The sequence below is a fragment of the Pseudopipra pipra genome, chromosome 8 (assembly GCF_036250125.1).
Source record: "Pseudopipra pipra isolate bDixPip1 chromosome 8, bDixPip1.hap1, whole genome shotgun sequence".
Lineage (NCBI taxonomy): Eukaryota > Metazoa > Chordata > Aves > Passeriformes > Pipridae > Pseudopipra > Pseudopipra pipra.
The window spans coordinates 34,160,951-34,233,039 of NC_087556.1; the positions used below are offsets into that span (position 1 = coordinate 34,160,951).

At 41.8% G+C, this 72,089-nt stretch overlaps 1 protein-coding gene across 1 annotated transcript; it reads left to right on the plus strand.

Annotated features, from left to right (window-relative positions):
- Positions 1 to 5,539: 5,539 nt before the first annotated feature.
- On the plus strand, positions 5,540 to 53,301 carry CHST15 (carbohydrate sulfotransferase 15). The gene is made up of 8 exons (XM_064663583.1): positions 5,540 to 5,606; positions 33,351 to 34,412; positions 35,160 to 35,499; positions 39,671 to 39,817; positions 44,292 to 44,448; positions 48,011 to 48,167; positions 51,413 to 51,560; positions 52,675 to 53,301. Exons 2-8 carry the CDS (start codon positions 33,870 to 33,872, stop codon positions 52,863 to 52,865), a joined length of 1,683 nt encoding a protein of 560 aa, XP_064519653.1. The 5' UTR covers positions 5,540 to 5,606; positions 33,351 to 33,869; the 3' UTR covers positions 52,866 to 53,301.
- Positions 53,302 to 72,089: the final 18,788 nt, after the last annotated feature.

Sequence of the window (72,089 nt, forward strand, 5' to 3'; positions counted from 1 at the left end):
TCACTTAAGGAAAAAGGGAAAAGGTACACATGTAATCCAACACTTATTAGAACATATCCCTGATCAAATTTTAAATGCTTCATTTTGAACCCAAGAGCCGGAGGAGGAGTAATAAACGACATGAAAGTGAAAACTCAGGGCACTAGAGTATAAATGAAAGGACCCAGTGACCTACAATTCCCTACCAGTGGCTCAGAAATCAAATGTAGTAACACACAAAATAGATCTGGAGAGTGACAGTTTATATCTGTGACACAGAGGGAAAAAGATTGTTCTGTAACAGAAACTAAACTCCTCCAAGAGTAACACCCTTCCCTCCTTATCCACAAAAGCAATATGAAACCACAGGGCTGTTCATATGGGAAAGGAGGAACCTGGAGCAGAGCTGCCTTCAGTGGCAGTGAGGTGTACCTTGAATCACACATGGTGGGGACAGAGAAGCCACCTGATCCTTTCAGCAGAGATCTGAGAGGTCTTGGAGCATCTTTTCCCATGACCTGATCATTCCAGCAGAGATCTGAGAGGTCTTAGAACATCTTTTCCCATTTAGTCTGTGCTTAGCTATCTCGAGCTCTTTGTTAATCCAAGCTCGTAATGCATTAGAGATTTCCAAAAACTTTTTTTTTTAAATTTTTTATCAAAGCAAAACAACTTAAATAGAGCCTGAACCAACCTAATGTTAAGCTGCTGCCTCACCTAGTTTTGCCATTGCTGTGCTGAGCCCTTGGGTGCTGTCACAAAAGAGTTTTAGGAGGAGCAGTGTCAAACCCTTGGCCCATCAGCACACATGAGCTGTTTCTGGTGCCAATTTGAACCCATCTCCATTTGTCCTCTAAATCATAACTCCCAGTTCATATTCCTTTAGAGGCTCACAGAGCTGTGCACATGCAGCAGGTTGAAAAGCTTCTCCTGCCCTGGAAGTCACACACACGTATTTCCAAAAGCAGCAGGTTTCCATCGGCTTCAAGCCTTCTCGTGTGCAGTGCCACGAAAGCTTTATGGCAATTCTGAGCACTGAACCGTTTAAAATCTATTTTAATTGATTCCTGGCTATTTCACAATTCCAGCATATTGTTAAATCAGTGGTAGACAAAAGTAGCAGGAGGTAACATCTCTTGCGTTGCTGCAGGGAGATCACATCTAAAATAAGGCAGTAAATTCTGGGTACCTCACTGCCAGAGAGATGCAGACAAATTGGAAGGAATTCAGAAGAAGAGCAATAAAAATGATTAAAGGTCTGAAGAGACTGAATTATGAGTGCAGATTAAAGGAACTTAATATGCATCACTTGGCTAAATGATGACTAAGAGGGGAATGATACCCTTCAACAAGTACATGGAGGGCATAAAGATCACAGCTAAAAAGGAACTCTTTAGGGTGCTGAAGGACACACAGCTCAGGATAAAAGGATGGCATTAGGCAGAAAGAAACTGGCCCTCAACTTTCATCATTAAGATCTAACAGACCATTTGTGGGAAAACAAATTCTGACACATTTATCTAATCAAGTTTCAATATTAATTTTTGCCCGTTCCAGGGACAAAGGCATTGTCTTCAATTAAAGACTGAGCACGAATTCCCAGATGCACTCCAGGGATGTGCCTGCCAAGAAGAATAATTCCCAATCCAAGTTGGTAAAAGAGCAAAAAAGCATTTTGAGTATTTGAAGGTTGATATACCCTTTACCAAGAGCTGAAGGATGTACAAGATACGAAATTAGCGATCTGTATTTTAGGAATGTGTCTGTTGCCAGGATACCGGGGGCAAAATGAAAGTAATAACACATTTCTTTAAAATATACACATTCCATTAATTCCAGTGAGAATTATACCAGTATTTTAATGGGAGAACAGACAACTAAGAATAGCAAATCTTCCTGCGATTTTCTCACAGCACCAACTCACAGCTCAGAGCAAAGTCTCGGGGTTGGAAGAGAGCTGAAATAGTCTCTGTGGGTGTCGGGGGGCAGCAGTTGCACGCCCTAAGCCCAGCCTGAGGCAGCAACTGTGGGACTGAGCACCCGTGTGGGGTTGGGCTGGGCTGTGTTGGGCTGTGCCGTGGCTCCGCTCGGCAGAGCAGCTCGGCGGCACAGCACTGGAAGTCCTAAAGCTGTTAAGTACAACATATATATCACCTTGTGGTTTTCCAGGCTCACTGCATGGAAACTCCCCGCACAGGTTTAGAGGTCCCCACCCAGGAAATTATTTGTTTCCAGCTCCAGCTGCCGCTTTGCTTAGCTGGGCAAAGGGGGAATCCTGAAGGTGCTCACTCAGGCAGCTCCCTTGGGCAAACTGGTAGGTCCCTTTGCTCCTCACAGCTCAGGGCAGAACGGGGACAGAGGCGTTTGGGGGAAGTTTTTGTCTTTTCCTCTCACAACCCACATCCGTTTCTGGTGGAATCACATTTGATGTAAGGATATTAGTTTATGCTGGTACCCTGCAGCAACATCCTCTGAGAAAAGCTTTGGAAAGCACTGTCTGGTGATGGATGGGAGGTCATGGGAAAAGGGCTCCCCAAAAGCAGCCGGAGTGGGAAGCGAAAGCCTCTTGAGTGCTTGTGGGCAATGAACTTCTTCCTCTGGTTTTTGACTTTGGGAGAGAGGAAGCACAAAGCAGAAATATCTGCATTTCTAACCCCTCCCTGTGAGAATAACCTGGAGATGCTGATGCTGCAATAGGCACGTGGAGGAAAAGCAGTCCCTTTCCCGGGATTAGCATCCCATTACAGCGGTGCTCTGAGGACACAATCTGATTTATTTATCCCAGAGTTAAATCTGGCTACAAATGCACAGCTCTGCTGCTGTCAAACCCAGCCAGTGGACCTCTCCACCAGAGTTTTGCCCCAAACCACAGCCAGCAGCAATGAGGAAGGACTCCCCAGCTTAAAAATCACCTTTTAAATTCACACACTTGCACTGCTCGTTGTGTGCCCAATTTTCAACACTACTAAAGGGCTCTCTCATCTTTTTTTCAGCAGATAAGCCTGCTCAGAGCTAAGAAATATATATAAACTTGTTTTAGAAGTGAGATGATCCATCATATGTTGCAGAGTAAGCATGGCAACCAGCTGAAATTGTATTTACAGAGGTGGAGGTCAGGAGCTTTCTTTTTATGAAAACCAATCTAGTCAGAGATAGTTCTACTATAATGTCTATATTGAAACCTCTTCTTTTCCTCCCTCTTTGGATTCCTTGAATCATGAGAATTAAAGTTCAGTCTTAGCTTTTAGATTTTAGGCTATTTATTCCAATTTTTCTTCCTCTGGTTATTATTACAAGAGCATGTACTGACAGGACAAGAGGGAATGGCTTCAAACTGACAGAGAGCAGGGTTAGATTGGATGTGAAAAATCCTTTACTGAGAGGGTGGTGAGGCACCCCATCCCTGGAAGTACTTAAGGACAGATTGGATTGGGCTGGTCTAGTGGAAGGTGTCCCTGCACGTGGCAGGGGGTTGGAACAAAATGATCTTTAAGGTCCCTTCCAACCCCAACCATTCCATGATTCTATGATTGTTCATGGTAACATAGTTAATTCCTCGACAGTGATTCATTATTCCATAAATATTTGTACTTTCCTCCCCATCTCACCAGGTAACATTGAAGATTGTTTGTAAGTGTCTGTGATATGAGTAGACACAACCTTTATGGAGTGCTTGGAATTTTGAAGTACCACATGTGGATACCACCATCAAGATACCTATTCCAGCTACTGGCTGGGGAGGAATAATGTAAACAGAGACTTCCTCAGGGAATGAAGACCTTGTTTTCATGACAGCTTCTCTGATTTTCTTTATTTAAAAAAAAAAAAAACGAAAAAGGAAGGGAGTATAATTAGATAGAAATCTGGCTAAGGATAATTGCTATTCAGAGCATCCCAGGAGGCTGAAAAAGGCCTTGGAGGGCAGTATATTTAACCCAGAATAACTGAATATCCGTGAGTATTTTATAAATCACAGGTTTCACCTACTCAGGGGCTTTATTCTGTGTGAGTTTTTACCTAAAACCTAGGGGACAGTCAGATGTGATCTGAACAGAGATATATTCACTGTGCTGTAGAAGATGTGTGCATGTGTGACTTTTAAAGTCTGTCTTTTAGTTATTCATATATGATCTTACAGGTGTGCAATCACCTCTTGAAATCTTTAATCTGTTTGGCTCCCAGTCATAGCTGTGTAATTTGTAAGCTTCTGTTTTGCATTTTACTATTAAGTTACATATGGTTTCACTTCAAAACAGATTTTCCCACAAATCTGTGTAAGTTTTAGATGCTTCTGAAAGTTAAAACCAAAGATGGGTTTGATCATGAAAGGAAGTACTAAAATAGAAAATTCACTGTTCTTTCATGTTTAGCTCATGCTTCATCACTTCCAACTTAGAAATAATATTGCTGAGTCTTAAACACGTGGATTTAAGCCTAACAGTTAGTGTTAGAAGGGAAATATGAAGAATTTTCCTTCTTCTGATACCATTGGCTTTGCAAGCAGTGCATTAAACCTTTTTGTGAAATGGTTATTGCTCTGTCACAGAAGGGATGTGCACATATCACATGGATGACTTAATAAGCAGATTCTACATTTAAATATACATTTATCATCATAGGATCATACAAAAGTTTGGGTTGGAAAGGACCTTAAAGACCATCTTGTTCTAGCTCTGTGCCATGGGACAGGGACACCTCCCACTATCCCAGGTTGCTCCAAACTCCATCCAACCTGGCCTTGGACACTTCCAGGGATGAGGCAGCCACAGCTTCTCTGGGCAACCTGTGCCAGGGCCTCCCCACCCTCACAGCCAAGAATTTCTTTCCAATATTTAATCTCCACCTGCCCTTTGTCACATTAACAGTTTATACATATACTCAATTTATATGTATATATTTATTAATATGTGGTATGATCCTCTTGTTTGAGAATGAGCCTCGCATTCGCCGAGTAAAAGATTTCGGCTTCTTAGCCCATGTCTGTGCTGTTGCCTTTTGAAGCCTGGCCCAGGTAGTAGATGATCTGGAAGGTGTGCAGCAGGAAGGTCTGACTCGTTCCAGCCACGGAGTCCTGGCAGCATCGAGCCCAGTCTCCTCGGGCTGACCTCTGCCTGCACACCCGGATTTGGGATGCCGGTGCCACCTACACGCCATTCGCTCGGGACAGCCTGAATTCCTTTCGGATGGATCACGAGAGGTCCATCTCCTTCCCAAGGCTCTCAAGCCATCCCACCCGGCGCTGTTGCGGCGGTGCTGGAGGACCGGGATGCCGCGGGGGCGATGCCCGGGGGAACCCCCGCATCCCGCCCCGCCCTCACCGGGGGGGCTCCCCGCCGCTTCCTCCGCGGCAGGGCGGCTCTGTCCGTGCCCGTCTCTCCCCGCCATCCCCGGGGACACCTCCGGGGACCCCCCGCCCCGCGGAGCCGCGGGGCAGAGCCGAGCGGCAGCACTCCGCCTCCCGGGCTGCGCAGCGCGGCCGGGGAGCGGCGGGGCTGCTCCCTCCCTCCCCCTTCCTCCTCCTCCCTCCCTCCTCCTCCTCCTCCTTGTCCTCCGCCCCCCTCCCGCAGGGCAGAGCCGGCGGAGGCGGCGGGCGCGGGGCAGAGCGGAGCCGAGCCGAGCCGGCGGAGGTGGGTGCGCCGGGAATCGCGGGGATGGGCGCTGCGGGAAGAGAAAGGAAGGGAAATGGAAGGGGTGCTCCCCAGGCCGCGGCTCCCCAAGTTTGGAGGCGGCGGGACTTTGCGGGAAGTTGGGCAGGCAGCGCCGGGAGCGGAGCCTCGCGGGCACGGGGGTCCCGCCGCTGCCTCCGGCTCCGCGGGCGCGGAGGTGCCCCTGGGATGAAGCCTGGGGGACACACGAGTGTCCCTGTTCTTAGCGGGCTGGGGCGCCTCGGGGCGCTGCCCGGGAGCAGCATCCCCCGGTGCTGCGGGATGGGGGTGCACGGCGTGGGAACGCGCCCCGGAGCAGGGTCCGGGGGGACGGAGCGGTGACAAAGGTGCCGCAGATGGTGTCACCCCGCCGGGCTGCCCGCGCTGGGCAGGTCCCTGCGGCCGCTGATGGCGCGGGGTGTGGGGGATTTGGGAGAGAAAACACTTGTAAAGGGGCTTTTCTGAAAGACCCATTCAATTCCGGCAGCGCATCCTACCTAGAGTCGAGCCGTGGATGGATGTTGCCTTTCACTGATGCATATTTTTAGGTGAAGAGGGGTATTTCTTAAATGCGAGCTGGTGGCTGTTAAAAATAGCTTCATAGCTGCTGAGAATGCAGGCAAGGTTCAGTGACGGGTTATTATGGTCAGAGTCTGTTAAGCAACAATTCACCAGCTGAACTTTGGCGGTGTAATACATGATTTTTTTTCTTCCTTTTCCCCCCTGTGCTGCTTCATTGTAATACTACAGCTGTACTCTGCAGTCATTTGGCTTTCTTAGACACAGCCAGATTTGTAGGTTAATAGGATGAATGATAGTATGGTTTGGATGGTGCATCTAAACACCTAGCAAACTTTCAGATATGGATTCTTTTTAAGTTTTGTTTATTATATCATTCTGTGACCTTAAGTTCCCAACACATTGACTTCCTTGCATACGACATCAGAATGCTTTCACTTCTTGAATTGTTAGCCAGCCCAAAAAACCATCATCATCATCTCCTGTAGAACAAACACGTGCCTTTTATATTTTGTGACTAAAAGAAGCAGAGCAGCCAGCTGAGCACATCACAGATTAAATCTCGCAGATTAAATCTCAAAGTTTGCTGGAACTGTTCACAAAGAGTAAATATTTTTAAGGTTTAACTGAAAATCGTATGCACTCATTTGGATAAACAAACACCTGATTGAACAGCACTGCACTTGATACTAACTGGGGAGTACTTGATCTCTGGCAAAAAGGGAAATTTCCATCAATAAAAGGTCTCAATATTTATATGAACTCTTCATATATACTTACATCTATGCTGTTTGCATGCACTGATATATGTGTTTTATACACAGGCACACACATATATATATACACTCGCTTATAAATAGTAAATATCACTTCTAAACAGTAAACACTAGTGCAATAGTTGTCTTGAAGCCTTTTTTTGTCAGTGATTAAAATGTTGTCACATGCCTCTTACCCTGAGAGCTTCTCTGCTGCTGCTGGTGCCATTTCACTCTTGGGCATTGAGTCAAGGGATTCATCTGGTTCTTCACATGCCAAAAGAAAGAAAATCAATTTGAATGCAGAAAAGAGGAAATTACTTGTATGAAGATTTAGTAGTCAAACTACCTTTTTTCGTTCCTTTTTTTTTTTTTAACAGCACTTAGATCCTGTGTCTGAGTGCAATCACTGTGCAGTTCTGAGATCAATAACAAAACAGTTTTATGGTTCAGATTTTGTAATAGGAGGGCTAATCTCAAATTCAGAGTGTTTTATTTGGTGGTTTGTAACAGGAACATTATGATACAGTGGAGATTTACATGGCAAAACACTTAATTCCACTAATGCAGTGGAAGAGAGTAATGGATTTTATCTTTGTCGCTAAACTAAAAGTAGGTACCTGGAAATCAAAGGAATGAGAAGGTTGAAGCAGACCCTCATATTTGAATTATTTCATGTGGTTTAAGTGGAAGGATGAGGGTATGTAATCCACTAGCAGCATTAGCAAGGACAGGATTATGTAGGCATAATCATAGAGATGCAAATAAGATACTGCTTATATTATATTTTAACATTATTTTAAGCAGCCTGTGTCAGGAGCTCTGTAAGAATGGGGAGTTCCAGTGAGCAAAGCTTATGCTGGTAGCCCAGGAGATTTCTGCGTTACTGAAAATGTTTTTAAAGATGGACTATGGTCTAATACTAAAGCATTTCTCAAATTATCTGTGTATATTGAAATCAAGTTGTTTGGGGGGTGACGGCAAACTCTGCCATGATCATGAGCCATTGTTAGGTGTGATGCTGCAATCCCTTCACCAAGAAGGATCTGTTACCAGATTCCTCTGCTGACTAGGAAGGGAATCTTTCTTATTATTAACTACTTTTCCTACTCTGAGTGCTTCCTCAAAGGTCCATGGAGCAAAATCTTCGGGAGCTGTAACTCAGCATTGTGTTACCATTACGTGCTGATGTACTTTCCCCAGAGATGAGCCAGCAGTGGTCTGATCTCCCCTAAATAACAGGTTGTTTTAGGAAGTTAGAGCGCCCATCCACGTTTCTCTTTCAGCACAGATACATCACTAGGGTGAAGAAAGCCGTGAGACAAGCAGGTGCCAATATACTCCTTCTCCCTCCTAATTACTCTTACAGTTACTGTATATTCCACAATCAGGAACTCCAAGGAAATGTGCTGTTTGAACATTCACTGCTACTCTGGATACTTGCTGTGGAACACTCTGTTCCAAGCATCTTAGAGAGCTGCAGAAGCTGCACCCTGGTTTAAACTGGGCTCTTTAATCACTGTCTTCAGGCTTCCATTCCTCTCCCAACCCTCCTGTTTCCCTCCATACCTTGCACAGTGAGGGGTAATTCTAGATTCTCACCATACTCCTTGACTGGAGTTATGCTGCTCAGCGGGAAAAATCCAAAGTGCTGTGGAAAAACAAGGTAGATTTCCAATAAGATAGCTTTTTTTTTTTTTCCACTGCTTTCCCCCTTAAATTAGTATGTCTTATTTATTCATTTTTTTTCGTGAAGTGCCCTGTTTTTCTTACTGACCAAGTGTGGTGCCAGATCTGGAGTCTAAATACAGCTATTCAGGAGAGGGGAAGGGATCTGTAAGCTTCTGCAAGTCCTTATCCCAAAGCAGCTTGAACAACACCCATCTCTCCACTTACACTGCAATTTCACTAAAATGAACTGATTATCTCTAGCACTGTCCACCTATCTCTTAAAAACACGTGTGGCTGCCCATGTATCTCACAGAAAACGTGTTGTAGAGTCACACTGGCTGTTTCATTTGTGTTTCCCGGGCTTGAAGACATGATTACAATTCTGTCCTGGTTCCTGGATTTGGGTTTTACATGCGAGGGAGACAGGAAAGCTCCCGAGGAGGTGGAGTGTGGCAGGCAGGGAGCAATGGGAGCTCTGTAATCCTTTGATTACACAGCTGTGCCTGACATGCCACTAAACAGCACTTGAGGGGCAAGCAGTTAGTGTAGCTTTTCCATGGAATATTTATTAATTTTTGTTACACCTGGTTTCAAGCAGCAGCTGAACGTGGCTTGTAAGCATTAGTTTTAAGGAGTGTGGCATCCGCTGAGAAGAGATAACCAGGTGATGTCCATGATACCTTGTGAGGAGAAACAGAGGGAAAAATATTGTCCTGTTGGGTGCTGGTGGTTGATGGCAATGACAAGGCAGCTGTGGTGGGGATGAGAGACCTGATGTGTTGGTGAATGTGAGGAGGAATGAGTAGTCCACAGCACACTCTGTCCCAATGCTCTACCTCTGTCCTCTGGTGGCAGCACACCAGAGGTTGTGAGATAATCACAGAATGGTTTGGGTTGGAAAGAAACCTTAAACAACTACTAGTTCCATCCCCTAGTCATGGCCAGGGACATCTTCAACCAGTCCAGGTTACTTCAAGCCCCAGCCAGCCAGGACTTAAACACTTAAAACATCCCCACACAGGGATGAGGCAGCCACAGCTTTTCTGGATAACCTGTGCCAATGTCTCACCATTCTCACAGGGAAGAATTTCTTCCCAATATCCCATCTAACCCTGCCCTCTGTCAGTGTGAAGCCATTCCCCCTTGTCCTGTCACTCCAGGCTCTTGTCTAAAGTCCCTCTCCAGCTCTCTTAGAGTCCCTTTATGCACTTGAAGGGGCTTTCAGGTCTCCCCAGAACTTTCTCTTCTCCAGGCTGAGCAACCCCAACTCTCTCAGCCTTTCCTCATGGGATTGATGCTCCATGCCTCTGATCATCTTTGGATTGGAGCAACTCTCCTGCCTGGACTCTCCACCCCCAACACATTGCCTTGCTTCTTCTCATTCCTTGATCCAGCTTCTTAGAATTCCCACAATAGTTTGAACTGGCTGAAACCCTTGTTTTCCACATCTCAGAAGTGACTGCTGACTTCCTTATGAACATGCCAGAAGTGAGGCAGTACACATAAGCTCCAGAAGCATTTTTGGTGCTCCTGGTGCAGTGAACTTTCTCCCCCTTGGTTTGCAGAAAGCCCCTGAAGTGTCAGGGATGGTGGGAGGCACGTGGCTCCCAAGGTGGCTGCCTTTTGAGTTTCAGGTTTCCTTGGAAATGAACACAGCTCTGTGTAGAAATGGGATGATGGAGTGGTATATATACCAAGCAGTACTAAATACACACTTTTTCTTCTAAAACTTAATATGCCATCGCTTGGACTCATCAAATATGCACACCATTTTATAAATAATGTGTTTTTTCAATGCCAGCTCTGTATCTAAGGTAGGTCATGCACTGTACACTGTACAAGGTGCAGATCTGTCCCTAAATAGCAAAATACTAGAACTGATATTTTTTATTTGCTTCACGCCTTCCAGTAGGAAAAAATAATTTTCACAAGAAGATATATTTTCCTGTAAAAAACCTTGATGTTCAGTGTGGGTGAATGTACCCTGCTATCTTACCATAAAATTAGAAAAACTGATGAGATTGAAAAAGACTTTTGTATTATTAATTTTTTGGCATGTATTGGTGCTTGGCTTAAATCTGACAAGTTTAAGTTAGACTGGTGACTTCTCAGGATTGCATGGAATATAGGGAAGGACATTTCTTTCAAACAATGGCAGTCATTGAGTTACAGGTGAGTTTAAAGTGGGAAGAACTGAGATCAAACAAGAGCAAAGATAAAATGTGAGGTTCAAAGTCGTGCAGAGAAAACAAGGTAAGACTGCTTTTAAAAATGAAAACCTCTGTAAGAAAGATAGAAAAATTAAAAAAGATTTATCTACAGTGTGTACTTTGGTGGTGGAAGAAGCCTGGTGATTGTAGTGTTGAAAGAGTGCTCTGAAGGTGGGCAGGACATTGGAGGTGAGTTTGTAATACTGGATGATTTCAGGTGATTGAAGATGAGAATGTCCTTACGTGCTCCACATACCCAGTTGAAATTCAGGTCTTGGAATAGTGTGGAGAAGAAAGCACTTAATGAAAGTGTTTTAGAACTGGCACCAAATTTGTAGTGACATACCAAGAAACAGGAAATACTTCTGGAAAAAGGGAATGGAAATCAGGATTCTGGATGGTTTTGCCCATAATTTGAAGAAAATGTAAAAGCCCATGTTAAACTTGGTGTGCCTAAGCAAGGATATAATGGTCCATAAGAGCCAGAATTTATTAATCCAAAGAAGAAGAAGGACTCTCTGTCTGGTGCAGCCAGGAGATTTGTCTGGGTAAATCTAGAAATAGCAGGAGATGGAGAAGGATGGTTTAATAGTTTATTAGGAGAATATCATGTAATGAGATGGGTTTGCCTGCAGGGCCAGCTCCTCACAGGGGAGCTCCATCTCCTGAAAATTCTTTAGCAGGTCTTAAAACCAACACTTCATTGCAAGTCTGTCAAATGCATTATCTAATATTCCTTCCAGGCCTCTTTGATTTTGGCTGCTTTTGAGTTGTAATTTATCTTATGACTGAGCTATGAAGGTATTCGATAATGTTAAATAGATAATGTTTAGTAAGTGAAGGGGATAATGAATCTCAGATTTCTAAGATTCTCCAGGAACTCTCTGAAAGTTCAGCTTTTCACAGATTTGTTTCACTGTGTTAGGCTGGTGATTGTGCTCCTCTTCTTGCCTCCCATCACCACTTAGTTCATTTGTAGGGCTGCTGCTGTACAGCTTGTCCTTCTGGCTTCATTGTTGAAGCCTGAGGAAACTTCCCAGGGCTGTTTCTGCAGTACATTTTGGATGCTGCTGCTGAAGTGGAAGAGGAGCAGGTTGAATATGTCCATCAGCAAGGTGATGGATACAACATCTGGTTGTAGCAAAGTGGGAATCTGTCTCCTCCCCACAGAACAAGAGGAAATGGCCCCAAGCTGTGCCATAGAAGGTTCAGGTTGGACATCAGGAGGAATTTCTTCATGGGAAGGGTGATCAGGAATTGGAAGGGGCTGCCCTGGGAGGTGGTGGAGTCATGATCATGGTGGTGTTCAAGGAACAACTGGGTGTGTCACTCGGTGCTCTGGGTTGGTGACAAGGTGGAGGTTGGTCACAGATGGGATCTGATGATTTCAGAGGTTTTTTTCCAACCTCAGTGGCTCTGTGATTCTGTGATCAGGTTTTGATCCCACGCAGAGCTGGCACCAGTTCAGCTGCCTGAAGGAATATTGGTTCCCACTGTGAGGTTGTGCCCCAGGATCAGGGACTCTCTGCTTTGTTTGTGTTTCCCTGGAGCTCTGGGCTGGGAGAACACCGTGGCATCTGGGTTGTAACTGCATCTATTGCAAGCGATAAAAAATCAGATAAAACCACTGCTGTGCATTCAAGACTGAACATAGAAATTACAGCGTGAGATGCAACGATGGGCCCTTAATTTAAAGAGAAAACCCCATGTTCTTGAGCCCTTCAGCATTGAGTGCTACAGCTTTACACCCTGAGCAACTCATCAGAGCCATTCATAAAGTAAATAATTCAGATGAAAAGTTTCATAAATTATGAAGCTCTGAAAACAGTTTCTCAGGTTGAGAATTAACTTGCCTGAGGATCAGACAAGGATAAATCAGAATGAAACCACTATTACACTTGACATTTCGTATTAGAATTACTTTGCAAAGCTATTTATACCATCTTTAAAACAGTTTCAACAAGAAATGAGATGTGAGAGGTGAACAGAAGGGAAGAGAGGAACCTAAGCTCATCCTCTCACTGAGGAAAGAGGAAATAATATGTTTAACATGAGTTGATTTTAAATACTGAAGTTTTTAACCTTTCAGAGTGGATTTTTGAACATTGCTAAGGAGATCAGCAAAATTAAAAATACACAGCATAGTTAAATGGAATAGATATTGGTATCCATGGAAATCCCACGTGGATTCATCTTGCATTAGGGTAGATCAAGAATAATTCAGCTATTGGTTTTCACTGGTGTGAGGGAGCCAGAACCTGCCTGCTCCAAATTAGGAGCACTCAAAATGTTTTTCAGTTGTTTGGGAGAAATCCAGAGCCCTCTGCTCTCCCAAAGTGTGTGGCTGCAGTGGTGGGGCTGGAAAACCTGAGTGGTGCTTGGCTGTGACACTCCAGAGCTTGACAGGGAGTAGCTTTCAGGTTAAGTCACTAACTCTGAGATGGCTTCTAATCACCTGCTGCTCATTTCTGCATCCAGCTTTGAAAACTGAGCATTCCTGAGGTTTGGTATCGGATTTGGAATGTTGCAATAACTCATTTTGGTGTAACACAGGGGAATGCATAAAAAGCCTCTGCTGTGTTTTGATAGCGTTTTCTTTTAATGGTACCCATTAAGTGGGTGTAGTTATCTATCCAGCATTCCAGGTTTTTGTCTTGCTGTGCTAGTATATTGTATAATAAATGAAAAAAGACCCCAAACACTAAAATGTACTATGAAAATGCAGATAAACATGTAAATATCAACAGCGATTTTTGCTTCACTATTACAATTCCTAAATTTTAAGGCTTTTCATAATGACAAAATGAACACAAACTTTTATGACAATGAATATTTATGTGTCAAAAATACTTGCCTGTCCCAGAAACAAGAATATCCCATCCATAATCACTAAACATTTTCCACTGCAGTACCTTAATAACCTTCTTTCTGTGTTTTCAAAGATAGCAAATAATTCCAAAATAGCAAATATCATTAAGTTGCATTTAACAAAAGAATTGGAAGGTTTCAAATGAGATAATATAAATGCTGTTTTCATTCCAAATGGCAGTTCTCAGGATGAACCTCTGGCTTCATTAAAATCAATGAAATGTCTTCCTGCTGACTTCAGCATGCCAGGATTTCAAAAAATAAATTGAAATGGAATCTTAAGAAGTTTTCCTTGTGATGAGTGGCTGGAGCTGAAGTCAGTCAGCTGTGCTTTTCTGTGCATGTGTTATTTAGCTCAGCCAGGAGGTCGTAAGGTGAGGGTAATGTCTGGTGGGGATGAGGGAATGTGAAGAGGAAATAATATTTCTCTTTGAAATCATCTATCAGTAGCTGTGTTATCCCTGAGGTCCTCTTTTATGGAGATACTGCAGATGTGCAGCCCCATTTCAGTGCTAAGGGAAGCCAACCGTGCAGGTGGACATTCCTGGTAAGGATATTTAGGCCTTAAAAGTGATGGAAAGCCCCCAAGTCCAACTCTTTATTTAAAGTATTGCGTTGCTGCAGGGCGTGGACGGGGATTTGGGCAACCTTTTGCATCCAGCCATGGGTTTAGGGACATTTTTAGCTTTGTCCTTTTGGCATCAAGGATTTTTATGCAGCAGTTGAATGGGAGGAAGGAATTAATTTGATTTAGCGATGTCAAGCTGAAAATGAAGTTCCTCCCTGCACATCCTTCGAGGAACCCTCAACGGGCTGGATTTAGCCTGCCATCCGCTTCGCTTTGGCTGGGATATTTTTGAACTTCCTCTGCTGATAAATATTTAGAGTCTGTTTATATTTCATCTCATTTCTGTTAAATAGTGCTTACAGATTTTTTTTTTCCCCCATAACTACTTATTACTGCAGAAATTGGTGTTACAAGCCTTGAAATTGCAGTGCCAGCAATTTTGTAATTTTAACTGTAGCTGACTGACAGCGTGTTTATTAATTATCCAAGAGAGGCTTATAGCTTTCTAAAAGAAAAGTGTATTTCTGGCTGCAGGAGTTTGAAGGGGAGTTGTAATTGCTTTCTGTCTGGAGTGCAGGTTTAGGTGCAGGAGGGTTGGCTGGATTAGGTGTGGCCATCGCTGAGGATCAGCAAGGTGTAAAAAGCGAAAAGGTCGTTTCAAATTTGTAAAAGTTTTAGTCACCAGCTTGCTGCTAAACTCAGAATGAAAACTGCAGCTGTTTCTTTTGTGTTTAATTAAAATCTAATGAGAAACAATCCAGAGAGACCCGAGTTGATATTAATTGCTTTGGGCGTGTGAATTCTTGGAGTATGTGAAGGTTTTCTTTTGCAAAATTCTGTACAGCCTTTTCTTACAAACTGGCTCTATTTGATTCTCACTGGTGATGCCCAGCTAAATCTTTGTGCTCTTCTCTTATCCCTTCCTAATTCCTTTTTGGAGTCTTGTTTTTGAATATGAAGATCCCGCTTGAATTAGATAACAGCAGTTGTCACCATGCAGAGGGCCTATGATGCCCAGGGGTGTCAGAAGTATCTGTGTGAAAATAAGTAAATAAAACATCTAAAAAGCTTTGCTAAGAAGCAGTAAACTTAAAAATTGAATTAGTTAACAACATTGAAATGAGGTGCCTTATTCTATTACAGCATGAAGCCACCAGATGTCACTTATTTTGTGCACCACTATGCTGGGGAGAAACATGCTCTTGGTATGGAAAAGATTAAAAAACCAAAAATGGCAACTTGCTGTAAGTGGCTTTGTTACTGTTTGTGTTCCTAATTGGCAACTGTCTTCCTTGATTAATATTTTCATCTTAAAATATATCGTATAAACTCATTTCTCACAGATCAGACAGATTTGTATTTTTTATGAGCCTTAAATGTCAGCAGTGCCATTTTGAGATTCAGTCTTTAAGAAAATAATTAATAGGCTTACTCCATTTTCCAAAGAGGGACAGTACATTTTATGGAAAGGACAGTTTTATTATTATGAACTGTTCTGTCATTAAAGGCACTTTAATGGCTTATACAGATAATTCATCTTGAACCAAGGTAAAAGCAGTGAGAGGAGTTTTAAAGTCATGCAGAACCGAAAGCAAGGTGGAAGCATGTGTAGAGAGAGGAAGGAATACTGAAATCAGAGAGCAGCATCCACTTACAGAATGATGCAGCTCATCCTCAGGGTTTAAAGGCTTCAAAGAAAAGTGGAAGTAAAGATGGACAGATGGGGATATATCTCCAAAGTGGAAAAGCATCACTTGGCACCCAATGCAAAGCTGTTTGTCCCAACCCCAAGGAGCATGACCAGTGTCAGGCAGCAGGATGAGATGACCAATTGCTCACCAGTGAGAGTGAGAAAAGGGCTCCTCATCTGGGTCCTGGTGTTCCATGGTGCATTTTTCCTCCCATTACCCGAGGTGCCAAATTGACAGGTGCAGACCCTCATCCTGCTCCATGATCACAGAAGCCTTGTGCTTATTTATTTTTTTGGCCTGTACTCAAAGGCAGCACCATTAGAAAGGGGAAATTTAATTTTCTGGACTTGAAGCAGAAAGGCTGAAGATTGAGTGATTTCCTGAAGGGTAATGATCAGTGGCTTGGTAGTGGTTTTTTGTTTTGGTTTGGTTTTGGTTTTGTTTTTTGTTTGGTTGGTTGGTTGGTTTGTTTTGGTTTTTTTTGGTTTGGTTTGGGGTTTTTTTGTTAGTTTCTTTGGTTTTTTGTTTGTTTGTTTTGTTTTGTTTTGTTTTTTCTTCCCCCTTCCCCCTCCCCCAGTGGCAGTACTGTAGTTTGTTTTTACATTTAAATGTGTCCTCTCCCTCAGGTTTCAGTTTGGGATGGAGTCATACTCACTCTGTGGATCTCATGCAGGTTGGAGGACATAAATCCATTGTTCTGAGTGAATTATGTGAGGGTTGCTCTCCAAATTATTTTCCATTTGAGTCCTCAGGAGCAGCTGTGCTGAAAGGCTACCTGCCTTCATTTTTCATCTGAGGTGAAAAATGTACTTTAACATGGCACTCACTAGCTGGAGGCAGAGTATATGACACACTCTCACCCTCCTGTTTTCTTCTGTGCTTGAGCAAAAATAAAGGTCAGCAAAACACTCCTTAACTAATAAAAAAGGTGTTGGCTTCTAAATGCAGCGAATTAGTGTTTTAGCACCTCATATGAAACCAGTTATATTAATGAGGGCTCCAGTTCTTAACTGAGAGTTGTTTATGAGACTGAGGGTTTCATTTCCTCACTGCAGGTCTTGCACCATTGCTCCTGAAGGTGCCATCTGCCAGCTTTGGCCCCAAAAAGTGCTCACTGTCACTGTGGTGCAGATTCTGGCACAGCTCTGGGATGGGGAGCATGACTGCAGCTTGGGAAGCTTGGAAAATTTACTTTCTCTGTGTGTTGAGCTTATGAAAAAACTGAAATTCACTCAGATTAATATGGTTACTTGGGGAAAGTCAGATTCAGTGCTGCCTGCCTTGGTTTATTTAGAAATTGCATTGCCTGTGACTTTCTATCTTGTATAATACACTGAATTTCATTCAAAATCCCTTAGTTCCCATTTAATGGGATTCTGAATGGTGAGTTAGGAGATCTAAATTGGCATATGGTAGTGTAGGTAACAGTATTGTGTCATTTTGTCACCCACAAATTGAGAAGCACCTCTGAAAGCACTCTGACATCTGCCTTTGGGAGTTACACACCCTCCATGCCCCAAAGGTCTGATGCACATGGACCATAACCAAACTCCAAGGTATATTTGAGTGAATTCTGGCATCCCTCAAGTCTCCTGTGCATGGCATGAATGGGTACAATGAAACTACTGCATTTACTCATTTAATTAGTTTTCAGGTTGGACAGAAGGTGTAGGAAGGTTAGTGAAGTAATACATATGTTGTATTTCAATGTTCATGTTTGGAGGATACATTTTGTCTGCTCCAGCTCTGTTTTGCTGGTGTAGCTTAGCCTGTACAAGTAACCTTCAGGAGGAAAAGTAAGAATAACTTCAAATGCAAGTTTTCATATGTAAAGGAAGGAAACCCATATAATTTTAAGGTTTCATTCTGATTTACTACTATTATCAAAGTGTAATTTATAACACTGAGCCAGGCAACAAAGAAACTGAGGTATGTTATTGGCATATAATTTATTTTTTTCACTTAATGAGAAGAACTGTGAGCTTTTCTGAGTTTATAGATTATTCTGAACTTCTGAAGTCACTTTGATTATAAATGATTTGGATGCTGAAGGCATTTTTCAGGATTTAAACATGCAGGAAAATTGTAAATTAAATCAAATAGTCAGTGGTGAGACTTATCATTTCTCTTATGCAACAAGGATGGATGGGTTCTAGAATGCCTAATTTCTCCACATACTGGTGGAGTAACTGCTATAAAAGGAGCAGGATTGGCTCAGTTATTCATGTAGTAGAATGATAGAATCACAGAATACTTTGGGTTGGAAGGGACTTTAAAGATCATCTCATTCCTCTCCCTACCGTTGGCAGGGACACCTTCCACTATCCCAGGTTGCTCCAAGCCCCATCCAACCTGGCTTTTCATTTTTTTTCCCTCAGGCCCAGAGAACTGATCCCTGGGTGCCTTCCCTTGTTGACTCTGGTTTGGAGCTCTGCTCCAGCTCTGCAAATCAGGACCTGCTCTCCTGAAGTTCCACTTTGGAGACGCAGAAGGGGCTCATCACACTCGAGATGCCAACCCCTCCTTGAAAGCATAAGCAAGGAGATGAGCTCATGGAACAATTATTTTGCCCTTATTTTTCATGGGGAGAGCACCAGAGCACTTCATGAATAAAAAACTGAACCAAAAAACAACCTGGCAGCCCCATTGTCCAGACTCAGGAGGGCTCTCACATACAGATGGTAGTGATGAGGGAGTGATTGTGGTTTAGTGGTGAAGGTGGCAGTGGTTGATGGTTGGACTTGAGGATCTTGGAGATCTTTTCTAACTGTAACAAGATTCCATGATAAGGCTGCTGACTCAATGTTGGAGCTGTTCCTGCTGGAGCCAGGGCAAGCAGAGCTGATGGGGTGTGGGCAGCCTTGCTCTTGTGGGAGCTCTGCTGTAGAGGACATGAGGCAGGGTGGAGGGGTTGCAGTGTCCAAAACTGCTGGTGAGTCACATTCCTGAAGCTTTGATGGAAGATGTGGCACTTTTCTTGGCACTGTGTTGCATATTGCTGTCCTTAGCTTTGGGTGTGGAGTGATCTTTGTAGAAGACAATGATTGATGTGGCTTTTGGTGGCACCTGCTGTGTTTTCTTAAGTGTTATTGAGGGTGGAAAGTGGTAAAGGAGACTGAGCATGGGCCAGCATCTACAATGCCTTATTTCCAAAATCATACAGCTCCTTTTGGTGACCACTACAAAACCACCTGGAACTCAATAACTCTACTGTTATTGGTAGAACAGCTCAGTACAGACCCATTTTCCACATTTCTCTGGATCTGAGGCACTAACAGGAGCCTTGACTCTGGAGCTGCAGCTTGATGCATCATCTGGACTGAGCTCTTCTGTTGACAAATACAGTTGATTTCTCTACAGTTATCTGCTTTATAATATACATATTTTATTTATCATTGTTTTATAGTAGCTATGTGTCACTTTTGAGAAATGAGCACTGCTTTCCTAGAATGCTTGTGTTGTCACTTATTTGATAGGGCTTTAGGAGCTTTCCTTAGTGTTATTATTTATATTATATAGAAGTGTTTTGAAAGAATAAATGAGCTTCGAAGCCATCTCTTGCAGCCTAAGACACCCTAGGAAGATTTTATTTCACTGTAGTCCCTGCTGCAGACATATATTAAGGAAATTCTAGTTTATATCGCATTGAAACCACCCTCCAAATGCATCTGTATGCTCTTGATGCCATCTTAGTCTGAGATCTTGGAATGCATTAGCTGCCTAAACCAAATTATTACATTAATCTCATGAAATCAAAGATTCATGTCTTTGACTCAAGGTAAACACTATTGGCAACAGAGAAATTTAGCAGATGGAAATGCATTTCAAAACTTGAGAGGTATTTTGCTGGAGATGTTTTTTTGGTTAGATATGTTATTTCTGCTAAAGTTGGAGTGATAAGTCCTCACAAAGTATTTTGTGGGTTGTATTCTGGAGATGCTTCCAGTTCTCTGCAGAGTTTTATAATGTTAACACTCTTACTTCCACTTTTCTGCATTAGAAACTAAGTTTTTTTGGTTATCATTAACAGCCATACATCTGTTCTTGAAAATCGGCTGCCAACTGCAGTTGATGGAATTGGTGTCACTTCAGATTTCTTCTGTGAATTGCTTCAGCAAATGGTTTATTTCAAGAAGTGGAACCTGAGCTCAGAACTGGGTCTGATTTCAGCTGCAATGCCCTGTAGCGACTCTGTGCCCTCCTCTCTTTGCCTGGAACCAAATATATCAACAAGCACTGCTGTTTGGAAATAAGACCTCATTTTACCTCCCACTGTTCAGTTTTGAGTTGTGCCCTGCTACACAAGGATTTTTGATTGGAGTGAGAGGTTTCTGGCCAGGGCAGAGCATTTGAGAACAGTTGTTCCCCCTTTCTCCTTAGAACTATGTTCTCTGGGCCATCTCAGGAGGTGCCTGGCCTCAGGCATCCCTGTGTAGCACCCAAGAAATGTTCAGGCAGGGATCAGTAGGGATCACCTACTGATTTTACCATCATGATTCACCATGTTATCGAAATAGCATCAAGAGCCATTATATTTTTGAGAGACTGGGGAAAGACTGCGACATGTCCTCTTTCCTCTAATAGTGGAAATCAGTAAATTAAGATATTTGAATTTCTTTGGAGTTTGTGATAGAAGGAATTAGGCACTTGTGCCACCTGGGACCTCCATCAAGACTGGGAATTTATTATTTTTTTTTTTTTTCAATTTCTCACAGCAAGACCCTAAAAAGTGAATTTTGACCCTGCTGCAGTTTAAGCAGAGGGAGAGTGGAAGGTTAGTTTGGGATAGTCTCCCTACAACAGAAGTTAAATAATTAACATATCCATTGGAAAAAAAAAAAGTCTCTTGGAGCACTTGCCTCGGATTGCCTCTGCCCACAAATAAAGACCATCTAGTTTGCTGGGCTAAATGTTGTCTTTATATTACAGAAAATGTTGCAGAAGAAGCAGGGTGTGAGGGAGTGCGTGCCAAATTTCTCTTGGTACATTCATCATTATGCAGAGTTGGGGTTTTGATTTTTTTTATTTTTTTTCCCCGCTGGTTTCTTTTCATGGAAATTCAGTAAAGAACGTTCTCAGATTTTTATCCTGTTTGTTTGCAATCTGCAGGCCAGCTTAAGTGCAACGTAAAGCATGAAAAGGTATTTGTGGTTGTGTTCTTTCCGAGTGGAAAACAAGTAAACTGAAGCCAAACACGGGTGAAACCTGCAGGAATACGGAGCCAAGTCAGGGCAGGGAACGACTCAGTGGCTGAAGAACAGATTTATCTTGTTGTTCTGGATGTTACAGTGTTTACTTACTGGGCTCCACACATAGCATAGATTTTTCCCCTTTTGTTGTTACTGTTTTAAACTGGGGTCTTTGTGCAGCTGCAAGATTCCTGGGCTAGATTTTATCATGTTATGGAAATAGTATCAAGAGCTGTGATATTTTTGAGAGGCTGGTGAAAGAGTGCAACACGTCCTCTTTCCTCTAAGAGTGGAAATCAGCAAATTAAGATACTTGAATTTCTTTGAAGTTTGTGATAGAAGTTTTGTTCTTTAGATGTGATGATCTAAAGATAGGAGAGGACAGTAATGAGTGTTTTAATCCATTATCAAATGGCACTGGGTTCCATATCGAGTGTGTGCTCTGCTAACAACATGTATCTTTATAGGCAACAAAATCCAGAGTGTAAACTTGCAGAAATGTCTTCACAATAATGGTATTTTACAAGCTGGTTAGTAAAAATGTCTTGCACTTTTGTGTGGTTAAAGAGCACGTGCTACAGATGAGTGATGGAGCCAAGTCTTGGATGAAACACTTAGGAATAGTGGTAGGAGACTTTGGAAGTAAATGTTCTCGACTTCTGCAGAATAAACACTTTTCTCAGAAGCTGAAAGCAATATAATGATACTATGTCAGAAAGGTTTTACTTAATTAGGTGTAGCCAGAAGCTACCTGCAAGAATTTTATCTGGTGGTACTGTGTGACTCTTCCAGAGATGACTAATTAGAAATTTTTTTACACTACTTAGCTCTGTTTTTGGGTTCTGCACTTCAGACTTTGAGTCTAATTCACTCTGCACAGACCTGTGGTTTCTTGGTTAATGGGCTGAGGTTTATCTGATGTGTCATTGCTTAAAGAATTAAAGTTGCTGAACATTTATAAAAGTTACTACTAAGCTTGGAACGCGGTTGTTTTTTTAAAAGGACTGAAACAAAGCCCCAGTTTTGATTTGGCATCAATGAATAGTTTTAGTTGACTAATTTTTGTTTGAATTTACAAGAAACTTTAACGACAGACTCTAATGCTGAGTTTGTCTTTTCAGGATGCAGCTGTGTATGTTTCCTTTCACCCACTCAGCACTAGATGAAAGATGAAATGCTCTATTCATGAAAAAACACTTCCATGGTACTTATGTACGGATGAGACACGTTTTTCCATCCATTTTAATGTATGTCTCATGGAGAAGGTACCATATATGAGTCATAAGGAAAAAAAAATTCAGATGACTGCGTTAAGATAGTAAAGTTTATGGAGAAAATTCTGCTTGGAGGTGGAGGAAAATCCCTTCCCAGCCAGTAAAAATCAAAGGAGCAGCTGTTACGTTGCTCTAGAATTGTCACAACAATATTGTGTTTAAAGCAAAGTGAAGTATCACGTAGACTGATCCCCTTTCAGAAAAACTGCTTATTTATGAAGTGTGAAGGTGTATCGAATGAATTCTAGCAGATACCACTTGGTTGCATTTTTGCATGTAAACCATTTTACCACACCATGAGATAAACAGGCACTGAAGGCATTACGTGATGCATATTCTATTTATTCCATACAATGTTATTCATCCCTCAAAAGCAGCCTCAAATTAGCAGCTGATCTCTCACAACCCACAAGATTTAGCAATTTGTACTGCATCCCCCTTGCAAAGTGGCAGAAAGTATTAGAGATCAGATGGTGGAAAGAATTTGTTTCTCACTTTAAATCAACCTGAGGCAGCAGCTGCTAAAATCAAGTAAAATCAAATGTGTAAAAAGAACAAGATGGTAATCAGAGTAACATAACTGTGAATGCCCACTATTTTTGCAGCATGTCGAGGCTGAAAATGCTTGGCAGGACATTGGAAATACTCTGAGAACGTTTTTCTCCCACGTGCTTGTTCTGGATCAGTAATCAATGCAAGAGACAAAGACCTGGGCTTAAAATAACTCTTCAGCACTGAAAAGATTCTTTCCTGCAAATCCAACTGTGCTACACCAGCCCTCCATCTCTTCCTTGAATAAGAGTCAGCTGGCACACTGAATGGGAAGGTTTATTTTCCTTTAGCACAAGGAGGCTTTGGTGTTCACCTCCCCAATCCTTAGAGGTGTAGATGGCATGTGCTTCAATCTGAAGCAGTAGCTTGAACCTCATGTTGTGGCTGACACAGAGAAATCGGCTGTTCAGAGCAATCTCATTGAATCGTAGAGGAGTTTGGGTTGTAAGAGACCCTAAAGACCATCAGGTTTTACCCCCCTGCCATGGGCAGGGACACCTTCCACTAGCCCAGGTTGCTCCAAGCCCCATCCAACCTGGCCTTGGACACTTCCAGGGGTGGGGCAGCCACAACTTTTTCTCATGTTCAGGTAAGATGACGAAAGTGAGCGTGTTACCCTCACCTAACTGAGCTTTGCATGAAGGGAAACCCACGTTTCTATTAAGTTGCTCCAGAAGAGCTGTTTGAGTAAATTGCAGCGATATCTTTCCAGAGACTCAAACAATGAGCAGGCATGGGAGCCCGAAAATAAAGCAGGATGGACAGCTGAGAGAAAGAAACAGGCAACAAAAAACCAGCTGGGTTTGGTACGTGAGCTCTGTCAATACCAGACCCATTCTTTGCCTCGGGAGTTTTCTGAAGATAAGTACTTTTTTATTTCTGATTACAGCCTGACTGAAGGGTGGATGGGAACTGTATTTAGAGATGATATTTTTTCCCACCTTCCTACCCCCAAACCTCCTCAATTTGTTTGATAAAAATAACTGGAGTGAAAGAGCTTCATAACAGATTCAGCCTTCATTCTTCCTGGTTCCCTGTTGCATTCGTACACATAACAGGAATTTGGCTGACTTGTGGGATGATAGTGGGATGTATTCCTTGAAAGAGCAGGTAGGTAAAAATTTCTATTATTATAAACTATTGTGATACCCTGTGTTGGGAATGAAATTTCAACAGATGTTTGATCTTATTAAAAATGTAATAAAAACATCTGTGGCAAGACCAGCTTTATAAAACATCTACTTTCTGCACCTGAAGCTGTAGTTCAGGTGATCCCTGTACCTTCACAGGGAGCTCTTGGCTTATTTTCCTTTTTCTCTATATAACAAAAGGAAGTATATAGGGCAAATTTATAATGACGAATTCTCACTGAAATTAAATCACTGAATACATTATTTAACCTTCTACATCTGCCTTTATCTTATTTTGGCATTGGTGTTTTTCTGGACATGTAAGAAAATACACTTAGGAAGGGGTAAAAATTAAAATAACTCCCATTAACTTCAGTATTTTATATCTATTCTGGCTCTCAGAGATTTGATCATTTTAATGAGGGACCGAGTGGTTTTTGTTAACTAGATGTGATTTCTGGTTGTATTTTGAATATCAGAACTCTTTAATCTGGTTCCAGATTTCTGAGAGAGGAATCTGTGAGCCCCACATGATGGATGCATTGGTTTACCACTGTTTCCTTGGAATGACCTCAAGGACCATGCAGGATATACTGGGAGGTTGCTCACAGTTACTGGGAGGGTTAAAAATAAAGATAATAAATTTTGACCATGCTTAATCATTTCTGAAACTGGGTTAAAGTGGCTTTTTATGAGAAGAAATGCACTGGAGTACTTTATGTAAAGACACGGGTTTGGTTGTTGTTTTTTTTTACAGTTTGCAATTTTTTCATAGTCAAGATAAATCTGTCAGTGATTCTGTAGCAAGACACTCTGTGAGATGAATAGGAACTAAGTGAAGGGAAAAGATGAATTGCTGGAGATGTTGCACATCCTAGACAGCAAGTTTTGATCAAGAGTAGAGAAGCCAGTGTGTACCACAGGCAAAATTCTGCTCTGAGCATCCTTATAGATGCATCAAAACAGGACTTTGCTCCGTGTTTGTACAAGAAGAAAGATTTAAAATGTTGCTGGGAGCTCTGCCCTGACACAGGGGAGGGATTCGTGGAGCTTTGTGGTGGCACAGGTTGGGTGGCTGCTAGTGGTGCTTTTTATTTTTTCTTCCAGGGTTTTTGGATCTTTATTTCTGGAGAAGTCACTGCAGTGCCGATGCCCCAAATCCCTACAGTTCCATATAAATCTTGAGTGGGAATAGCTTTTGGAAAATGACTTTATGTGGATCTGAGGCGGGTGTTGCTGTGGTGGAGCTGTTGGGGAGATCTCATCCCAGCCTTAAATGTGGAGAAACCAGTTTGTTATCTTCTAAACCTCTGTGCTAGTTTAGATCTAAAAGGGAGAGTTTAGCTCAGAGTTTATCAGTAGGTCAGAGGTTGTCTGACTTTTATCCTATTTTATTTTCCTGCCTGCATTGTTTATTCTGCAAGCAACCCAAAAATAAATGATGAATCTGAATCTAGACTTATTTCAATCAGATAAAATAGAAAACAAGAGTATGGAAATAATTATATACAATTAGTGGGGTTTTTTTTCTGCTGAAAAATAGTTTAAAAATGGGTAATATCAAGATTTATCGTTTTCACATTTTCGAGGCAGATCAAACAATAATATCAAAACATGTGGATGTGGCACATCAGGAGTACAAGAAGCTGGACCTTGGTAATTTCCAGGAACCTGCACAAGACTTCAGGTGTAATAACAGGTTTCTGGGGGAGGCCATGACCCTGCTGTAGCTGATCCAGGACAGGGAGCTCCCCTTCCCACTCCCCCCCTCTTTTTTCCTTGCTTCCAAGAATCTGTTTATTCAGGCAGTGTTTATGCCTTAATTGAGTGGTGATTCAATCTCAGTAACTATTTCCTGAGCATTGCAGCACAAATAATAAGAGTCATCCTTATGTGATTGAAACAACCACCCTGATGCTGATTTTAGGGGAGTTTGCTGAATTATTTTTTTTTTTTGCACATGGAGCATTTCGTTTGTTCCACTCTTGCATTTTCTTTGGGAGTATATTGATGAGGAAGGAGCAGATTGTGTTTGGATTAGATGTTGAGAAAGAAACCAGCTGGGTTATGGAAGAAGCCACAGTTGTTATTTAGGCAAGACTGCTGATTCAGTGGGGATTCAGGAGGTTTTCTTTGGCTTTAAGAAGCCCCAGAACTGGGTTCTTTAAAGATTATTTTATGTTTGGACAAAAGTGCAGCAGTTGTTCAACAGGTTGAACGTATAATTATGGGTCGTGACCACATATTCCCCCTTTGAGAATGTAGCTGTTTTCCAACTGATTGCCATGAAAATGGTTGTATTGGGTTTATATAATTTCTTGGGAGTTGCATTTATTGATGATTTTTTTAAAAATTAGGGGGGTTAAGTAAATAAAGGAGCTTTACATAACTTCAGTCTGCAGGAGGTTGCTGAGCTTTGTAATGAGTCCTGTGACTTTTCTAAATCACTGCAAGTGCATTTTGGTTTTTTTTATTGTTTCGTTTGTTTTTTTTTTCTCTTTTTTTTTTTTTTTTTTTTACCAGAAGTTTGCAGAGGTCAGTGATTCATGATCCTCATTTATTGACATATCTTCTTTCTGGCAGCTTGCTGATTTCTCTGAGGTAAATAGACGTGAGTTCAGGCAAGGTTTATTTCAAAAAATGTTAACTTGAGGAGCCAAATGTGTCCAACAAGCAAGACAGAGAAAATCTACAATTATTTATCTCCTTTCCTTACATAATTTCCTTCTTTTTTTTTTTTTTTTTAATTTAGCTCAGGTTTTATTACTTCAACTGTTTTTTTATTGTATTTAAATGGTACAACCTGCCCACTAACAGGATGAACTTCCTCCCTCTGTACAAATACTTCACTACACTTGTACAAATACTCTGGCTTGTTCTGAACAGATGGTGTCTAAGAGCAAAAATCCTTGTGCTGCCTGTAGTCTGGTTCAATTCAAATAATTTCCAGTAAGCTTGATAGCTAAAAAGTGTCCATAATTGTAAAGTTTTGCGGGTTTTCTGTGTCCAGAGTCATAAATTTATCCTGCATTGGCTAAAAAATTGCTGTTGTACAGGGACAAAGCTGGTCCCTGTTGCTGTGGACGAGGTTGTAATGGGTGATGGAGGAATGGAAAATGAATTACATGGTTGCACTGCATTGCTACTAAATATTTTGGGTTGGTTTTGGTTTTTTTTTTCCCTATGAAAATGTTATGAGGATTTTACTCTACCAGCCTCACTTTGCCCTTTCATGTTTCCATTCCTCTTGATGTGAGTCACGGAAAGTTTATCATTGTACGACTGTGGGCAGCATTTCACTCACAGACCTACAGCTTTTTGTGACTAATGACAGCCTTGTCTTCACAGGAGCTTTGGAGAGTGAAATATTTCCAAAGGGAAGTTTATTTCTGGAGTGTTTGTGGAGGGCGTGGGATCAGCTTTGCGCTGAGATTTCAGAAACCAGCAGCAGTGCAAACTGAGAACTTGAATGAAACAAACCTTCCTGATTTGGCAGGGAGGGCACTTTGGCAATAAGAATATTTCTCCAGATTAGTGGAAACAATTAGGAGACTATGGATAAAACAACAAAGCTATTACTTGAAGAATGTCATTAGATATATTAAATTAGAAGCCATGTGCTCCTTCAGAAATTACTGACCAGATGAGATCCAGCAGTATTCTCCTTTGCCTAATCTTTTGCTTGTTTGTTTTTTGCTAAAGGTGTTTAGCCTTATTTTTATAGCATCTGTAGCTTTCAAATGAAAAAAAGAAGGGAGGCAAGGGTTACCTGCTGCAGAGGACAGATTCCATGTGTCTGTATTGGGTGATGCTTCAGCTGAAGTGCCTTCTTGTGATGCAACTACTTCTGATATTGTGGATAAATAACAAACATCACAACTTAGAATCAAAGAACCATTTGTGTTGGAAAAGCCCTCTCAGACCATGGAGTCCCACCATCCCCCCAGCACTGCCAAGGCCACCACTAACTCATGCCCCAAGTCCCATGACTTTTAAATCCTTCCAGGGATGGTGACTCCACCACTTCCATGTTCCAGTGAAAAATTTTTCCCTCATATCCAGTCTAAACCTTTCCTGTCACAACCTGAGGCCATTTTCTCTTGTCCTTTCACTTGTTACTGGGAGAAGAGACTGACCCCCACCTGGCTCCAACCTTCCAGGCAGCTGGAACAGAGCAAGAACAGGAAGCACTCTTGTGTTTCCATATATTAATAGTTCTGGGGTTTTTTTAAATTTTAATGGGAAGTAATAGGATTCCTTGGGAAAAGAGCCCATTTTCTCTCAGCTCTAATAAACACATCAACAGGCAAATTCTTCAAGTGATGCCTGACTGGAGGGACAATAGGAAAAAGGACAGAAAGAAAATAGAAGGTGTGGTTTGTGAGATGTGGAGCCTATTTGGGGGAGCTGCAGCTGTGGGACATTGGCTGGACTTCATCCCATCTCACCTGAGAGCTGAGGAATTATTTTCTGATTTGCCTTAGACATCCATATTTTAGACTGTGACCTACCCAACACAACTATCTTACCTGAAATATTCAACTGGCACAGACACCTGTGCCCCTCCCTTCTGCCTCTGGCCAGAAATAAATAGGGAGTAAAAGAGTGTAAGAACAGGTATTCATAGATTTCTCTGATCCCCATCCCTTTCTAGCTTCTGGGAATTGAGGGTAGCAACCACTGGTAGAGTTACACTCCATTAATTGTCTAATGTCTTTCAAATACATTCACAATTTTGGCCTCAGTGAGTTCCAGGTTTTAATTATACTGTGTGAAGAGGGGAAACAAAGTGCTGTAGCTCCACTGACATAAACCAGAGAAGCAGCTAAACCCCAAGCTGGGAAATGTGTTACTGGGGTACTTGAAGTGTGTTTATAATTGGTTAACAGCATGCTACCCTTTCATGTGGTGGTAGAAGAAGCTGAATATGATTAAAAATAACAAGGCTAGTACAAAATTTAGCCTGGAGAGTACTAGAAAAAGTTTGTTTTATCTTTGTTTCAAAGAATTATGACAGACAGGAAAGCATATTAAATATTAAGGCTGGTGACCTGAAAAACAGGTCATACACTTAGATATCCAGAAGATGTATATGCATGTAAAATCTGTTCCATCTGTTTTACCTTATTCATAGTTGAGAGGAGAGTTGTAGTTATATGACTGATCATATGAAAGCAATTTCTTCTTATAGGCTGTTGATTTCTTCCCCCAAGGGTTCGGACAGGAGGAAATGGCCTCAAGTTGCAACAGGGAAGTTTAGGTTGGATATTAAGGAAAACTTCCTCTCTAAAAGAGTTGTCCAGCCCTGGAGCAGCTGCCCAGGGCAGTGGTGGAGTCCCTGTCCCTGGAGGGATTTAAACCCATGTAGATGTGGCACTTGGGGCCGTGGGTTAGCGGTGGCCTTGGCAATGCTGAGTTAACACTTGGACTTGATGGTCTGAAAGGGCTTTTCCAGCCTCAATGATTCCATGTTTCTGTAATTCCATAGCCAGTTTGATTGCAGTCTTCCCTTACAATCCTTTAAGAGAAAAGGGAGTAATTTTAGTAAATGTTTATTTAATAGAAATTAAATAGAACTTGAAATATTTTTATATAGTCAACAAAACCATGTGAATGATGAAAAGTCTTGCATCTTTTATTTTAGGGGTATTTTCTCTTTTTACCCTATTTAGCTTCCCACCTGGGGATGAGTAGGGCATGCTGGATACTGCATTTTCAGAGGTTTTGTGTAAAGCTCCAGCAGGGAGCTCAGCCTTTTGCTGTTTGCTTTTGTGGTAGCTGCAAGTGTTACCTCTTAACCTTTTCTCCTGCATCCTGAGCATCCAAGGGCTCCTCCTCTTACAGAATGAAGGAATTGCACAGGGAGACTAGCAAAGTAAAGGGCTCACCTGTTTGTTATTAAGTTCTCTGTTGCATAGAAATATATTTGTTAGCTTGAGCCTCCTTCAGTTTGAAACAGTGATTCAGGTGCCCTGGGCTTCAGTGGGAATATATAGAAACCCAAGACAGCTATTCCTTTTTCCCCCTTTCCGCCGTGTGTCATCTTGTATATCCACGTTTCCTAGTTAGGATATTTCCCAAAGATCCTTATTTTTCTGAGGAGGATTGCTTAGGGCCAAGGAGCTTGCAAAGGTTGATGCTGATTTCTGCTTTGTGGTTAGAGCTGACACACGTTAATGTACAGCAGACAAACGCCGTATAGACAAGGTCATAAATAATTCACTGTTCACCTCAACAAGAGGAAATTACATGCTACATTATTCAATATACAAAGACACTGCTGGTTGTGTAAAGAGAGTAATATTCTGCCAGCGAACAGACAGCAGTTTTGCAACTAAAATATAAAAAGGCACACATGGTTTATTGCCAGCTCAAGTCTCACAGCCTTCCTTCTGCTGCAATCCTTCTGCTCTCAGCAGTGAGATGTAAAAAAGGTGATGTGTGTTGGTGGCTGTGGTTATGACTGCTGGGAATGTTGAATGGAAGGAACAAACAAAAGAAAAGATTCCATGAATGTCTTGATTTCATGGGGTGGATGAGGAAAATGAGGGCTGGGGGAAGATCCTGCCCTTCTGGCGAGCATCCTCCGTGGCGTGGCAAATTGTTGGGGAATGAACTTCTGTTAAAAGCTTCCTGGCAAAGAGGAGGGAGTGGCAGTAGGGAATTTTATCCTGACTTTTATGTGTTTATTTCATTTTTTTTTTTTTTTTTTATTACACGAACATGACGGTGGAAGATCATGTAAAATGGTACATTGGCAACTAGCAGTTATTAAAAAAAATGAGCTCAATGTCTCTATTCTACTAGCTGAGTAATCTGTCATATTGCCCTGTAATAGGTCATCAAACTGATCATTTAATTAAGCAGCCTGTTGTAGTGTGTATACATGAGTTATGGTTGTGATTAAGATCTCAGTTTTACTGTAGCCTAAACATATTTCTCTTTTCTCCCCTTGTATCAGCTTCCTGATAAACCATTTAGTTCAGCTGTCAAATATGTGGTTAACATGGTTTTTCCTTGAGTCTGTAATATTTGTAGCAGATTTTCATGAGAAGTGTCTGCATCTGGGAAGGGTTCAATGAATTCCGGTCCATTTTATTAACACACAAATGGACACAAGAAAGGACAGAGAATGTTATGTGGGTTTTATAAGATCCTGTGCTCTGTATTCATTAATGCATCCCTGATTGCTCTTTTAAAAAATTTGAGAGTTAATGTCAAATACACAAACCTAGATAATAGAAAAAAAAATAGATTCTATAAGACTCAGATAAATCCATTCAATCAGTATCACTGAGCAGGTTTCAGATCCCTGTTAGAAGAGGAATGGAAATTGTATTTTTTTCTTTATTCTACGTAAACAGTGCATAGTAACTGTGGTCCCTCTGAAAACAAAACTGTAGTAACATAGTAACATAATCTCTCTGAAAATAAACACCTGAGGAGCTGGAGAGCAGAGGTCTGGGAGAGTATTGAGATACTCACCTGGGGGTCAGAGTGAAGTAGTTCAGGGTAAAAGGATTAGGAAAAGAAACATAAAAACAAATGTGTAGCACATGATTAATTTAATTAAAGAGATGCTACAGGGTACCTTGTGGTTACCAAATCTTTTACAGGTACTGCTGTAACCTGTAGCCACTTCTCCGTGGATCTTTTTTAAGAGGGCCTTTTTTTCCACCCCCCTTTCCCTACCATTTGTGATGAAGGCTCTCATCTCCATCCTCTCTTTTTTTGCAGGTTTTTTTTTTTTTTAGAACTATTTCTGTTTTCATTTCCTCTATTGCCTCCGTAGATGACGCCTGAATCTGCCCTGACACTACTTCTGCCTTCTTTACTTCATCTTTGAAAATCTTTACTCAGGTGTCTCATTGCTGCCTGAAATATTTATTTGTAAAGAGGAAACCTTTCACTTCTTGTCAGGACATCCCTTTCTTGTCCTCCTCCTCTCCAGCCATTAGGACCATTGATTGTGTTTGGACAACCATCGAGGTCTTTCTTTTGAACATCCATTGGGGGGATATTTTATGTATAAGAAAGCACAAACTTTCCAGGTTTAATATTACAGTGAATCTGATTTTAGTCTCTCCAGTCATTCAGACTTCTGTCAAAATCTTCACAGTTCTGTTCCTTTGGAGAAGTTTTTAAGATTAGTTTCTTTGAGAAGTCTTTCACTGATTTCTTTCCCTCTGGTTTAAATATAGTCAGGAATGATTATGCCACGACTTCTGTCTGTCTCATCTGACTTAGAGAATTAAGTCATTAAGGAAATGAACTTTTTTTTTTTTTTTTGGTTAGGAAACTATTTTGCAAATACTTTTGTTCAATATTTATCTAATTATTCTTGAGTCCCTGAGACACAGCCTACCTGCTCTGATTGCAGAAAGCCTCTAACATGTGTCAGTGTTACGTGGGAGAAACATCAAGAATACAAATAATTTTTACAAAAGCACTTTGTCTCATAACAAAAACACAGCTAGAGGGAAGATGATTAATCTGAAGTGACTGCCCGATTTGATCAGGATAATTTTGTAGGAATGAAACAGGAATTATTATCTAGAGTTATAGCAATGTTTCTTAAGCATCAAAAATAGGTGTTGATAGAGCTAAAGGAAAAATAGTCAAGTTGTGGGGACTCATAATAGTAATGAAAATACTTCTCTGATTGAGCATCTTATAAGGGGTAATAAGAGGACCCATCATTTGCTCCAGAAACCTGAGATCCTGTCATTAGCCTTTCCTTGTGTCTGATTTTTACTCACTTCAATTTTCTGAATGTTTTACTCATGGCTATTGGGTTTTTTGCTTGCTTTTTTATCTCATATATTTGATAGGAGACTGTTATCTTATCTCTGCCTTGTTCTCTTAAATAGGATCCTGCCTGACTTCAGGACAGTTAATTTAAGGTCCCCACGTAGAGACAGAGTGTAATTATTTAAACCTGTGTTACTGGACACTGTCCAAAAATGCTCCCATATTTCAGGAGCAGATTAAGATCTGTTAGATAGGTTAGTGAGCAGATGTGGGAAGTCGTGTAGTTTTACCTGTGGCAGCAACCAGTCCTTGATGTGAGCAGATGGGTGATTGAAAAGCAAGGGCAGCTCACTGTGAACCTGGAGCCAAATGTTTCCTGGGATTAATATCATGAATGCTGTAATTAATACACTTGGCAAACAGAAGACATCTTTCCAATAGAATTGTGAAATTACTTGTGGTAGGTTGTGCTTTGTTATGGCTTTGGATGAAGGGGAATGTAGATATTATGTCTGTGTATATCTATATATCTCTTTTTGTTTCTTTAGGTGGTACAGTGCAAACCTTTGAAACCATCTCTGGGAAGATGAAGCCTCCAGTAGCAGTAGTCCAGTTTGGAACCTTCTTATTTTAAGAAAACCTGGAAATTTCTACCCATATTTTCCTATTCCAACAGAAATCAGAGGACAATGAGTTATTTTTGTTTTTTGCATATTTTCACACTATGTAACAATTTTTCTTCCTTCTCATTTTGTTCAATGGGAAAAACTTGAGCCAGTTTTGCAGCTGATTCTTACTTCACCACATTCCTCTTACTGAGCCAAATTTTTGGAAACTACACCCAGAGTACATCTATTTTTATGTCTTGGTTGTTGGTTTTTTTTCTCTTTATGTGACACATGTCACTTTTTATTCTGGTTTGAACCTGTCCTTTTGCGTTGCTGAGTAGCTGCAGAATCACTCAAGGAATTAAACAATTTCAGACTTACAGAAGATGACTCACACGCTTCAGAAACGTTTTTATGGCTGTGCTTGGCTCATTAATATAGGAGTTTAATGGCAGTAATATGAGGTATTGTATTAATTGTTGCATACATTTATTACCAAATGACTTGCACAGACAGTGTTTCAGATGCCGTGGGCCTGATCACAATAACCAGAAGTGTCCTGTTTGCAAAGGGGAAAACAAGATCCCTTTGTACACCGACAGCAAGCAGATGAAGTGGCTCGCAGTTTTGGAAGTAAGGACTGATCACTGTGAGAGCTGGAATGGATTTTTCTGCTTGAGGAAGGGGAAGCTATGCAGCCTGATGTTTGGGTTGATTGTAATGACTCTGGTGATGGTATCCTACATACTGACTGGAGCCAAGCATGGCCTGCTGTTAATACCGTCTCCCTTCCATTACGGAGCTTTTGCAAGCAATCCAAGCTTAATGGACAATGAAAGCCTTAGTGACATGAAAGACCATTACCAGCCTTCAAAAATGAATATTTCATATGTAAAGGATTACTCAAGCATTAAATTAATTATTGACACCATTACTTCAAAGATAGACTTTATCACGAGGCAGCGCCCTGATTTAGAAGAACTGAGGAAACAAGAACCACACGTAAGTATGAATTGAAGTGTGTCTCAAACTGCTTTATATTTCCTTATTTCGGGACTTTTGGATCAATCTTTTACCTACATTTCAAAAAGTGCAACTGCTTACACATTCATATAGTGATTAACACCATCTAGAGTCTCCTGATTTACACCATCTGTAAAGTTGACACTGTAGATCACGTCCTTCTGAGTCATGGGCAGAATGGATGTGTCATGTAAGTGGTCCTGACACTTGAAGCAAAAAAATCAGGCAGTATTCCCATAGCTGTACATCCTTATTGAATTTTTACCTTGTCTTATGCAAAATCATTGTGACTTAGATTTACCTGTCACCTTAAATGATAAATGAGAAAAGAAGCTTTCTAATAACTGCTTACCAGTGTTCCTTGCTGCAAATCTGGTCATTGCACACCTTGTATTGCAGAGCTAAAAACTGGAAGGTAATTTGATCTGAGTATTACATGTTTGAGTTTAAAATTCACTTCCTGGGGCTGGAGAGGAGTTGGAGGATTATCGAGGCCCTTTCTGGCCTTAAAATAAAAGGATTTCTAAATGCTTTTCTCTCAGTCCAACAGTTTGTACAGGATTTGGTTCTGGTGTCATTAGAAGCAATAAGTGGGGTCAGCTTTGTATTTAAAAAAATAAGAGTTAAAAATATCCACGTAGTGTTTCTATTCTCACTGTGCTAAGCAAGAAAATAACTGTTGACTCTTTGCTGCCTTGACTGAAATTGTTGTTCTTTATGTTGCAGATGTTTTCAGTAATTCCTAATAAATTCCTTCCAAATAGCAAGAACCCTTGTTGGTATGAAGAGTACAGAGGGAACTCAACCACAGACCCTTATGCAACAAACTCTTATGCACTGTATTCAAAGCGCTTTCGGATCATCTTTGATTACCTCAGGAAGGTATTTTGGAACCACTTGTACCATTACAAGGGCAAACACTATCGCCTGCGCTGCCTGCCCCATTTCTACATCATTGGCCAGCCCAAGTGTGGCACCACGGACCTGTACGACCGGCTCAGGCTGCACCCTGAGGTCCGGTTCTCAGCAAGCAAAGAGCCCCACTGGTGGACAAGAAAACGCTTTGGTGAGTGAACATGTCCTCTGGTATCCAGGCAGGTTGTGTCTCCTAAACTTTCGTACACATTTGGGATGAAGTTTATAGGTTTGCTCCTTCCTGGCTTGCCCAGAAACCACTGGAGTTGATAGTTTTGAGAAATCCAGGTGGCGGATGCTCGGGACATTTCAGCCTACATTTTGGGTTAAACCTTTTGAGACCGTGCACGTTTCATTTGGTTTGTTTGCAGTGATTTGGGAGACCTAGGGAAAAAAAATCCACAAGATATTCGTGAACCCTGTGAATTCGTAAAGGCAGGAAGACGAGCTACTAGGTTGTGATGGGGGAGTTGGAGAACAGCAGCGATAGTTCTGTGTTGCAAAATTCTGTAAAGGCTTTCTCACATGAATAAATGATGGGCCAGTATTTAAAATGTGGGTGGGTTCAGTCTTTATGGTTCAATAAACACAGCTGTGATAGGAGCTTCATTAGTGTTGCAGCTCCAGTCGACACTGAACAGTCGAGATGCTCTGCATGAGAAATCTCTCTCACGCCAAGGAACCTGCACATATTTTCAATGTTCTTTTCCTGGGTGACATCAATATTTCATGAGGTCACCCTCTGTCTCTGAAGGAAGATTTGAGTAGTTGAGGTTATGACCAGCTGAGCAAAACGCATCCACCCCTCATGATTGCACCTTCAAAGGCTGTCTCGGGGCAGTGGGGCTGAGCACGTTGTTTCATCTGTCTGAAGTGTTTATCTCCTTCTACTGCTCTCTTCTGTGGATGCCAAGGAAGGTCAATCTTGTGGTTAGAGGCTAGATGAGCCACAGAAGAGCCATTTTCAATTCCTTCCTGCTGTGTGCTTAGTGGCTCCCTCTAAATGTGGATGAGTATTCCACCCAGGCACTGGATTTTCCCACTGAGTCTAGTTGCTCAGTGCTGGCATGCCCTCACTTTGTATGACTTTGGTATCAAAGATCACAGGCTTTTCAGTGATTTTACTATTTCTAAGAGGAAGATAATGGTTATTTTAGGGACATCTTTGTTTCTGTTTTTCATTTGCTGTTACTTCATGGCAGACACCGCCTTGGGAACAAGGACAAACTTAGTGCTGTGGGGGAGATCACTTGATGAGGACTTTGATCACTACTTTCCTTTGGAGTTTTTTTAAGTTTCCTTGCAATGGGAAAATATCTCTTCTAATGAACTGCTGTGTCTACAGGCAAGGAAGGCCACTTTCTGAGGCGTTGGGACACCTGCAGTGCTGCTTCTGTTCTTTGTTTTGGGGTCATACCTTAAATTCTTTATTTCTCCTGCATGTGGTCTTGTCATTGCCATCTTTCTTTCCCATGTCCTGGATCCCAGAAGAACCTTTGAGCTCCTGCAGACAGGGATTTGTTCCTTGCTGCTTGGTGAGGAGAATTTCCCAGCCACAGAGAGGATTGTGTTCATACACTTCCTATTTTTTCCCTTTGCCAATGCCATAAGAACGTTGCTAATAAGTATTTTAAACAATTTCTAAATACCTTCTGTAAACTAAGATTTAAAGCAATATAATGAAAATACAGTTTTGCTTTTGAGATAATTTGGACCAGTTTAAGAGACACTGGAGGTACCCATGTGAACTGAGGAGTGAAACCAAGTCAAGCAAGAGAAGCATCATGGGGTTCCTTGAAGAGCCATGAAAGGGACTCCTTCATCACAGTCAGCAGCGGACTGAAGACAGAACATGGAATCATAGAATAGTTTGGGCTGGAAGGGACCTTAAATACCATTTCATTCCACCCCTTGCCATGGGCAGGGACAACTTCCACTAGCCCAGGTTGCTCCAAGCCCCATCCAACCTGGCCTTGGACACTTCCAGGGATCCAGGGGCAGCCACAGCTTCTCTGGGCAACCTGTGCCAGGGCCTCACCACCTTCACAGCCAAGAATTTCTTCCCAATATCTCATTTAACCTTGCAATCTGTCAGTGGGAAGCCATTCCCCCTTGCTCTTGTCTAGAGTCCCTCTCCAGCTCTCTTGGAGCCTCTTTAGGCATTGGAAGGGGCTCTAAGGTCTCCCTGAAACCTTCTGTTCTCCAGGCTCACATCTCCCCACCTGAATCCAGAACAGAGGGGCTCCAGCTCTCAGAGCATCTCTGTGGCCTCCTCTGGACTCCCTCCAACAGGTCTAGATCCTCCTTACACTGAGGCCCTAGAGCTGAACACAAATGATAAGGATTATCTCCTGCTCTGAAGGTGGAAAGTCAGATCAGTGAAAAAAGGCCATTTTAGACTTGGACACTTTCCAGCTGAAGATGCTGTGCTGCTGAGTCTGGGTTTGTAGATGCAGACACTGTCAGCAAAACCAGCTGTGGAAGATCTTGTGTTCCATGAGAGTGCTGGCAGGAAAGGCTGAACCGAGCTGATATGTTAAGCTAAAATGTTTTATGCTAAATAGTTCTCTCCACTTACATTAACATCAACATAAATGCCTGGAATGTATGTTGGAGGAGGTAGCACATCCAACCTCACTAAAGCAAGACTAGGCTCACTGAAACTCAGAACTTGACCTACCAAACAGGCAGAAGAATGCAACAAACCAGGCTGGAGTGCACATAATTTGAGAACAAGGGTGAATTCCTATCTCTGTGCTGGCATTCACAAACCCTCCACTTGCACAGTCTTGTGGTCAGCCACTGGGAACCAAGTGCTGATCCTTGAAGAGAACATTCTTTGCATAATTAAATTTTTTTGAAGTTGTTTTGTAAAGCTTGAGAATGAGGAAAGATTGCAGAGCTTGTGATCTCATGGGAGAGGGATCTGTAGAGATGACCTTCTGATCATCTCAAGCTCTCTGCCACTGAGAATGAAAGATTAAGTTTGCTCCTGGTGGCTCAGTCCTTTCATTCTGCCTCAAAAGTACATTACCTAATGGTTGCTATTTAAAAATAAAGGAAAAAAACCCAACCAAAACAGAGAATATGACAAATACACTAACAAGTGAAACTGAGACGGCTGCCTTTGTGAGCCAGTGAGTGGATATGACTCCTATGCTCCTGGCTATTAACTTGGTTTGGTTTCTAACACTTAGTCTGGACAAGAAAGTCTCTTTGTTCAATGGCATCCTCTGATTCAGTGGAGTTTTATGAGACTGACTAATTTCAGCTGAAGTTTAACAGGCCTCCGGGGAGGCCCCATTTTGCAAATCACCGCTTTCCCCTTCTGCTGGGGTGGTTGATGCTCCACAGGACTTTATCCCAGCTTGACTGTTCCTCTTTCCTGGCTCCTTGCCATTGTTTCTATTCCCAGGAGTGGGGTGGCAACAAACCAAGGCTGTCTGTAGCACCACGCTTGCACTTTTTTTTTTTACCCTCGAAACAAGTCAAAATACACTGTTGAACTTTCTCCTACCCTCATTAAATCCCACTTTCCTAAAGGGGAAAATCAGAGGGAGTGGACAAAAGAACTCCCTTGCTGAGCTTTGCTCTCACATAATTGATAATTATTGGCCTTGTGGGAACAAGAAAGGGAGAGCTGAGAATTCCTGTGTGGGGAGCACGCACAGCAAGTGGAGAAGTGAGACTAGATTTGGAAACAGGAGTGGAAAGAAGAGTATAAAAATCACAGATGTGGCTGAAGATGTTGAGAAATGTGGAGAGAAGGTGATACTGAACACACTTTGAAGTGTAGAGAAGGAGAGGATAAAAATAAGACACTACCATGGAGTTTTATTTTCATACCTGTGAAAGAAAAAAACATGAATGATTTCCCAGTGTGTATTTGCATATTTGGCATCAGTGCCTGTTCTCATTCTCAAAACAGTAAATCTAGTGGGAGTTCCAATATTACTTCAATTTATATTGGTGCAAAGGAAAGTAGGATCTTATCTTTCATATTCATTCCAAAAGCTAAATTTAGAAGAAAATAAATGCAAGCTATTCATGCAGGAACTATAAAGCAGAACACTTAAAATACTTCCTATCACTGTGAATTTATGGTGTAATCACAGAGTATCTCGAATCTCAGCTACTTCATTATCGGCACTTTTGTCTGAGGGTTGCACTTCATCGGTGTAATTTTGTGCTGATGTTGGCTGGCTCAGGGCCAGCCATGTCCATGAATCTATCTTGGCTTGCACCAGTGGTTAATCTTGCCCTGCTGTTGTTATTATTGTTGTTTTTGATTCTCTCTATTTTTTTTTTTTGCTGTTTTTCAGGAATCATCCGTCTGAGGGATGGATTTCACGACCGCTACCCGGTGGAAGACTACCTTGATCTGTTTGACCTGGCAGCACATCAGATTCAGAGCGTGCTGCAGAGTGAGGCAGTGAGGGAGCGTGGCAAGATGAACAACATCATCATTGGTAGGGCAAACACAGCCTCTGAAATGCATCTCTGTGCCTCCACACTGGCAGAGTTCAGAGTTGAGGCGTGAGAGGGGTGTTCTCCCACATGTGAATGGTTCTCAGCACAGAGCCCCTGACTTTGGCTTTCTTTTGTCTTTTCCTGGAGGGTGGTTACTTGCTTAGTTAAAAGGTTGTGATTATCTTTAGAAAATGCCAGAGCAATTACCCGATATCTGATGAACATCAGCATTTAATTCATGTGGGTTGTTTTTTTTTTAAGAATGAGAATGACCTTGGTCACTCCTTCAAACACAGTTTTCATTTTGTTTTCATAGAATCATTTTGGTTGAAAAAGCCCTCTGAGATTATCGAGTCCATCCATTAATTCAGCACTGCCAAGGCCACCACTGAACCATGTCCCCAAGTGCCTCATCTATGTGGCTTTTAAATACAGTTATAAGACATTTGCCTTTAGTGATGGAATTGTAGCTTCATGTCCAATTGCTGTAGTAATTGCCTGGATAACACACTAACTGTGGTATTATGACACACAGTGGGTGCTGCTGAAATCCTGTATCTGATCTGATAGCTCCAAGTGGCTCTTTTTAAGCTCTAACATAAGATATTGATATAATATTAATGGATATTAAAATTAAACTACCCTAATTACCATTACAAATGGTCTAGAAGTGCTGTTGTCTTGTACCTTGTGGAAAGTCTGCAGTTAGCACTGGGCTCTAGGGAAGGATCCTTGGACTGCCTTCCATGACACACAGTGGGCTCATCCACTATTGTCTGTGGGATATTAGTTTACAGTGCCCATGAGGAACTTCAGAAACTTCTAAACTCTGCTTTTGTCACTTCCTAAACCCAGAAAACTTGAGGATATGAGAGTTTTACCAGTCTTACTCTGTCACCTCAACATTTCCCAGGGAAACCAGACACATTCCATAAAAATATTAGTTGGGCAAGTGGCAGCTCCCTGTTGATAAAAGACTTTTCAATAGGCTTGAAGTCAGTATTCTACAGAAGATAGAGACAAGATTTTTGCTGCCTGCCCTCAGAACTATTGGGGTTTTGGTCTCATTATAACCAATTAAGTTTAACCTATTGCTTCCTTGATGAGGTGGTGATGGTGCCTTGTTTAAACCAGAGACTTGGCTGCAGTCCCATTTGCTCAGTACTTCCCCAGCCTCCTTTTAAGTTGATCATTCCCTTTATTACATAGTCAACATTGAGCAACGTTTGCAAAATGGGGTCTTAAGAAATGTTGCCATCAAGGACATCTGCAGATTTTCCTCCTACTTACAATATCTCCAGTCCTTTCATGGATGAAGTGCTTATACTAATTAAATTCACTAATCTAATTGGCAACGTACATCTTTGATTACTTACCTCCTGTTGCAGCTTTTTCTAGAGTTCACTTTGTGTTTCTCTTTCCCGTGGTCTCATTTCTGGTTTCATTAAGGTTCTGTTCGCTTTTCTTATTAAGTTTACAGGAAAAATCTCGAATGATTATACTCATTAAGGCAGCCTTTTATGACCTTGGTAAAAAAAAAACAACAAAGCCAGCTGGCCTAAAATGGATCTGTATGAATATCAGTTTTGCTTAGAATCTTCCTTTTCTTATTTCAGATGGCTACAAAGAAATCGAATTAAGACTGTAAGCATTTCAGGAGTTCATCATGTTACATTATTTTGAAAAGTTAAGCTTCTTTGGATATTACACATAGTGGGTAATAATTGCATTTTCCAAAATAAAACCCCAACATCTGCTTAGAGATGGAGCAGAGAGGACAGGGCTGATCCAGCCTGAGGCGTTCAGAGCAAGACTTGTTTATTTGGGATCATTAATATGATAAATTCAGAGGAATGACTTGTGAAAACACAGTATGACGTTAATCCATTAATGACTGAATAAGGAGGTTATACATATTTTCTTTAGGCAACTTAATAGGCAATTCTTTAAGTCCATAAAAAAAATAAGAAATTTTGGTTGCACTGGAGTAATTTAACGTAGTTAATTGTTGGTGTTTAATTTATCTCATGTTTAGTATGCCCTGTTCTGTTTACAGATATTAAGTCTGTATTATAAACCAGAAAAGAACACTGTCAGATTGTCAGGAATATTTTTTTTGGCTGTTTCAGAAAATTAAAATTATAAGAGTCAGCAGAGACCAGAATGATTTAGTTTTTTTAAATATATATATTCCCCCTCCCCCCCCCATTTAATTCTTGACAGCCATCTTGTGGGAAGATTTGCTCTCTTGAGCCCAGGCTATCCTGGGCTCATGCATTAGAGGAACACCTTGGGTCCCTGTTAATGCTTTAGCATGATGTGGTTGTGTGCCTGTGATCTTGGGTTGGACTTGATAATCTTGGAGGTCTTTTCCAACCTTAATGATTCCATGGTCTGCAGATGTGCTGCCTGCAGATTTGTGATGGTGACAGCTGATCCAGCTGACACCATTTCTGTGCAGTGTGGGCTGTGATGTTAAGAGAATCTGCCCCTTTATGTGTAAATGCATTGGGGTTTTTGAGTTCACACACCACATGTGTGAACAGGTGTTCTTAGGTTTGGAAACTCTGCATGAGCTAATTGGGATAAATCCAGTAGAACATCAAACGTGATCAGAGAACAGGGCAAAGAAATACGAAGGAAGATCTGAAAATCTATTTGGAGAGGAATAGGTGGCTTGCTGAGATCAGAGACTTTAACTACTTTGGAATGATTTAGGCAAACACCTGTGATGGAGCAGTCTAAGTCCAGCCAATTCTGTCACAGAGACGCAGCAGGGACTTTCCAAGGTCGCTCTGATCCCTGGAGTGCACTATCCTGTAAATCCCTGCCTGCAAGTGCTCGTGCCCATTTGCATTTTGCCATCTCCTGACAGCTCAGAAGGAGCTGCCTGATGTTTTTGTGGCACAGCTGTCTCAGCCCTGGCCTATATTTAATCTTTTGTGTTTCTGCTTCACCCAGCGTGGGAGCTAGGCTAATTGAGTTTTAATTGACAAGGCAAAGCCCACTGATGATTAGGCAGTGCTTTTGGCTAATTAATTTAGAATGGAAAAGCAGAGCTGTTGTGGACACCCAGGTTTAGCCAATGGACCTGATCACCTTCTGAAGAGAGGCAAAATGAACATGACAGAAGATTAATGTGTTTTCTAACAACTCCCAGACTTTATTAATGAATCACATTATGTTAAGCTGAAGTTTGGAGCCAGTACCTTTCTCGTGTTGTGTTTTGGCCATCTTTTAAAATCTCTATTGGACTTTCCCAGCAGAGGAAAGAAGAAAAAGGAAAAAGGGAAATCATGTGCAAGTCTATAAGCCTACCACATTGTTATTTTTTCACCTCATTCCTTTTGATTTGAAAAAGCTCATTAATGAGAATTAGCTCTCCTTAGACTGTCAGAGAGTGGAAGTTTCCAAAAAGCTTCCATATATGTTTTATTAAAGAGTAGTGTGCCACATAAATGCCAGTATTACTTAAAAAGACAGGGAAGATTACAAAATTCAAAACACCCTATCAGATCATTTATTTAGCAGCTGAAGCATCATATATCTCATTCTGGCAGAGATGTTACTGACTGGGTTTCTCCCTGCAGCATTGCATCCAGAATGAGCTTCTTCAGACACCAAGGGTATCACAATCTAGCATTTAACCAAATGTGCTACTTATTCTATACACCTTTTGTCTAATAGTAAATAGTTGACTTATTTTACATTAATAATTATAATAATATAAATTAATAAGCATTATATTTAATTATTATTATAAAATATTTAAAAGCTCAAATACATAATTCAGCTGCTTTTTAAATATTTCCTATGAGATTTTGAATTCCACTGATTTTCCCGATTATGTTTTCAACACTGTTGATCAGCAGGAGTAGTGGTTTTCACATTTTCCTGTGTTGAATTGTACAATTTATTAGCAAGTTACTTCTTTTGAAATCAGGTGCATTAAGGCCAACCCTTGGGGTGCTCCAGAGACAGTGGCTGGGCTTTGGCAGTCACCAGCTCCTGCTTCCTCAAGGCTAGGCTGGACAGGGCTTGGAGGAACCTGATCCAATGGAAGGTGTCCCTGAACGTGGCAGGGGGTGGAACGAGATGATCTTTAAGGTCCCTTCCAACCCCAACCATTCTGTGATTCCTCACTGGAGAACGTGCTAAAACCCCGAGCAGTCTATTGCAGCCCAGACTAAATATATTTGCATGTGTTAATCACTGGCAGGAAGCAGTGTGGTTATGGACAGTAATATGTCAGGTGGGATTCCATAAAACCTGCTTTAACCATCCCTGCATTCCCAAAAGTACAAGGCAGTGGGATTGCCCTGGCTCTGGGGAGCACTGGCCAGATCAATTTGCAAGGACTAAGATACGCTGAAATTCATAGAGTCGATTTTGATCCGATTCCAAATTCAGCCAATTTCTACCCCAACGCAAAGAATGAAATGAGTCACCAGCAGAAATGCTTTTAATTTCCAGGGGAGGCCAGTGCCTCGACAATGTGGGACAACAACGCTTGGATTTTCTTTTATGACAACAGTACTGATGGAGAACCTCCCTTCTTAATCCAGGATTTTATTCATGCCTTCCAACCGAATGCCAAACTTATCATCATGCTGAGAGACCCTGTTGAAAGGTGAGCAAGGATCACGTTGCTGAAGTGTGCAAGAAAATTTTCTTCTTATAATAATTTTATTCCCTCTCGCTCTCCTGGATGCAAGGAAACATTCACGTGGTGGTTGACAGAGCTGCTTGGCTTGTGATAAGAGATGCCAAGGGGTTTTATTCTGTGTATTTTGGCACATGTAGTTGTGATAACGTTTTAAGGAGAAGCATGTGAATGTGAGTGCCATGAGTGCCATGCATGGATACCTGAGCTGCTCTGAAAAAAAGAATTTCTAGGTTGCCAAATGCCTGAGTGAAGATTCCCTGGTTCTCAACAGGGCTCACTAGGCTGAGGAGGGCACTGCATCTACAGGTCTCAGCATAAGTGGTCCTTTGAAATGTTTAAATTCATTTCAGTAATGAAGTTTATGTTTTCATGGGGCTTGCTGTTCAAAATGATTAAATAATGGTGATTAATAATGATGAAATATCTCCAGAGTCAGCAAATGATACAAAATTTTATTAAGTCTTAAAAATGCTTGGTGCAACACTCATGTAGAGATTCACAGGGCAGTTTTAGCCTGTACATCCAACAGCTACTCAGGAGTTCACCCTTGGTCTTCCTGACTTTGTTTGCAGGAAGAGGGTCCTGCTTTTACCAAGGAGTGGCTGTTTTGAGGGACACGATGGAGTCATGTTAACCAGGAATGCCCAGCTTTCTCTTGGACTTCAGTTTTTCTCTCCAGTCTTCCTCCAGATTTCTGGGGTATTTCTTGCCACTGTGTCCTCTGAAGAAGGACAATAATGATGAGGGTAGTGGGGGGGGGTGGAGGGGATGGAGGCAGAGTCCGAAAGGATCAGATCCAAGGGGGTGTAAATTCCTTTTCTCTGTAGCTTCATAGGGATACTGGGGATACTTGGGGCTTCAGTGCCCAAGGGCAAAGCCTCAGAAAAGGGGTTTTCTAGAAAACTCAGAAAAGGAATGAGATGCAGATGATGGTGAGGACCAGGCCCTGGTGGCAGTGGGAGAAGAGCAGACACAGGGTGTTTGTGCAGTAGCTGCCCAGAGTGACTCGGAGTGGGAAGGGATGGTGCTTCCTGACAAGCTTTCCCTTTTCTGCTGGTGACAGGCAGAGGTGTGGGAATGCTTCCCAGCTCCTGTACCAGCAAATACAGCTCTCAACTTTAATGGCATCTCCTGACCTCAGGATTTAACAGATGGTAATTTTATGCAAGAGAACTGGCTGAAGTGCCTTCCTCACGTAAATTCCCCACAAACTCCCTGATTGCTCTGTAATGTGGGTGTAGCTCTTTGCCAGCTTTAATAGGGGTGAGAGGAAAAGTCAGCTCCATCTCCCTTACTGTATTTATGATAAATTGGTTCCTTTTTGTTTACAATTCCCTGAGTTGCTGGCAGCTCCTCTGGACTGCAGGAGCAAAAGCAGCCGTGGCAGAAGGGGCAGTGGGCATCCATCGTTGATGCTGGGCAGTGGGGCAGGTTCTCTGCAGTAGCCAGCAGGACACGGGGCTGGGACAGGCTCTGATCTAACCTGCACAGGGTCAGGCCTTTCCCCCAGCAGGGGATATTTGGTGGACATCAAGGTTTGTGATGGTGGATGTCAACGGCCTCCTTATTTCATTGTAATGGGTAGTCGTGGAGGGTAAGGACTTCAAGTAGGTGGAACAGCTGAAATCTTAATCTGAGAAGGTTTTATTTCCAGGCAGATGTCCCCAGAATTAAAAACAGATGGAAAGAAAAGAAAAAGGAAAACGGGAAGAAAGCCTCAACTGCCCTGCAGAGGGAGAACTTGTCTTCAAGAATGTAGTTTTTCATAAGATGTCAGCAAGTCTTCAAAGCGATGCATTTATTTTAATGGGTGATTAGAAATACGAAGCATTCATATTAAAGCTTTTAAAGAAAATTGCAGCCAGGGCCATGCTGTACACGATGCCTGCTGGCTGATTTCCCCCAGCAAGAAGCCTTTCACCTGCTCTGCTGAGAGCAGTCAATCCCCCCATCCCTGGGACAAGCTGGGCAAGCCTGAGTCTCGATGCACACACTTTTCTACAAGCAGGAGGTGCTGTTGTGTGCCTAATTTAGTTAAAGTCACTTGAGTTGGTCCCTCAGCTTCTCCCCTTCTCCTTTTTTAAATGAATATAGAGTCTTCATTTGTTTCATATGGGAGTTAAAATCCCGTTTTTGCTGGCATAAATAATGAGTGCAGAGGGGCTATTCCTGTGCTTAAGTGCTTTGCTGGATTAGGGCCTAAACTTTCTAAATTAAATGATGTATTTTTAAGTACCTGTGGAAATCTAGGGAAGTTAAAGAATAAATAAAGTGCAATACAAAGGGTTACTGCAGCAATAAATGCCTGCGTTTTTTTCAAAAAGGCTGAAAGATATCTAGGATTTCTGGAATTTTGTCGAGAGGTGAGTACTATGGAGGCATCATATCTGTGCTGCAAACACACCTGAGGAAGTGAGTCTGTCTCAAGTGTTACAAAATTGTCTTCAAAATCCTGCGGTAGTGTTGGGTTCTGGTCATAGTTTCTAACTCTAAATACAAAAGTTAAAATATCATGTTCAGCAGATCTAATATTTAAGCCATGTAGGAGAATTTCCTTTTTCTCTTTGAACCATGTTTACCTTGCAAAAGCTTACTCAAGGTTTCAGGGGTTAATGCTAAAGTTGATATTTTCCTTGCCTGTAGGTTTTGGGTTATTTCACCACCACCACCATCCCCCCCCCCCCCCCCGAAGGAATTTGAAATTAGATAATCTTTTTTAAGCAGTTGTAAACCTTGTGCTAAAAATGTGCAGTGAGGGGATACTCTTCTGCTGTAACTTAGAGAAATTCCTGTTGCTGGTGGCTTTTGCTCACAGCTGAACATGCGTGGCCCCATGTCCTGCTGTCCTCAAAGCTGGAAGTGTTTGGGGAATGCAGCACTATGGACTGTAGCACAGATGGGAACCATTCACCTACATGCAGTATTTCAGCTTAAAAAAGCAGAGGAATCAAGAGATGGAATGCTGTAAATTGGAAGTTTTTGATGGAAAGGCAATGTAGGATTGGAGGTGGAGCTTCCTGTAAAAAATATGAAATCTGGACTCTTTCTTGCTGTTGATGGTAGTTAGCTTGGTAATCATATAAAAAATTACTCTTTCTAACCCATCCCATTCCTCTGTTGGTTTTGAAATCAACTTTAAGCTTTTGAGAAAAGGGCTGTTCCTGTCCATGGCAGTGGGGAGCACCAAGTACAGAGGGGCACCAACATCAGCAGAGACCAGTTCTACTATTCATGGAGAACACGAATTTAAAGTCTATACTTTTAAAAAATGTGCCTTCAGGAGAAAATATTGGCTCCCACAATCACTAGGGTCAGGTCTTCAGGGGTGCTGACTTTGAAAGTGAGGATGCTGTTAAAAATTCCCTGAAGTGGATGTTACTCTGAGCTAAAACCCAATAAAATGAATAGAAAAGGTGTCCCTGGATGAACAGGGTGTGTAAGGCAGGTCATGTAACTCATTGCTATTGTCATGTAAATAAACCCTTCCTGTCCTCAGTCACTCACTGGCAGGTTTTCCCCTCTGCAGGTTGTACTCCGATTATCTGTACTTTGCCAGTGCCAATAAATCCGCGGAAGATTTCCATGAAAAAGTGGCAGAATCCCTGCAGCTGTTTGAGGGTTGTGTGCTGGACTACTCACTGCGAGCCTGTGTCTACAACAACACCCTGAACAATGCCATGCCTGTATGTATCTCCAAGAGCATCTGATTCTTTGCTTGTTTATTGGTACCTGGGGTCAAGGTTAAGGTACCAAAATTAATAAGGTACCAAAGTACTGTGCAAAGAAGCAGCAAGAAATCACATTTCTTCCCTTTTTCATTTGTAAAGCAGATAGTCAAAATATATATATATAAGCATGTAAAAGCTGGTGTAGAGGCTCAGCTGTCTCCTCAGCCTGTTCTCTGCTGAATGCCAGCAGTAATAATACAGTCTTTCTATTGTGCGAGCGTATGGAGAGCACATTTAGTGAAGATTGCAGTTTAATGTGTAAGCTTTCTGCAGATGTTTCCAAAAAGTAGCTCTGGCAAGGATCTTTGTGGTACCAAATTGCCTCAAAATCGAAATAAATTATGTGGAGCATAATTCTCAAAAAAAAGGCTACCAATAACTAGCTAAAACTTTTTTTTTTTTTTTAAAGTTGTGCACATCGGAAAATGATAAAAGGACACACAGAAACTGCTGGCAGGGAAATGGATAAGTATTACAGGCTCAGGATTCCAAAATTCACAGTTTTAGTGTAGAGCTGACATCAGATTTGCTTGAGGGTGAAGAATAATACGGAAGAGATTGACTTGAAATATCACATCTGGCCAGTTTGCTGTTCAATCCTCTTTTATTTGTTCAGGCTGTAAAGGATTCAGGGGGAATAGTTCCTTCCTTTGCCTCTGGGCTGAAGTTATTGCCTCCTCCACATGATAAAATAGCAGTAAAAGAGTGTCTTGCATAGGCTGGAGCCCTGCAGCAGTTGGGCAAACAGGACATTCCTCTTGCTTACCTTGGCAGGTGGAGTGGAGCTTCTCCTCTCTGATTGCAGACTCTGGGACTGACACCAGTTGCTGCTGGCCAATCTCACAGTATTTTCCAGCCATCTGCTTGCACAAATGCATTCAGAGAAAGGCAGAGAGAGAACCAGGAGGAAAGGATTTTCCTCTTATCTTCCTCCTCAGAGTGCAGAGCCAATCTTTATTTGTTGTCTTAGGAAGTCCTCTGAAGAAGGTGCTTTTGGAAGTGAGTAGAAGAGGCTTCTTTCCACAAAGCCACAAGCAGGTGTTCATTATAAAACACAAATGCTCACTGTGCTCCTCAATGGCCTCTTTTAGTTTCTTCTTCAGCCAAGTTTCTAAATCTGTTAAGTTTGTGGTTTGCTGTGTGTTGAAAAAGTAAGAATTGTTTTCCCCGGTGAGCTCATTAGTTTGTTAATTCCGTGACTATGCCAGAAAAGAATTGTTTTGCAATTTGTTAATATATTTCAGAAACGAGAGGTGTCACAGACATCATGGCTGCTGATAGATGTTAACTGTGAAAAAGGGGTGTTTGCCAGCTGATCCTCACTTAGAATCAGTGGAAAGCATATTACCCAGAGAAAGGCATTCTTAGCCACGGTGATCCTGATTGTGACCTTCCAGTACAAGGAGGGAGCTACATGGAAGGTGGTTAAGGACTGTTAAGAAGGGCCTGGAGTGAGAGGAGAGGGGAAATGGCTTCAACCTGAAAGACAGCAGATTTAGATTGGATATTAGGAAAAGAGTCTTTACTGTGAGGGCCCTGGCACAGGTTGCTCAGAGAAGCTGTGGCTGCCCCTGGATCCCTGGAAGTGTCCAAGGCCAGGTTGGACAGGGCTTGGAGCAACCTGGGCTAGTGGAAGGTGTCCCTGCCCATGGCAGGGGGTTGGAACGGGATGATCTTTAAGGTGCCTTCCAGCCCAAACCATTATGTGACCATATAATTTTATGAAAGTGCAGAAATGGATATTATGGAGTGGAAAATGGCTTGGGAAACCTTAGTAATGCCTGTGATGTATAGTGGGAAGCACTGGAGCTTTAAAGAAGGAAACAATCTGGTTCAGAAGAACAGCAATGAAAAAGAAGTCAGTAGAACACACTGTATAGGGAAGAAAATCAAAGTTCTTTCTCATCCTAAGAGAACTGAGAATTAGAGGGACATATTAGTTAAAATTCCTCTTTCTGGTGAAAGGCTTTAAAAGGATTCTAAATCCAAGTGGGAAAACTCTGTGCTTTCAAACTATACCATGCAGACAACTCTTGTCTGTCACTCACCTTGATCTCCCAGGTGAAAGAAAAGCCAAACCCATTAAGAAAAAACCATTGAGTCACACGTTTACCCCAGTGTTCAGTGGAACGAGGCATTGACTGTGGGCTGGAGTGCTGCCCTGTCAGTATTACCCCATGTTAGCCTGATGTTTTAATCAAATAAGATGTTTCAAATCCTTGTGCAGCACATATATAAAGAAGTCTGCTGAATATGGAGGCTTATTGTTATAAGCAGTCAAAAATGCACGTCAGAATCACACATTATGATAATAATAACTTAGGAATGATTCAAAACATGGCTTATTCTACTGGAATTAAGGTATCAGTGTAGGTCACAGGTCAGGATAAGAAATGAAAGACGTTGTTGGCTGCCTTCAATGGTTCTGTGGTAATGTGACTTGAAGACATTAAGTCTCTTTTATGAAAGATGTTTAAGACCTGGGATTCATGTTTCTCTCTTCTGAGCCTGGTAGGATTTAGAAAAAATATTTATAAATGCAGTTGGAAGCTGGACTATTAAGAATACCAGGCTACTCTTTTTGTGTTTCAACATGTTATGTAAAATTGAGGAGGGAAGAAAAACAGAGATTAGGGCAGGACAGGCTGAAAAACTGCCTTTTCCCATCCCTGGTCTGACATAGTCTGGGGCTTTCATTGTGCACTCAGACAAGGCACCATTAGTGCTGCTGAGCAGCCACTGCTCCTGCAGCTTAGACCCCAATCTAATTATTGCAATCAGAGGATGCAGCAAAATGCACACAAATCTAATTCCTGGCAGAGAATCAGCATGTTTGTGCTATTCGTGGCAGCGTGATCTGGTGCAGCTGATAACCATGGAATCATAGAATCGGTTAGGTTGGAAAAGATCTCTTGGGTTGTTGAGTCCAACTTGTAACCCAGCACTGCCAAGCCCACCACCAAACCATGTCCCCAGGCACCACAAGGTGAAATCAGATGAAATCAAGGTGGAATAAGCAGAGTTAGGGCCTGGAGAATGTAACAGGACTAAGCATCTTCCCTTCTACTGGTGTTCACCCAGGGGCTGATGTCAGTGTCTCCATTTCTGGGATTTTTGCTCAGAAGACAGAGGTGAGTGTTGGTTTCTCACTGCTGAAAGTAAGGTGAATTAATTGTTTGGGTTTTTTTTTTTGCTTACAGGTAAGGTTACAGGTCGGGCTCTATGTTGTGTATCTTTTGGACTGGCTGACAGTTTTTGACAAAGATCAAATCCTCGTTCTTCGCTTGGAGGACCATGCATCAAACATGAGATACACCATGCACAAGGTGTTCCACTTCCTGGATCTGGGTAGGTGTCTTCTGGCTGTTTTAAGTGTGGAAAAAACATTATTATCCTTCTTTTAGGTCATTTTTGTTTCATCAAGAGACAAAAGAGAAGCCTGGGAATCTGGCTTGAAGGATGCATTAATTTTGTTGCCTGGAGTCAAGCAAAATTAAAACTCTCAAACTCTTATAGAAAGGCTGGTGATAGAAGATCTTAATAAGAGAGCATCAAGGAAAAAATCCAGATAATTCAGAATGTATGGATTTATTTCACCATATGGAAGCCAGTTCTGCTTCTGAAGGCGGTCAGAGCTTGTTTGTCATGGGCCTTACGTAGATGCAAAGTTATCCCACCCAATTTAAAGTAATTGAAGTGCTACCAACCCAGAATCCAAATCTGAGTATGATGAAAGGTTGTGTTCCCAGCCGAGGAGAAGGGGGAAATTGTGTTTTTGCTGTGTTGATTGAGACATCTGTTGCTAATCCTCGGAGAAACGCTGGCAAGAAAAAATGTTGCCCAATGTTGATTTGACAGTCGCAAGAGAATGAAAATGCAGCTGAAAAATAGTCTGTCTGGTCCAAAGATTGGTCCAGATGATGAGAAAATTTGAGTGTAGCAGACTGAACAGATGAAGAGCTTGGCATCTTCTTCCCGAATATGGTTTATGCTGGAAAAGTCTGCAGGATTTTATCTTGCTGATGCACATTTATTCCTGGAATAGGGGCATCACTACACCTTTGAGCCCACTGACAGCCCTCAAGACAAACAGAATATGGCCTTAATTCACATCATAAAATGAAATAGCAGTAGAAAAGAATGACAGCTCCAAAATGGATGGCAAGTTGTGTTCAATGTCGTTGTTGTTTTCTGAAAACAAATATTTTCCTCCAGAAGTGATTTATGCTGCTTTTCATAGAGATGATTAATTAACGGGAGAGGAAAATGTATTATTTCCATATTTACTAATAGTGATTTATTTTACTAATCAAAGCCTGTATTCAATATTCCAAAACATTGTTACTGTTAACAAAAATTACATTTGTCTTCCCCTGGCAAACCTTCTGATTTAGTCATTAGTCTCCTTTAGCAGGGGCATTTTTGGTGAAATATTTTAAGATAATATTCTGTTTTTCCACAGGACCTCTAAGTGAGAAACAAGAAGCTCTGATTACCAAGAGTCCTGCATCAAACACCAGACGACCTGAAGACAGAAGCCTGGGGCCGATGCTACCAACCACAAAGGCAATTTTAAGGGATTTCTACAGGCCTTTTAATACAAAACTGGCACAAGTTCTTTTTGATGATGCTTTTTTATGGAAGAGGACATAAAATATGTAAATTTCGTGCCACGAATACAGTGCTTAAAGGAGTTTTTATTTTTTTAAATTCTATTTTTGTGCGTGGATATTTACATTGTTCCCATTCCAAAGAGGAGCCGATTGATGAGCTGAGACTCTCACCTTCAGTCAGCACATTTCACAACAGTTACACCACATTTTCCCTGTGAGAATGGAAAGCATCTTGCTTATCAGTCTATTGTAACTTCTTTTACCCCAGAAAACGAGTGGAAAAGCATAAGGACAGAGATGATGTCTGACACTCTTCCACAGGGGTGTTGAAGTTTAACCTTCTCTAAGATGCTGCAACATCCTACAATTACGCTTATAATCTCATTTTCAGTATATGTTACTCATTCATTTTTTCAATCAATCAATCAATCAATGTCATTTAGTCATTAAAATTTTTAATTGAATTCAACCAAAAATTCTGTCTCTTTTTGTCAATGTATTCACTCCCAGATAAGCTCAGGTGGTTAGAGTATGGTGCTAATAATGCCAAAGTTGTGGGTTCAATCCCCACATGGGCCATTCATAAGGGTTGAACTTGAAGATCCTTGTGGGTCCCTTCCAACTCAGAATATTCTGTGGTTCTAAAATGGTCTTCACTCACACTAAGTTTTCTGTTTCCTTAATTCTGGAACAGAGATAAAGGATAATGGCATTCACATAAATGTCCAAGTTTAATTTATATCTTCAAGTCAAACGGACTTTCCTAGCCACTGTTCTTGTAAAAGGAAATTTTACAACCCAGGTAAGAACGGGTGACTGAAATCTAAACAACAGGCCAATTCATTGCCTTATATATTTTGTTCATGTATATATGAATATGTATCTTTTATTCATATCACTCACATATTTTCCCAAGAAAGCACTAATAGGCTTCATGTAAAGTCCATTCCTGGTCATGGAGAGCTTTTATGGATATTTCTGCTAGATTCTACATTATTAGTTTTCTCCACTGAGAAGAGAGATGCACTTTAAAATCCATATGAAATTTTGTTATCAAAAGCATAGATTTTCAGGATGCCCAGTATCTTACATCCTCAACAGAAAAGATGTGTTACCTAAGGAATTCATTGCACATTGTCTGTTTCTCTCGTCAGGAAAAATGTCTGCATCTAGTTAAAGAGGTTGAGATATGCAGACCTGAGAAAAAAAAACATTTTGAAAGTTACAGAGAAACTCTGGACTTTGTGTCAGTTTTTTATTTGACTAAAATGGCCAGATTTGTATATAGATGTGTACCAATTCGATATTTGATTTCAAGCACCCCTGGTCAGCTGTCACACACTGTCATACACTGTCAGCTGCAGTCTGCAGCCTTCCTGCAGGTGGAACTGGCCCCCACCTGTGAGGGACTTTTTTAAGAGATAAATATTAATGCTGCCTATTGATAATTTCCTTTCAAGGGATAAACCCATTATTTCCTCCCTGAGTTTGTGTTGAGTGAGTCAAATGAAGCTGTTCTCTAGGTAAGAGGTATCAAAACCCCAAAGAATCCTCTCTAATTGACTTCATGTATCCTTTTGACCTTGATGTTGGACTCCACAACAGTTTTACTGACAGATTCACAAAAACATTTGCAAATACTAAGGATAACTATTCCCCATCCTCCTCCACGGGGACGTGTTATTCACTTCATGTGTCTCTAAATTGAGAATTAATGCTGAAAACTTGATGAATCCTGAACATTTCACACGGGAATACAATTGATGACATGTGAGATGTTTTGTAACAGAAGACCATTTCTAGGTCCTTTGCCAAATGGTAATGTGCTGTTTAAAAAGGATTCAGTCTGGGATTTGGAAAGCCTAAAATAAGTCATTTGGGGAAGTACTCTAGACAACCAGAACAGATTAGTTCTAGTTCAGAAATGCTCACAGACCAAAAATGGTTAGAGAACTGAGAATGGACTGTTTTAGCAGTACAAACAAAAAGTATCATGGGAGCATGAAACAGAAAATCAGAATAAATTTGCCACTGTTTACAGATGTAAAAAATTTAATCAACAGCTTATTTACACTAAAGATTTCATCCAGCTCTGCTCTGATTTGGAATCAGCACTGTGTGGTCAGGGTAACTCTATGCAGATGCTTCCTAACCCGATCTGCCGTAGTCAGAGATTTCCAGTAGTTGTCAACTACTACCATGATCTAATGGCATTATTTTACCAGCCCTAAAAACTAATGAATGGATGTGCCATTGTCATTTAGCCTGAGCATTAATTCCATGAACAGATCACACCCCCTGGTTTGTGTCACACTGATATCTGGTGCTGAGCTCTGATCCCTGCAGTCCACCCGTTCTCTCTGGGAGGTTCTCTCTGCCCTTTGCCTTTGTATAGAATTCAAATCAAAACATCCTTTGTGGTCAAAATTTCTGCTTTAGGCTGAATCATACCCTGCACCCTGCCAGGTCAAGGTCTTTCCCTGTTCTAAGTCAGAGGAAGAAGGTTGAAGGTTCCCTGTGTGATGGTGGACAGCGGGGACCAGCCATGCCAGAGCATGGATAAGGTGAACAGAGAGCAGGTGGTGCTGGGTGTCATCATGGTTTGTGCAGCACTGTGACATGGGACAGGGCTACAGCCATAGGTTCTCTTTTAGGAGCCTGAAAGTGAAGTCTTCAGTGAGGCTGCTTTTATGTCTTCATCTCCTTCATGAGCTCCAAAATATGATCTCCTGATTTTAACACACTGAGACCTTATACTGTTGGGTTGTGGCATGATTAAGTATCAAAAAGCAGATAATTAATAGTCAAGGTATTAGTCGTTAATACCTTAGAAGTAAGGGTATTATTCTCTAGTTCAGACTGTAAAGATGCTATTGATCTGGTGCCTTGGAACAAAATAAAACCACACTGCCTCAAGTGATGTGACAGTACTGGATATCCCATTCCCTCTTCTTCACCCACAGAGCAGACAGTGTATCACTGCCCTTCAGTGGCTTCACAGCAAATTTCCAGATAGGATAAGGCTCACCCCAAGTTCTTCCAGTTCCCTTTACCTTTCTGTTGACAATCATAACTGTTAAAAAAAAAAATCAATATTATTATTATTAGTCACTAGCACTGAGCTGACCTGCATCCCCCCAACAGCCATTTACTAAGAAATTGGCGTTAATATCAAGACAATATGTTTTATACCAGGGCATAGCAGTGGCTCCTTGCAAAGACCTCAGAAAACTCATGTCTTATATTGTGTTTTTACTCCTATGTCTGCTGAACAAAAGTAATCAAAGATGCAGCTTTCCTGAGTGCAAAGGCACTGAGGAAAGGGTCAGTTCCAAATGTTCCCGCTGCTACTGCAGAAGAATGTGAAATGTGTTGTCTGTAAGACCTTGACTGTTTGGGCCAAGCATCTTTGCTGCCTGGAAGAAGTACAATAAAAACAAAGGATCTCCTGCTGAGGAAAACAGGCAGTGGTTGACACGGAAAGTGGAGTGTTGTTATCTGTCCAGTCCAGGGCACAGGCTGTGGGCTTCAGCTCAGCAAACTGAACATAAACAGTGAAATAATCACAGTCCTGAATATATTTTTTCTGCCAAGAAATTAATCCATCTTCCAGCTAAGCTAAATGTCCTTTTATTAAAGACAAGGCACACCAGTGTCATAAAGACTCCCTCCTGCTCGATCCCTGTAACACAGGCATGTTGAATGGGGCATTTGATAGGACAAGAGGACACTGCCTCAATTTGCACCAGGGGAGGTTTAGGTTGGATATTAGGAAAAATTTCTTCACTGAAAGGGTTGTCAAGCCTGGAACAGCCTGTCCAGGGAAGTGGTGGGAGGGATTTAAAGGACCTGTAGATGTGGCACCTGGGGACATGGAATAGTGGTGAGCTTGGCAAGGCAGGGTTAACGGTGTGACTCTGATGATCTTAGAGGGCTTTTCCAACCTTAACGATTCTATGATTCCATGAGCACATCTTTCCTGGCAGGAATGCTTGTCTTGCAGTACCATCTCGTGGTCAACACCGGCAGTACTTTGTGCCCTTGACGTGCAAGTACTTTTTTTCCTGCACTGAAAACGGAAGAGGCAGGTGGAAAAGAAAAAAAATAATTTCCACTTCATTTCAGGTGCCCACAGGAATAAAATTTCCAGTGCAGATCAGGAGTTGGGGACCCTGTGGAAAAGTGCTGACTTTGCACAGCTCCAGCATTAGAGAACCACAGAATCCTTTAGGCTGGAAAAGCCCTCTGAGATCATTGAGTCAGCCTGTTAACCCAGCACTGCCAAGGCCACCACTAAACCATGTCCCCAGGGGTCACATCCACACAGCTTTTAAATCCCTCTGGGAAGGGTGAGCACCACTTCTCTGGGCAGCTTGCAACAGTGCTTGAGACATTTTCTGTGAAGAATTTTTCCCTAATCTCCAATCTAAACCTCCCCTGCTGCAAGTTGAGGCTGTTTCCTCTTGTCCTGTCACTTGTTACTTGTAGAAGAGACCGACCCCCACCTTGTCACAACCTCATCCTTTCAGTCCCTCTCGGGGAGCTGGTGTGGGGTCCTGCATGTGCTGCAGTCTCACACCAGGATTTGGATTTGGCAGCACCAGTGTAGACCATCAGGGAGAACCACAGAGGGGATTTGTTAAGTGTTGGCACTGTAGCAGTGCTTTTAGCTTTTAATAAGTAGTCAGTTCAGAGCAGCTCCCAAAATGCTGTCAGGCTGTGCCTGGGAATCCCGCTTTTCAGAGATGCTTTGAAAAGCAGATCCAGGGAAAGATGTCACCAGCATGTCATCCAGGGAGATGCTCACCTCTGCTGATTTCATCTATGTCCTGCTGGGACCCATGCTCTCAAGTCACACCTCCTGTGAAAAATCTGCCATCTCCCTGCACCGCCTCAATCAACAGAAAGACCCTTAAAATGATTGCCAGCTTGGCAGGGGCTTAATGATCTGCCAGGCTGGAAGCTGCCATTAAAAATTAGAGGCCTGCTGTGTACCTATTAAGCCACAATTAGCAGAAAATAAGGTTTGAAAGAGACACAAATAGAAATCACCACATCACATTTCAGACGAAAGACACCTTCTGTCCCTCACCCTCGTTACTTCTGAGCACCCCTTTGCTGGGTGAAAAGGCTGCCCCTTCCAGCAGGTGTAGGTGTGATGGTGCCTCAGCTGGGCTGGCAGGGGCAGGGACATGAAAGATCTACTGGAAATACGTTGAAAATCCCACTCTAAGAGCTTTAAATTTGCTGTTTAGTCGCTGAAGTAGCAGTTGCTGCCATGTGCTATCTAAAGGAGGGCAGAATGACTCACAGTTCTTTCCTCAGTCTGAACATGTCTCACACACTTAGCCAAGTATCTCTTCTAATCCTAATGAGGACAGAGAAGGGTTCTTCTGGTACTCAGAGCATGGCAGTGAAAGAAGGGCCTCAGAGCAGCTCCCAAAACTTTATTTAGTTTGAGCTATAGAGGCCTAAGCCAGAGATGACTTGAAAATAACTTGGAGTTTATCTTTTGATGAAGCTAAAATCAGTGAATCCTGATTATTGAACCCACTGGGTTTCTCAGAGACCACGGATTTGGGGTTGTCTGCATCACACATGTACTGAGACACCATTCACCCAAGGCTGCTCACAGTTTAGTAAACCAATTTGGGTCATCTTCCACAGGGCCATTTTGAAAAAAAAGAGTGGTAAAAAACTTCAGCATTTATTTTTCTTAGTTTATAGACTTGTTGAACACATCTGCAAGTCAGACCAGTGCACAATATGATTTAGAGCATTCCCAGCTCTCTGTCTTCCCAGCTCAGCCCTCATGGTGACACATGGTGTGTGTATATTGATTTATACATAAACTTTATTTAAGTGACTTGCTTTCTCAGGTCTTCCATGAGAAGAGTGAGAGTTCCTTGGGGAACAGTCATGCTGAGATTAAACAGGTATTAAAGAAGAAATACACTCATATCTCCAGCCAAGCAATCCCAGGACTGGAAGAAGGCAAGGGTTGCCCTCTGTGCTGTCCTGTCTGAGTGGTTAATTGGGGCTACACATGTTAACTCCTCCTCTATGACATTGAAATCAGAGATAGAAAGCAATGAAAACTGCTGTCTGTAGATAAAAACCAGGTAGTGTGGCCCTACAGCAGGGCAAGGAGGCAAAGGCTGTGAAAAAACAGCTACAGAAAGGGTTGGAGAAAGAGGGAAAATAAGAAAGAAATCCCGAAGCTGAGCCAAAGGAAATCCTGGAGCACTGAGAAAAATCAGGAGGAACGGGGATGAGATCTATAGAAATGTGGGTTCTTCACACCCCTCTGCCTGGCTCGTACAAGAGCCCAGCACTCAATTTAGCCTTGGGAAGAACCAAAAACTATTAAAGGGAATGGAACAATTATTGAGGGGAAGGGCTAAAATAAGAACAGGAACTGCTTGACTGAATTAAGAGCCTGAAGGAGAAGCTAAATGCTGCATTTCTAGCTAAGAAGAGTAAAGGGTTTTAATTTGATTTCTTAGGTATCCTCTGTCCCTGAATGCAGGCTCTAGGTGGAAGGACCCATAAAGGGCAAGATTCTGGTCCAGAGGATCTATAACAGATGGCAAAAATATAATATGCCTTTTATTTTGGGCTCTGTTTGTGGGAAGCCTCATTGGTGATTTTAGGTGCTGAGGTGTGATGCTGCTGACAGGGGCAATGTGGGGCAGGAGCACAGAGGTGGGGTGCAGCACACTGCCACCCCAGCCCCTCTGCAGTTTTGAGGGGTCACCAGGCATCTATTTTCCAGTGATGTGAGACCAGTAATAAGCATGATGAGGCCAACAGGATACCACAAGAGGGCAGGGCATAGCTGGAAATTCAGCTGCAGCTGGAAATCCAGTGGAACAGCCAGACCCAGCTCCCTGCCCTGCAGCACAGTTGCCGTGAGGGACACTTGGGAGGTGGCAAAAGAAACCTGGAGGGAAAGGAGGGAAATGTGTGATGGACAGCAGCCAGGTGGGCAAAAAGAAAGCAGAGATTTCCCCAGAATTGCACCAAGTGGTGAAGAGAAATTGGTTCTTGTGCTATGTAACACAAAAACATACATAACATAATATAACTCATTTGTAACTCAACATAACTCAATGTAACTCACACATAACTCATGCAAGACACAACATAAACAGCACTGGGAAATTTAGGCAAAAGGGCTGAAACATGCACAGCAGTTCAATTTTCATTCAGCATAGAATTGTTTAGGTTGGAAAAGACCTTTAAGATCATCAAGTCCAACCTCCTGTCATTGATTCTATTCACATAAACCCATTGGTATCACAATGCCCATTCTCTCTCCTGCATGAGCCTACCAGGACTGGGGGACCTTCAAATTCATTCTGATCCATCCTGCTGAATACAAATCCCTTCTCTAACCCCGATACAATTTTGAAAGTACCAAATAAAAATCCCACTTCCTTACTGTGGCAGGCAAACACAAGCCTGACTTCCCTGAGTTTATAATTTCAATGCGATATTTAGTCAACCTGTAAGATGTATCAGGAGAAGGACATATGAACAATTCATCCCCTCTGAAAATTCCTCCTGGGACAGGGGTACACTCAGAAATCAGCTCAGTATTTATTGAATCATTAACAACATTCTTTAAGTGCTCTGTCACCTCAGTGATATTCCCAACCCGGGTGCTGCCAAAGCATTTTATGCTTCAATAGCACTATGAACACACGAAAACAAGTTTCTTAGATTGAAAAAAATTAAATAACATCTACCAAGCTGGTATTTATGAGTCAGTCCTTGACAGTGCTGTGTAATATGGCCCAGGCTGAATCTGGAACACTTGTTCCCAATCCAAAGCCAAGTGTGCATGGTCTGGCCTTTTTCAATGGTTAATATGTGCCTTCCTGAAACTGCATTAAAAGAGCATTTCAGCACTTCAGCAGGTGGTGCTGCAGAGCAGTCCTCTCATTCTAAGTGTGGCTGAGCTTTTGTAATGCTGTATTTGAGAAGTCCTGAATTTATACATTCATATTGAGCTGCTTTTCAATAGCTTCCCTTTCTTCTGTATGTGCTACAGAAGTGAATATTGCTTAATGAACACCCTGGTAGGTACATCCTGCTGTGGAATTACAGGCTGGGGGGCTGAAGGCAGCACAGCATGAGCCAAGATAGGTATTTGAAACAGAACAATTCAGCAAGCAATCAAAATCCTGAGCTTCTGAAGCCAGGAGGTTCAAAGCACTTGGGCTACTACTGTGAGTATGATAAAACCTCAGGAGGCAGAAGCTGTAGGTGTCCAGCACTGCAGGAGGCAGAGTTTGCTCAAGTTAACTGATGGCAGAGCCAAGAAATTGGCTTCAGGAACTGATGTGCTGGAGAACAAGAGAACTCAGGGCAGAGAGAGATGAAAGGCTCCAAGTGCAGCTCTACTGAGGGTGGGGGTAAGTTGATTTATTTTAGAGAAACAGGGTTTTTGCCAGCATGGTTTGGTCCTCCAGCTGTAAAGTGAATCAACTAGCAAGAGATGTTCACTGTTCACTGCTGTCTTGGCAGGTATCTCAGAAATTTTAGACTGTAAACCTTTAAAATGTGAAGTGCCCTCAGTTGTGAGTGTTTCAAAAATCTAGTGTTGCTCTCAGGACTTGTTTTTTTAAGAGCTACATATTCTTCATTTTTCATGACTTCTTTATTTTCTTTACTTTCAAGAATTCTGTATCAAGTATTTGCCCCCAGACAATAATATACCCAGACCATGGTTGTAGTCATCAAACCTAAAGGAAAGGAAGATGATCTTGCACCTATTCCCCACTTCCCTGGGATTTAGAAGTGTCATCTCCAGATTCTTATCAGACTTCCAGAAGCCTCTAACAGGACAGACCTGGGCTCATCTTGCTTCCCCTCAAGGCTGGCAAACGTCAGGAGGCAAAACAGCCACAACACTGGTTTGGCATTACACTTTAAATAAAATTCCCCTGAGAGTCAAATATCACCAAAATTATCTCATGAGATAACCTGGAATTGAGAAAGAAAGTTAGGAAACTTAGCCTGTGGCTGGACAGGAGACCACATGTAGCTCCAGGTACGAAGGACGGTGGAGAAAGCTTGGTTGGGCTTGTGTACAGGCATGAGGAGAAATTCCTCTGCTGCCAGGAACTAGCCCAGTGTTTGCTTTCTGGTTGCTTTAGAAGGACAAGGCAAAAGGGAATATGAGGAATGTAACTGATTAGAATAAGTAGCTTGAACAATAACCTGAGATTTTTTTTGATACATGCAGCTTTTCACAAAGCTGGTTGTCTCTCAATCCAAGAACCAAGAAAATATTGATTTTTTTTTTTAATATATATAATTATTTTATGTGCTTGGAAACGTACATTGTTGTTTAGCTCCATTCAGGCCTGGGTTTCCTAATATGTTTGTCCTGCTTCTCCCCAGTGTGACTGATTTCTACACACATGCTGCAGATTTTCTGCTCTGCAGTTCAAACCATTTCCCAGAAAAAGCTGAGCTGATTCCTGGTTATCCTAGAAGCATTTCAACACTTGCCCAGTTTTAATGAGCAGATGTAACACAAACAACAAGGGTTCAGGTTTGCAGGATAGGTTGAGCCACTTGAATCACGCTTTTCTTCAAGATGCTACTTGAAGAAATCTTCAGTTTGATGAATATCCCCTAAATAGAGCATAAATTGCCTCTAAACATAAACTCAAGCTTATTGACTCCAAAGGTGAGCGTGAACATTCCCACAGTGCCAATACAGCTGCAAGAGAGCCAGGCTGGATGCTTTGACAGGGACCAGTTATTCCATTTTTAGGATAAGGAAAACATATGCACTGAGGCGCACAGCTCAGGGAATATTATTCAAGAAAAGCATCTCCAGGGGAATCACAATAAGAAATTTAGGTGCAGAAAATGTACATGCAGTGATGTTCACTGCAGTTTGGAAATAATTTTACATGTTTAAAGTCAATTTGAATATGACTGTAAGGGGCAGCAATGCTTATTCTCAGCGTCTCCTATCTCGTTTTTATTTTTTATTGAATATATTTGGGAAAAAAAATTGCTTTCGCTTCTTCCAGCATGAAAATTAAGTGAAACTGGCCCCTTCACAGCAGATCTGAAGCCAGGCATTATTCTCCATATGGGAAATCTTCATGTTCTTGAAGTGTTCAAAGCAGCCAAAGGAAAGAACAAGCCCATTGTGCATCCTCCTGTGGGATGGGCACTTTGTGCCACGGCGAGGGTTGGAAATGAGAGGAGTCATTACTTTCAGGCTACTCCTCTAATCCAAACAGCCCCTTTGCTGAGAGTTTTTTCTCAGTGAGGAGAAAATCCATTTGGCTGGTGTCATTTCCTCAGAGTTCCAGCTTCTTGCCATGTTTTTGCATTTCCAGGCTCAGTGGCACCTGTGGAACAGGCAGTCGGGTTTCAGGGCACTCTCTGGGGTCACAGTAGATCCAGAGCACACTGCTGGTCCATCCCAGCTTGGATCATAACTGCATTTGCTGCTGCTGTGCAGCCACAGCTAAGACTGATGCACCTCCAGGTGATTTGTTTCCTCCCCATTTGGACATCTTGCTCCAGTTACACGCTTGCAGAGGGAGAAGTGAGACCTGGGAGTAGTGAGGACTGAGCAGAGCTGAGGGGCTTCACATCGACCATCCCCTCCCAAGCCTAAACATCAACTGGTTCTTGCTCTGGTGATCCCAAACAGGAGCTCTGCTGCTGGGGAAGGGGAGAGCAGCAGGAAGGTGAACCACGAAAATGCTTTGGATCAGAGCTCTGTGTGGACAAAACACCAGCTCAGCTGGTTGGCAACCCCTGTTGTGAGGATTTTGTTGTTGGTCTAACACCAGTAGTAGAGGGGACTTAATGGGACAAGGTCCTCTCCCGGTTACTCCTGTCTTTTGAGCAAGGAGGAAGCAAAATACTAAAGCAGAGTATCTGTCAGGGACACGGTGGGATTCTTGGGGCTGTCCCATGCAGGGCCAAGAGCTGGAACTGGATGATCCTTGTGGGTCCCTTCCAACTCAGGATATTCTGTCTGGAGCTGTCAGGGACCCAGCAGTAAGTCTGTGATTTCTGCTCCAGTATATTTGCCTGCAACTGTCTCTGATCCTTGTGTGTCCAGATCAACCTGCTGAGAAGCACAGTTCTGCTGCTTCAAAGGGTTCCTTACTGGCTGAGGATTAAACAAAAATTCAATAAAAATCACAAGACAATATGTCAACTGCAACCACTGGAAGTTCCACCCTGAAAATAAAGACTACACAAAATAACATTGCAGATTTTGCGATAAAAAAAAGAAAATATGTGATGCAGTCACAATAAAATAAAGAAAAGGAAGATTCCTCTGTATGACACCCCTACAGGCACAAGGAATAGTGAAGTGCTGGGATCTGCAGAGTCTTCCCTCTGATCCATTTATCGTGCTGGGATGTGCTTTGTGGAGATGCATCTTCTCGTGCCTGTAATTACTGTTTAGGAAATAATTCTGCTGAAAGGTAGGAAATCCTCCTCTGTCTCTTCTGAGTGCAGGTGGATGAATCCCAGCAGGCAGAACCAGAGGGCAGGTTTCCAAGGACTGGGAGCAGGGATTTTCAGCCTTGGTATTATCTGTGGACAAGTCCTAAGAGGTGGTGACCCTGCATTGCTTCCCATCAGCAGGGACATCCCTCCTGCAGACAGACCCAGGTGTGCACTGTGGGGAATGTGAGGTGGCTGCACAGGGACAGCAGGATAAGGTGGGGCAGTGCCAAAGTCATCTGTGGAGAGAACAACAGGAGCTCCTGGGAAACTCTCCAAAGCACTGGGCCTCCTCTGGGTGTCTCCTTTGGTGAAAAGACACTTCCTTTCTTCTCCGCGGATGTGCGAGGGTGGGATGGGAAGCTTTGCAGGAGCAGCCAGGCCCAGCTGTGGGAGGTGTTTTCCCCATGGTGGTCCCTCCGAGGGCAGGTCAGAGCTCAGCAGGTCCTGAGCAAAGAGATGTGCATCCAGCAGCCCTGCTGGGAGCCAGCTGGGGAGTGGGAAGGAGCTTGGCTGCTGCTGGAGGAGCGTTCCTCCCAGCAGGAACTTGCTCTTACAGGCTGCAGATCCAAACTGGAAGCGTGGGTTGCTGTCTCGGCCCTTTGAGTGGAAAGGCTGGAGTGGCCTAGTTTTAGTAGAAGAGGTACTTTCAGGTGAAATGTTGAATCTTCTTCCCTCTGGTAGAACATGGCTCATCAAAATTTTACATGGCCTTGAGATAGTGGTGGTTTATCAACAAGGCGTCTCCAGATGCGTAAATGAGGAAAGGCTGGAATATCAGAAATTGCTTGTCCAGGGGAAAAAAAGTAAAGGGAGAAGGAGAAATTAAAAAATTTCCTTAAAATCTATGGAAATTTATATACACATTTGTGAGTTTTATCCAACAGCAATACTGGTGCTTTTGCAGGGAACCAAAGCAACTGGGAAGTTCCTACATCATTCCTCCTTTCTCCCTGGGGTGCTTCACAAAACAACCTCTGAGCTGAGGTCCTGAGTGTGTTGCTGGGATAAGTGGTGTAATTTGTGGTTTCCTCAGATGGGTTTTAAGAACTTTTCTGAACTAAGCATCCTTTTATATGGTAACGTTGCATTACATGGGGTGGAAGTTGATGACCCAGGTGGTCTCTTTCAGTTTCTCATTCAAGAAAAGTTGTGAAAGAAATGTTTGTTGTTCTAAGAGTCTTTTTTTATTGCTCTCATGTAGTAAAGAGAAGATTATCCTCAGTCATAATAATGTAAAAGAAGGTTTGGTCTCTTTGTACTTATCATCCACCTCCCTAGTGAAAATAGCAGGTTTTTCTTTGTCTGAAAAATAAAAAAGCCCAAATTACTGTTTGTGCTGAGTTTCTTTCAGTCCACCTGTACAATGGAACAATTCCCACCCCTGGGATTGTTCAGGGCCAGGCTGGATGGGACCCTGAGCAACCTGATATAGGGCTGTTTCCTTCCCTGTGACAGGGAGGTTGGAATTAGATGAGTTAAGGTCCCTCCCATCCAAACCATTCTATGATTCTATGAAAAAGCCATAGTTTCCAAAACTACAAAATGTGTTTCAAACCTTTAAAGAATGAATAAGAGATCTTTGGGCTGGTATTGCTGTAGTACTCCAAGATCTTTCAAACACTGCATTAATTGCTATGCATTCCTTTCCATCCTTCCAAAACATCCTTGTAATTATTCACATTTCTCTATTGTCTACTGCTATTGCTCATAGCCAGGGGGGCTGGGGAAGAGTAAGGTCCTGCAGTGGTGGTTGTTGGACTAACACAGAGTGGTAGAGTGATGTTATCAGCTGCAAGGCCAATGCCTCTTCCTGATCAATCCTCAGCTCTGAGAAATCTTGACTATCCTATCTCGCTTTGGATCTGTTTGGGAATATCCAGGAATGCATCTTAACTTCTACAAAAGATGTATTTCAGGCACAGCATCCAAAGGACATCTCATTCTGTAAAGGCACTGGTAGAGGTCCATTCTTGGACTCTGGTGTATCTACAAGACAACAGAAACTCTCTGAAAACCATTTGGTCACTTAAAAAATCCTATACTTTCAGATTATGCAGGTTTAATTAAATGAAAAAATATTACATACAACACATGAACGGTTACTAATGCCATGTATAGAAAAATGTGGGTCCAAACCCACAAAATGTGAGATTAATTAAAATAAAACTTTTGGATTTCTGAAAGTTGCATTTCTCTGTTATCCACGGGTTTCCTATTTCATTTTCATGTTTGCCTTCCCAGCCATGTGAGCTAGAAATGAACTTATTTTTCAAAGAAAGTTGACACTCTTACACATTAAATAAGTTCAGCTGATGGACCTTTAAAGAAAATAGTCATTACCAGGTGACTTGTAATAAAATCTTCCATCACTGGTATGGTGTGTGCAGTGTTGTTCTTTGTGGGCTGGCTTCTTGGAGTGTTTGGTGTGTGTTGCTGATCTCCAACCTTCTTCCAAGTCAAGGAGCCCACACAGTGAACACAAATCCATGGATTTTTCTCATTATTTACCTCATTATTGCTGCAGGTGAGTTGGTTAATTGAAAGGCAATGTTCCACAAAAAAATCAAGTATTTGCATTCATCGATTTCCACAAGAGATTCTGCTCATAGATTTACTTTAAAACAGCAGTTTTCTGTGCTTTTACCATGACAAACACTATGTAAATAAAAGTGCATTTTCTGTTCTAACACCTGAAACTTTTAGGAAATACCAAATCTATGCTGAGCTAAAGGAGGAGGAAGTGCCAACACAAGAAAACAGAGTAGATCTGGAACGAATTAGCAGCACATGGTTTTATTTAATGCATTTACTATGGTTTCCATTAGAAAGTCAACCCTTGCCCAGTTACATAAAACCATCGTTTTATGGATGGCAGGGCTGGAACTGCCTTCATAAAATATGATTTATTTTGGTTCATTATTCCAAGAACTTTTTACTTCTGCTAAGAAGCCGAATGGGGCTGATCCTGATAGCTTAGAAGGAAATAGGTAAAAATTCTGTAAAATAGTAGCTGAGTACCAGTTGTGTGGGTGAAGGGAAATGTAGAGGAAGACACTGTCACAATTCCAGTTGCCAACATGTTCAGTTAGGCACCACTGATGGAAAAAGTGGGACAAATACTCAAATCAAATGACTTTGCTCAGGGAGCAGCACCGGACAGGGATCTGAAATCAATCCTTAACTTTTATCATCCCTTCCTCCTGTCACAGGCTCAGTCCCGATCCCTCAAGGCAATCTCCTGAAGGGTGGTGGAGCTGGTGAGTGACACGCTGAGGGTCTGAGAGGAAAATACTTAGTTATCCACGTTGACATCTCAGAATATACATCCTGACAGGTGTTTTCATATAAAACACCACATAAATTGCTAAACCTTGGCTTACACAAATAATAAAAAGGAGTAAACTCGGACGCTTGGTTGAAATTTTCAAAGTTTGATTTAAAAATTACGGAAGGAGCACAAATATTTCAAAAGAAACGACAGGCAGAAACTACATTTCAATGCATCATTTTGAAATCCGTCTCTTTGCTCTGATTCACGGTTGAACTGTCAAGACTCTCTTCAAAATGATCTGCTGTGGAACTACTCACTTTGCAGAGCTGGCATTTTATATCTGAAAACAAGCAAAGAAACAGCAGTTTGTGTTTCTGTTGAACATAGGACCAGTTCCAGTGATTTCCAAGGTTACCTGAGCTATCTGTAAGTGACTGATATAATTTTTTTAGGAAAGAAAAAGAAAATTCAGATCTAGAATCTTAATTGAAATATCTTTTCTAATGAAAAACATTTTCAGTGCCTGACCCCATTCTGCCTAATGCCTGACAGAGTTCTTATTACTGAGAAATTGTTTATTTAAATCACCGCAGAATCACTAATATTTGTGAATAGAATACTTGACATTTTCTACTATAACCACAATGGCCTCAGTGTATAATTACTTGGCCATATCACTCCAAGTTAGTTAAACAGAACCTAAGTTAGTTAAATAGAACAGTGGGGTTTTGAGGATATTGTCTTTGGGAATTCCTACAGTAGTTACTATAGAATAGCACATAACATAATCACAGTCTTCTAAGTGTTAATTGCTCTAAAAAGCAGGATAAAGATTATATTCCTGACACACAGCCAACTAGAAAATGACCCTCTTATTAATGCTCTAGCCCAAGAAGAAAGAAACTGTGACTCAGTACCCATTAGAACATTAAGAAATATAATAGGATTTCTTAAACTTTTTGTTCCCTCTTTCCTTCAGTGATAACAGAAGTAAGAATAACAGTAACACAGGCTCTACCATTTCTAAAATTGAATGGTTTCTTGGTTGCAAGACAATGACTTTGCTTAGCTTGCCTGGACTCAACATTACAGGTTTTTTAAATGTAAATTTTTATTAGTATTTAAGGTAAATAATCTTCTTTTTTTTTCAGTAATCAGAAAATTGCACTGATTTTATTTCTTCTCAATGAAAATCCAAATGAAGTCACTGGGACATGTGTCAGTGACTGCAGCACTAACACCATCAAATTCAGTGCACATCACCTGTGTCATGCACCACACAGCACAGTCATGGCACAAGGAGCTGGTAATTTGAGAGGTGGGACACCAAACTGTGACAATCCCACATCCTTGGTGACCCAACCTTTTCCCCAGCACAAGGAGAGAAGGATGTTGGGTCGCACCATGGACTTGTTCCTTCACAGACAGTGGCATCTTCTGCTGGGGACCTCAGGGGGTCAAACAGGGGAAGGCTCTGGGGCAGGACATCACCTTGGCCCCACAAAACCTGAGCTCTGTGGGTGCTTCACTGAAGTCTTCTGAAGAAACCTCCAAAGGCACAGAGTGCATTTCCTCAGCTGGACTAGGGGAGAAAACAAGGATCAGGATTCAAACTTGTACAGATTTAGTGCCACTGAAACCTCTCTGCTGGGCTGACCTTATTTGTTTTCCTTTATTTCGCTTAAAGAACATATCTGAATGTGCTTTTGTTACTGGAATAGCCTCTGGAAAGCATACAGTGACTGCAAGCAACAAAACATATTTTATTAATGCACCATGGGCTATTACCAAGAAATGGTAGCAAATTTGGAAAAATCTGTTCTTATTTAAATAAAACAAACGAGCTGGGTTCGAGATTTGCAAAAGCTTTTTAATATTTCTGTCTCAGAGTGTGCATTTTTTCATGCTGATAGATGTGAAGAACAAGCTTATGGAAGTTCTTGGAGAAAAATGAGTGTAGGGGAAGGACTAAGGAAAGGAATCTGAAGCAAAAATCACAGTCTCATGGTAAGGGAAAAAAAGAAGTGTCTGTTTTATCTTATAAGTGAAATTTATCTGTTGCACTGACATTTTTAGGCTGTAGTTGGAGGTGCTTTGAGAGTAAATATTATTATACAAAGAAAAAGGAATGGTAGGGTCCTGACAAAACCGATGCCAGCAATTTGATTCATTGCCACAAGTAATTCTTGCATGTAAACAGAAGACCCCAAAACCCACTCCTACATGCTACTGAAAATGTTCTCTGTTTCGTTTTGTCAGCTGGGTGAAAAACCATGTCACAGTTTGTTTAAAGAAAAGGCTTTTTATTTCGGAAAACATTCTCCCCAGAAAGTCACAAGAGATCAGCCTGCATGTGAGAAAGCACAACAAACAGATCCAGGGTAATCCTTACCCTGAGAATAGAAGGGTAAGCAAAATACATTTTCTGACTTAAAAAAATCTCTGCCTTCCTTGAACATACTGTGTGATGAAGCCACAATGGTTTTACTTCCTAAAATATGGACAGAGATATTCAAGAAAGGAAAGAAAGATTAATTAATGTTTATTTTCTTGAATCTCGGGGTGTTATTTTTTCGTCGTGTTTCTGCATCCACACCAAGAGTGTTTGAATTCAGGGATATTCACATACAAAATGTGTCTTTTCTGACAGCTCTGGATACAGAATCATGGAATGGTTTGGGCTGGAAGGGAATCTAAAGATTATCTAGTTCCTACCCCCTGCCATGGGCAGGGACACCTTCCACTAGCCCAGGTTGCTCCAAGCCCTGTCCAACCTGGCCTTGGACATTTCCAGGGATGGGGCAGCCACAGCTTCTCTGGGCAACCTGTTTCATTGTAAAACACTCTCATGAATATCCTGGTGACATTTTCCTGCTAATTGTCCCCTACTCCCAATATTTGGATTCACGTGCTCTTTGGGCTCTGCCAGACACATTTCAGGCACATCCTTTACCACTTAATGGTGATGGTAAAGAAAAGACAAACCAGCCAGAAAATTCCAGCTCCTCCAAGAGAACAGTAAACAGGACTTCTCAACTTCAGTTACCCTCTTGTATCCTGGGAATATTTTGAATACTTCTGGTTTGGTATGTTCCCAAAAAGTCAAAATTGTTCAGACACACTAATAAAAAAAATAGAGAAGAATCCATTTCATTTCTAACTGGAGCAGATCAGAAAACACTCTTGTACTTATTTTTCTTGTCCAAGTCCCAAACAACAGCCCTTAACTTTGTGTTCTGATTTTGTGAGACTGAAATCAGACAAAGAGTGAAGTGCAGCCAAATGTTGAATAAATATTTCTCAGGGAAGGTGACTTTGCTAGTCAATCCATGACAACTCCCTGACTTACTGTCTTGTTAAACTAAGGGGAAAACTTTTTGTTACATTGTAATTTTCTACAGATTTCTTAAGAAAGTGATATATAAAGCCAGTGAACATTTTATGAAAATTCTGTAATTTTAAAAACATTTGTTGTTCTCTGATTAGATGAAAATGGAATCATGAATAATCTTCTATTCAATTAAGATATGATTTATATTAAAAATGGGTGTATCCATTAAATATTTTCCATTTTCCCCTCTCTTTTTACAATTGGCTCAGTGCCCATAAAGACAACTCTGTCCTTGTGGGTTGTATGGCCTATGACCTGACAGAGTTCTGCCAACCTATCATCCCAGTAAAGCCCTTTTATTACAATATAAGGTACAGACAGGCAGAAAGGACTTTATTTTGTTGCTTCTGAAAAAAAAACAATTAGGATGATATTTTGCTCAGGGTAAGGAACAATGTCCAGACTGAAGACACTAAAATTAGGAAAGATTTCTCACCTTTTTTGGTGAGGATTTGAATTCATCAGCTTGTATTCAAAGCACGCTCATTTTGATTTTTTTTTTTTTTAAAGAAGGAACGTTTTGCAGGCAGATTGAAGTCAATAACTCATTAAACCTTTTTCAACACTGGTCTTTGCCACCATCTACTGAGAGGATGATTTTCTTTCCCAGAGAAAGCAGGACATTGCTGTTCAAACACAGCACTCTCTGAAAATGGCAGCTGCAACTCCTCACCCAGCAATGTCCTTCTTTGTTTCTGAACATGACATTTACTCATTTTCCCCTTATTTACCCAGTGGAAGAACCTCCTGATTTCCATAATGAAAGCATTTTAACCAGAGGATGAGACAGAGAAGAAAATGGAGGCAGAGAGGCAAAAATACTTTGCCTTTTCATTAATGCAGATGGAGGTTCCAGGGAGACCTGAGAGCCCCTTCCAGTGCCTAAAGGGGCTCCAAGAGAGGGACTTGGGACAAGGGCCTGGAGGGACAGGACAAGGGGGAAGGGCTTCCAACTGACAGAGGGCAGGGTTAGATGGGATATTAGGAAGGAATTCTTGGCTGTGAGAGTGGTGAGGCCCAGAGGAGCTGTGGCTGCCCCATCCCTGGAAGTGTTCCAGACCGGGTTGGATGGGGCTTGGAGCAACCTGGGCTAGTGG

Bases quoted from the DNA above. Each gene is read 5' to 3' on its own strand.
- CHST15 (XM_064663583.1), top strand. From the start codon at position 33,870: ATGAGGTATTGTATTAATTGTTGCATACATTTATTACCAAATGACTTG. The intron at 48,168-51,412 runs GTATGTATCTCC...TTTTGCTTACAG, and splicing joins CCCTGAACAATGCCATGCCT to GTAAGGTTACAGGTCGGGCT. The intron at 51,561-52,674 runs GTAGGTGTCTTC...GTTTTTCCACAG, and splicing joins GTTCCACTTCCTGGATCTGG to GACCTCTAAGTGAGAAACAA.